The sequence below is a fragment of the Vicia villosa genome, unplaced genomic scaffold (genome assembly GCF_029867415.1).
Source record: "Vicia villosa cultivar HV-30 ecotype Madison, WI unplaced genomic scaffold, Vvil1.0 ctg.000048F_1_1, whole genome shotgun sequence".
Classification (NCBI taxonomy): Eukaryota; Viridiplantae; Streptophyta; class Magnoliopsida; order Fabales; family Fabaceae; genus Vicia; species Vicia villosa.
In genome coordinates, this window is record NW_026704980.1 from 1,639,884 (window position 1) to 1,711,972 (window position 72,089).

Genomic DNA, 72,089 nt, shown 5'->3' on the forward strand with positions numbered 1-72,089 from the left:
TTGCTCCAAAATCAATACTTTCTTTCGTCCATGGAAAGTTTGTTGTTATTACTGAAAACATCCTAAGAGTGATGTTTGATCTGAAAAACCCTGAAGGGGCTTTTGAGATTGATCAAAGGGCAGATTTGGGAGATGTTCTATCCACTCTCTATCCAAATGTCAAGAAAACAAAAAGCGTCAAGGATTTGAGAGATGTCTACAAAATCTGGACAAAGATCCTTCTTGGGTGTTTCTACCATAGGAAAGGAACACATGCCTCGGATTTCATCAATAATGAGCAAAGGTATATTCTTTATTGCATTGCCACTAAGAAGAAGGTTGATGCGATCTACATCATCTTCAACCATTTGTGGAAAGCAGTAAAGGATTCCAGAAACGCTTTCAGAGAAAAAGGTGGAACAATCATTCCTTTTGGAAGGATTATTTCAAATCTTTTGGTGCATTCAAAGATTGTTGAAAGCTTGGAATCTGAAGGTATTGTGAAAGACCTTGCTGTCACATCTGGGGCTTGTCTGAATGCATTCACTTTGAAGAAGATGAAAGTAATTAAGGCTATCAGTAAGACTCCCCAACCTCTTGCTGATACAAGAATCAGAAGAGCACCTGTTCTTGCTGAGTTTGAAACTTTCTTCAACTGTGAGGTACCTGTAGTCAGAACTAGGTATCTGTTATCACAAGAAGAAAATAAATATCTCAAAAATCAAGAGAAGGGTGCTCCAATGAAAATAAATAAGAAGAAGGAAGAAAGGACTAAAAGAAAGCATGATTATCCTTCTGCTGTCTCTAAGAAACAAGATGTTTCTAAAGAGGTCATTACAAAGGTTGCTAAGTCTGTCTCTGATGAGTTTGAGAAGAAAGGGAAAGAAGCTGTTGAGAAGAAGAAAACAAGAAAAAGGAAGATGATTCTTCAAGAGTCTGATGAAGAAAATGTCACTCAAGAGGCTGAGAATCAATCAGAAGTTCTGGCATATGTCAGAAGGAAAGAAATCTCTAGCGGCAAAGCAAAGATTATTGAAGAGCCGAAGAGTAAGAAGCAAAAGAAGACTGAGGATGTGGCCAAAGCTTTTCTGAGAGGTTCCAAAGGTATATGCATTTCTGAACCTGATTCTGCTCCTGCTGTTCATTCAGAAGTTGCACCAATAGAGGTTGTCCCTACACCTGAACCAGAAAAAGCCACATCAGAATCACCTGTTTTTGTCCATGTTCTTACACCTCCATCTTCTCCTATAACCATTCCTTCCTCTCCACCTACCATCAATCCTGTTCTGGATATACCACCCCTTCAAACTCTCTTTCCATCTCAACCTTCTCCCAATGCCACCTTTGAACATACTCCCTCCACCTCTCAAAACAACCTTTCTGATTCTCCTCTTCCAACCTCTGCATCACATGAGCAGCTGCTCCGTGATTGCAACTACACTCCCAAGCCTCGTCCTGAAGCTGAAGTGGTAGTGTTAGATTCTGATACTGAAGCAGAATCTTCTTATAGGTTGGATAGAGAACCTCATCCGTACTTCACTTCCAACCCTGCCTTTTCAAAAACCCAAATAAAATTCCGCCCTGTATACCCTATTGGTGTAGTTTTTGAAAAAATAAAGAGGAATCTCAGAAGTATCTTTGATACTCTCAGAATTGCTGAAAGTTCTGGATTGAATGATGTTGCTATGCGGAACTTCTGGAGGATCTTTCGCAGAGAATCAGATGCTCTGTTTTTAGAACTTCAGGAAGCCTGTGTAGCTGCTGCCCCACGGCCTCGTGGAATTCTGAGGAATTATGAAGACTTCTGGTTTGCTAGTCTCAAAGGAAGACATCTGTTGGAAGAGAAGCCCTTCTTGGATGAGATGGAACAATTAAGACTGGCTGCTGAAATGGAAGCAAATCCATGCAGGGATATTGTTATCTTTATTCCTGATTATCCTGTTCTGCTCGGAGACTTCAAGACTCTCTTTGACTATCTGAGGGAAAACCCTTCTGAGAAAGACCCAAGCTTGGTCATTCCAGAAGTTGTTGATCCACCAGAAGTTGAAGGTCCTTCTGCTCCCAGGAATCTAGCTGCCATTCTTCAGGCACTTGAGAATGGAGACTCGGAAATTCCTGCTGCAGAATATGGAGATGCTTCTATGCAAGAAGCAGATGTTGAAGATCATGTTGCTGAATCAGATCCTGTTGAGGAAATCCCTGCAAATGATCTATCCATGGAAGCTACAGAACAAGTTGCTATTCCTGTGGTTGAAAGCGGTGAAGCTTCTTCTGATGAATCTTCTCGTCTTGCAAGGACTCTGGAAGAAATTCAGAAGAGACAGGATGAGTAAAGCTCACTCAATGCTGAGTTTAGAGCTTTCATGGTGAGGCAAGATGGACACAACAATGAGGTTCAAGAGATGCTGGCCAAGATCCTGTCAAGGCTAGGGCCATCTTAGATTGAGTCTGTGTTGTTTCTTTCTTTTCGTTGCATCTGTTTTTGTGCATTTGATCTTACTTATCTTCATGTACTTCTGTACCTGATGTTTGAACTTCAATGAAATCATCTTCTTCCTCCGTGTGTTTCTTTTTGTCTGTCTCTGAATCTTTTCTGTTTTTTTATGATATGACAAAAAGGGGGAGAAATATGTGATAAATGATTTGATTTAATCAGTTGCTTTCACTAACAAGAACTGCAAGTTCTATATGGTTTAAGTGTTTTGCAGGTATAAAGAAGTGAAGAGAATCTTCAAAGCAAACACAAGAAGCAAAACCATAAGAAGCGTTATTCTGTAAAAAGAATAAGCTTATGGAAACTGAAGCAAGCTGAGTGCTGTCAAGCTTCAGGATCAGAAGCACTGATAATAGAATTTGATCCATAATTGTCTATTTGTTCTGACAAAATTCTATTTGCTCTGATACATTATTTTAGCCTATATGGCTCTGATACATATCATGTGTTCTAATATACATTTTATGTTCTGACTCGTTCATGCTGACTTTTGTTGTTTAGTTTTGTTCTGAAACATTTCAGGATGTAGAGATGCTCTGATGATGCTCTGGTACATTCAACAATGTTCTGATACAAATCTAGCATGAAGTGATGTTGGTAGAAATTCAAAGCTCTGAAGCTATCCGAGGGAAGCAGAAATCAGAAGCTGTGAATGTTCTAAAGATCCAGAAAACTCAAGTTCTGAAGCTGTCCTAAATGGAAGCAGAAATCAGAAACTGTGAATGTTCTGAAGATCAAAGAAATTCAAGTTCTGAAGCTGTCCTAGATGGAAGCAGGAATCAGAAGTTGTGAATGTTCTGATGATCAAAGAAATTCAAGTTCTGAAGCTGTCCTAAACGGAAGCAGGAATCAGAAGCTGTGAGTGTTCTAGGGATCTAAAGAAATTCAAGTTCTGAAGCTGTCCAATGGAAGCAGAAGTCAGAAGCTATGAATTCTCTGAAGACAGAAGCTTATGTGATCGTCTCTACCGAAATAATCAGGGAAGTCTTTTATTAAAGTTCTTCGAGTATTTATTTCAGGGGGAGATTATTTATCTCAGGGGGAGATTGTTAATCTCAGGGGGAGACATATTCACATGCTTATGCTATAGCTGTGTAATTTGTCTTTTGCCGACTGCTCTTTCTGATCGCAAATTCATACCATTTATATATGTTTTTGTCATCATCAAAAAGGGGGAGATTGTTAGAACAAGATTTGTTCTGATCAATTATCTTAGTTTTGATGATAACAATAATATGAATTTTGCTTAAGATAATATGGTACTCTAATCCAATGCAATTTCCTTTTCAGGAAATATATAAAGAGTATGCATAATTTAGCGCTCAGAAGCTTTGTCTCAAAGGGTTCAGCATGCAACATCAGAACATGGTCTGGCAAGACATCAGAAGATGGTCGAAGCAGAATCAGAACATGGGTCTATGGAAGCATCAGAAGAACATGAGATCAGAAGCACTGAAGTTCTGTTGGTATCACGCTCAGAAGCACTTCAAGGTCAGAAGATCAGAAGATGCTTTGCACCAAGCTGTTTGACTCTGATGATATTCAAACGTTGTATTCACAAACATCAGATCAGAAGGAAGTACAAGTGGCAGGCTACGCTGACTGACAAAAGGAACGTTAGAAGCTATTAAAGGCAACGTCAGTAGACACAGCGTGAACAAGGCTCGAGGTAGTTGACAAAAGCGTATAACATTAAATGCGATGCTGTACGGAACACGCAAAGCATTAAATGCACTCAACGGTCATCTTCTCCAACGCCTATAAATATGAAGTTCTGATGAGAAGCAAGGTTAACGATTCTGAACAAAACAACTCATATTAACTTGCTGAAACTCTGTTCTATTCAAAACTCAGAATCTTCATCTTCATCAAAGCTCACTACATTGCTGTTGTAATATATTAGTGAGATTAAGCTTAAACGTTAAGAGAAATATCACAGTTTGTGATTATAGCTTTTAAGAAGCAATTGTAATACTCTTAGATTTGATTACATTAAGTTGTAAGGAACTAGAGTGATCGTGTGGATCAGAATACTCTAGGAAGTCTTAGAGGTTATCTAAGCAGGTTGTAACTAGAGTGATCGTGTGGATCAGAATACTCTAGAAAGTCTTAGAGGGTATCTAAGCAGTTGTTCCTGGAGTGATCAGTGTGTGATCAGAAGACTCTGGAAGACTTAGTTGCTGACTAAGTGGAGAACCATTGTAATCCGTGCGATTAGTGGATTAAATCCTCAGTTGAGGTAAATCATCTCTGCGGGGGTGGACTGGAGTAGTTTAGTTAACAACGAACCAGGATAAAAATAACTGTGCAATTTATTTTTATCGGTCAAGTTTTTAAAGCTACACTTATTCAAACCCCCCCTTTCTAAGTGTTTTTTCTATCCTTCAATAGTTACCCGACTCGGTCATGAATGTCGTGCACTGCTTGTCGCACCTCGCCATGGGGATTTGATTGTAACCTAAATAAGCATCCATAAATGATAACAGTTTATAGCCGACCGAGTTGTCGACAGCCTATCAATATTAGGCAATGGATAAGCATCTTTGGGACATGCCCGGTTAACATCGGTATAATCAACGCACATTCTCCATTTTCCATTAGATTTTTTGACAAGTATGATAAGTGCCAAAATGTTGTTATTTTGAGTATAGAATTGTGGCACTTATCGATTCTATTCATTCCGTTTTTGTAATAAAATCCCCAATTTTGTGTATATATTCACATTATTTAGTTTTCATATGTTTTATATACAGTTTAATAGTTTTTCCTTTGTTTTTATAGGTATTCATGCTTATTGGAGCCTCGAGGATTAAAGTGTCGAAGGCACGGCTCCGATTGCGCGATTTTGGATCAAATAAGCAAGATTTGTGCAGAGAGGTCCGCTTAGCGGCGTCTAAGCGCGCTTTCCAGTGGCGAACTAATTTTCCTGGCCGCTAAGCGGCAGCTCTGGCCGCTAAGCGGAGCCCTGTTTACTGTTATAGATATTTTTGTAATACGTGTAGTCCGCTCAGCGAGGTTTGGCCGCTAAGCGGCCGTAGCAGAAATTGTGTTTATATTTCTTCATTTGTAACATTTCTAGGGTATGGTTTTGGAAAGTTTTTGGTTCCAACTCCATCATTTTCATTCTTAGATCAAGATTAGCTTAGAAAACAACACTGGGTCATACACTTGGAAGATCGGAGGTGGATTTCTCATCAACCGGAGCTGACAACCTGCGAGATGTTTGGTTCATCTCTTCTATTCTCTGTGTATTTCTTTTGTGTTGGGTTTTGTTTGTATAGTTACTTGAATCTTATGTATATTTACCGATTATAATGTTATGTTTAACTTGCTTTACAAATCTGTGTTGATTGTTGTTCTAGATTTTTGCTCTATGCTGGGGATTTGGGTTGCTTTAGAGATAAACTTCTTGAATCCTTATCTAGGATGATAATCTGTTGGTTCTGAACTCTAGAGATAGATTTAGAGCTAGCATTCACCGTTTGTATCTGTACATAATGCTTTCGTGTTTGAGCGGCGCGCAAGAGATCGCCGACGCGAGAATACGGATGTTCTCACAGCTTCGCGTTAGAGATAACCTTAGTTGTGAGATGATCTCGTTTGTGCTCCAGAGATGGACGCTTATGTGAGAGATACGTGATGACATAGATGAGTATCGTAGGTTGAGTATAACGGGTTGGTAAGTGTATGTTTGTGATGAGTGAATATATTTACATTCCTGATAAGTTATTTCTCTTCTAAGAATGTGTTTATTCTTTTACTGCCTATATCTTTGTTTACTTTTTGCTCATTCAATCCCGAGCTCGAAACCATAGAAACTATTGAATGGCATCTCTCCATCTCTGTGGACGATAATTCCCGGATCAATATTTCCAAATCTTTTTTGTTGCTTGCCCTATACTGCATCCAACAAAATGGCGTCGTTGCCGGGGATGGTTTTGATTGCATCGCAATAGTTTTCGTGGTTTTGAGCTTTGTATATATCGTATATATTGTATAGTTTCACTTGTATATATATTTACTTGTACATGTTTACTTGTTTATGTTCACCATATAAGTTTACTTGTATATGTTACATATAAGTATACTTTTATTGGTGAATGTTGGTGAAACATGTTGATCTCGGATGAGCTCTTTAATAACAAATCGTCACTTTTCAACTTTTGAATCCAACATTCACCAACTTTTCTCTTTTTGTATGATAATAGTTGTTTGTGTTCCATACTTGTGCATATGTGTTGGTTTGTGTACATAATTGTATACTTGCATTTTCTTTTATGTTCGTATAATTGTTGTATATATTTGTACCCGTAACGTTTGTTGAGTGCTTTGGTTAGGACACTTTCTTTAGGCTTGTGCAGTGAGACGTCACCATGGCATGACGAGAGGAGGCTACTTTCCAAACACCGAAACAATAAAGGCGTCGAGCTAACGACGTAAAACAAGCTCTTGTTGGGAGGCACCCCAACGGTTGTAAATTTTGTTTATTTTTATGTTTAAGAGGTATTTAGGTGAAGTGGAAGAAAATTAGAACAGCTGTTGCTGTTATGATTTTTCTGGTGTTTCTGTCATCCGCTAAGCGAGCCTAGCTCCGCTAAGCGATGACAGTAAAATTTTGTTTTCTTGCTTTGTACCAGTGGGGTTCCCATTCCACTTGGTTCACTCATTTTTCCCACTTTCACCAAGGCTAATTAATAGTATATATTAGTTTTGTTTTTCTAATTCTTTTGTTGGTTGTTTGTACTCGAATTTTGTCGGTAATTCGAAGATTTTTTAGGTGATTTTCCAAAGCTTGAGTGTTTCAACTTGCGGATGTATGATAGGATATTGTTTTTGAAGTTGTATCATTCAAGGTACTCATTTATCACTTTCTATAGCATAGCATGTTGAGGAAACTTTTCATTTGTACAATTACCATGTCATTCATTCTTTTGCATTACTTGCTTGTTGATTGAATCACTTTAGTTCCCAAACCATAAATGTGAGGAAGCTTTCCATTGTTCATATATGCTGGAGGCCGCAATCTTTGTTTTAACTGGATTTTATTATGCTTAATCTTTTGTTTATGTTGATTTTATGAAAGCATGAAAAGGATCAAGGCATTTTGTTTCATTTTGAGCACAACCACCATAACCAAATAGTCAATTCACCTTGTGAGTGTGTGATCATTTGTTAACCCTTTTGAGCTTTTTGTCAATGTCCATGTTGTTTTTGCTAAATGCTTATCTATGAGTGTTTAGTTCTCATTTTTGCATGGATGATTGATTCTTTGTTTTCTTGAACCCTCAACCATGACTTTTGGTATGAATTTTTACCTTGCCTTAGAAGTAGGGAGTATTCACATGATGGTGTGGTTGAATTCAAGTTGGGGAGAAAAATGATTATTTACTTATTTGGTTGTTGCTATGAGGTTGAAAAGAAAGAAAAAGAAAAAAAGTGAAAAGAAAAGAAAAGAAAAAGAAAGAAAAAAAATGTGAAAAAGTTTTGAAAAACAAAAAGAAAAGAGAAGCGAATAATTGTGATAATAAGTATTGTGATTGGTTTGAGAAACCTGTGGTTAAGGAAGAAGTTTAATCGAGATTTTGTTATTTGAATCTTTGGTGGATTGATCACTCCCTTAGGTTTAGGCAAGTTTTGGTTTCGATTAGCCTTAGGATATATCCCTTGTTTGTTAACCAAGCCACATTACAACCTTGAAAAGCCCTTGTGATTCTTGCTTTTGTATCTTCAATGTGATTTTTGGATGAATGCATAATTTAATCTTTTGTTTGCAAGATTGTTGGATGAGTGTTAAAAGTCCTTCACCTTTGTGTGTTCTTCATCCATTGATGGATTTTTGCTAGGTGTGATTCATGATGTGAGCATGTATTGTGTTAGAATGTTTTGCATGATTTTTGTACTTAGGATTAGTTTCATTTACATGTTTTCGTTGTAGTATAGTGGTAAGTATTTACCTTGTTTATACGTTTTTGTATTAAGCCATACATTTGTTTTTGGTTTTCAAAACTTGTTGATTCACGATTCTTTGGTTTATTACATTTGATTCTTTGATTTATTTGACATTGTTTGAGGACAAACAAAGTTTCAAGTTGGGGAGAGTTTGATAAGTGCCAAAATGTTGTTATTTTGAGTATATAATTGTGGCACTTATCGATTCTATTCATTCCGTTTTTGTAATAAAATCCCCACTTTTGTGTATATATTCACATTATTTAGTTTTCATATGTTTTATATACCGTTTAATAGTTTTTCCTTTGTTTTTATAGGTATTCATGCTTATTGGAGCCTCGAGGAATAAAGTGTCGAAGACACGGCTCCGATTGCGCGATTTTGGATCAAATAAGCAAGATTTGTGCAGAGAGGTCCGCTTAGCGGCGTCTAAGCGCGCTTTCCAGTGGCGAACCAATTTTCCTGGCCGCTAAGCGGCAGCTCTGGCCGCTAAGCGGAGCCCTGTTTACTGTTATAGATATTTTTGTAATACGTGTAGTCCGCTCAGCGAGGTTTGGCCGCTAAGCGGCCGTAGCAGAAATTGTGTTTATATTTCTTCATTTGTAACATTTCTAGGGTATGGTTTTGGAGAGTTTTTGGTTCCAACTCCATCATTTTCATTCTTAGATCAAGATTAGCTTAGAAAACAACACTGGGTCATACACTTGGAAGATCGGAGGTGGATTTCTCATCAACCGGAGCTGACAACTTGCGAGATGTTTGGTTCATCTCTTCTATTCTCTGTGTATTTCTTTTGTGTTGGGTTTTGTTTGTATAGTTACTTGAATCTTATGTATATTTACCGATTATAATGTTATGTTTAACTTGCTTTACAAATCTGTGTTGATTGTTGTTCTGGATTTTTGCTCTATGCTGGGGATTTGGGTTGCTTTAGAGATAAACTTCTTGAATCTTTATCTAGGATAATAATCTGTTGGTTCTGAACTCTAGAGATAGATTTAGAGCTAGCATTCACCGTTTGTATCTGTACATAATGCTTTCGTGTTTGAGCGGCGCGCGAGAGAACGCCGACGCGAGAATACAGATGTTCTCGCAGCTTCGCGTTAGAGATAACCTTAGTTGTGAGATGATCTCGTTTGTGCTCTAGAGATGGACGTTTATGTGAGAGATACGTGATGACATAGATGAGTATCGTAGGTTGAGTATAACGGGTTGGTAAGTGTATGTTTGTGAAGAGTGAATATATTTACATTCCTGATAAGTTATTTCTCTTCTAAGAATGTGTTTATTCTTTTACTGTCTATATCTTTGTTTACTTTTTGCTCATTCAATCCCGAGCTCGAAACCATAGAAACTATTGAATGGCATCTCTCTATCTCCGTGGACGATAATTCCCGAATCAATATTTCCAAATCTTTTTTGTTGCTTGCCCTATACTGCATCCAACAAAGTACAACGTTTGAGAGCCAAGTTGAATACTTGGCCTCGGAAATAAAATTTGCCTCTAGAAGGTCTTTTACAGCTTTCTCGGCAGCCTCCGCTTTCTCGGAAGACTGCCGACGCCTACGTTGAACTACTGCCTTCACGGCTGGATCGATGGAGAGGTGGTGACAGGCGACCTCAGGGTCGAGTCCGGGCATTTCCGCTGCGCTCCAGGCGAACAAATCGGCGTTGGCTTGAAGACATGCTACGAGCTGCTTCCTTGGTAGATCTGGGATGTCCTTGCCGATCTTTACCGCTTTGTCGGGGCTGTCGCCCAGCGGGATGAGGTCGAAGTCCCCGTCTGGGATAGGCCTGACGGGGTGAGTTACATTTGGCCTCCTCTCTTCGGCATTCTTCATCCCTTCGTCGGTGAACCGAGCATCCAAGTCGATTGAGCTGACGTTTGGCGGATGTTGATCTTCCCGCGGATGATCGTCTTCGGCCCTTGGCTTCTTGTTTGGGTCTGATGGAGGGGCGATCAGCTGCAACCCCTTTACGGAGGCATCGAAGATCCTTCTGGCCGCTTCGATGTCTGCGTTGATGGTGGCCACTCGTCCCCGCTTTGTGTAGAACTTCATCTTGAGGTGCACGGTGGAAGGGACGGCAGTGAGCTCGGCCAGAGTAGGGCGTCCGATGATGCAGTTGTAGAGAGTCTTGCAGTCAATCACCAAGAATCTTATCTTGACCTGCCTGGATGCTTCCTCTTCTCCGAAAGTGACGATAAGTTCGACGTAGCCCCACGGTTTGGTGGTAGCCCCGTTGAAGCCTTGGAGATCAGAACCCACATAAGGAGTGAGGTGAGAGTTGTCCAGCTGGAGTGTCCGAAAAAGGTGAGAATACATGATGTCGACCGAGCTGCCTTCGTCGACCAGGACTCGACGAACGTCGAAATTTTCCATTCTGGCTCGGACGAGCAAGGGGATTGTGGCGTTCGGAGCTCCGCCGGGCAACTCTTCCAAGTAGAAAGTGATCGGATCCGATTTTCCTTTGAACTTTCGCAGAGTAGGGGCGAGATCCGAATTGGCGCTGATCAGCTCATCGAACTTTCTCTTTACCGAGCTGATAGTGAGAGAGCCAGAGTCACCGCCGTTGGAGATGACCATTGCGGTCGGGAAGTTTTCCCATGTGTTGAAGGCGGTCGTCACGCTGACCGAAGGGATGAAATCTTCCGGTCGGGTTATGGACAACGCGACTTGGAGCGGTCGACTGTCTGGTGAATTGCCCTCGTCAGAGTTCCGAGGGGCTTCTCTTCGGGAAGGTTCTCCCTTCTTCGTGTACTTCGACAGGCGGCACTCTTTGATCAGGGTCTCTATGGCATCTTTGAGATGTATGCATTCGTCGGTCAGATGCCCGTGGCTCTTGTGGTACTTGCAGTATTTGGATTTGTCCGTCCCCGGTCTGGTGGGATTTGACTTCGGGGGCCTGATGCTGGAGTTCTTGAACTCGGTATTTTGGCAGTCAGCCAGGATTTTTTCGCGCGAGACATTCAAGGGAGTGTAATCGTTGAACCGTCCTGCCGGTCCTCAGCGCTCTTTGGTGTCTCTGGACCTATCGTCTCTCCTTTTATCCTGTCCCCGGCGCGATCCTGAGTCATCGAGGTTTGAGCTGCGAGCAGCGTCATTGCCCCTCGAAGCTTTGATCGCGGCTGTCTCGCCCTCCTCGAAATCGGTGAATGCTTTTGCTTTGCGGAGAAGGGCGTTCATGGTGTGCACCTTCTCAATTTTTATGGCCTTCTTGAAGTCACTTCCGGGGAGAAGTCCTCGTTCTAAGAGGTACCTCTTCATGTAGTCGGCCGTCTGCACTTGGACGGCTTCCTTGTTGAACCTGTCGAGGTAGTCCCGAAGGGGTTCGTTGGGTCCTTGTATCACGGCCTCGAGATTGGCCTCCGATTTCGGTTGTCGTCGGGAGGCTGTGAAGTGGTTCAAGAAGAGTTCCTTGAGCTCGGTCCAGGAATGGATGGAGTTGGGACGGAGGTTTCTGTACCAAGTCATTGCTCCCTTCCTGAGGGTGGTCGGGAAGATGCGACACTTGATAGAGCCCTTGACGACGTGGTAGTCCATGACCGCTTCGATGCTCCGAATATGGTCGTCGGGGTCAGTGGTTCCGTCGTATTGGTCCAACACTGGCGGTTTTTCCATCCCTCGAGGGAGGCGGGCTCTCCGGATGTTCTCGGACAAAGAGTTGCGGAAGTCCTCTTCGTCGCTCGGTCCTGGCGAAGTTGAGTGTCTGCCTCTCCGGGGTCTTCCCTGGTCATTGTCAGGACTAGCGCGATTGTCCCGAGGAGGAGGACGCTCGCGGGGTTTTAGCACAGCTTTGGAAGGGCCCCGATGATCCTGTTCAGGGGAGAGGCTTCTTGTTTCAGTGATATCTGGTCTCTGATTCTTCTTGCTCTTTCTTGGTGGAGAGCGAGAATGTGATCTCCGGCGGCGATGTCTTCTAGGTGGAGAGCGTGAAGAAGATGGGGACCGTCGACGGTGTCTCCTCGGTGGTGAGCGCGAGGAGGAGTAGGAGCGCGACCGGTAGTGTCTCCGCGGAGGGGAGCGGTGTCGTCGCTTCCTTTCCAGCTCGTGGATACGGTCGTCTTGAATTCGGAGGAGGCTGTTCGTCTTTTGCAGTTCTTTGAGCAGACGGACGGTGATGGGGTCAGTATCCTCGGGAATGTTGAGCGGCTCTTCCTCTTCTTCATGACGGACTCTCCGCCTGTCGGAGGTGTGGGTGAATGAGAAAGCAGCATGCCCGTCTCTAGCGTCAGTCTCATTCTCATTTTGAGATGTTCTGGCCCATTGTGGGTTCGGGCCTGCTCGTCTTCCCCGTTCTGAACGTGTCTCTCGGGAGGGACTTGTTCGACATTCTGAACCTGTTGGAGGCCCTGCAGCTGCTGGATGCTCTGGATCTGCTGCCTCCTAGGTTGCGAGGTCTCATGCCCGGGTCTTCTCTGCCCGGCGGAGGTATGCCGATTTCCTTCCTGCCTACGACGATTCGCCCCCTCGCGGGTGGACTCCTCGATCAGATTTTGCAGGAGGAAGGGATCAGCGCTTGGGATGTTGTTGTTGTCATCCATGACGATCGGAAAAGGATTAGCTTTGATCTTTGTTTGTTAAAGATGGGGAAGCAAGTTTCCCACATACGGCGCCACTGATCGTACCTGATCAGAAGAATCGTCGCAGGCTGCTCGGACTGGATCTTCTAGGAAGAAGGAGGGGGTGTACCTGCAAGGTACTCCGATGCCAAAGTGAGTAGACGAGCAAAGGAGTGCAAGTACTAGCTAAAGGTTAGAAACAAGTGAATACCTGACCCTCTAGTGAAAGAGGGTATTTATAGCCCCCAGCGCTGGGCCATGATCTCGCTACTGGGTTGTGTAACACCCGAGGCTGAAGAAGGCGAGGGGTGGTTGCACCGCATGGAACACTTGAGGCCGAAGAGGGCAATGCTGGTCGCCACATTGGAATGAGAGGGATCTTAAGGTTGTGCAGGGATGAGACTGCATGGTTGAAAGATGTCTTATAAGGATTGATAGGTACTACCTATACCAACAAGATGCATCTTCTTTTCGGTAGCTCATTCCATAAGAACTCCACAGTTAAGCGTGCTTGACTTGGAGTAGTATTGGGATGGGTGACCTTCTGGGAAGTTTCCCGGAAAGCGTGTGAGTGAGGTCAAAGCATGCTAAAAAGACTCGTGTTGGTTTGTGGGGTCAGTCGATCATCCCGAAAGCAGTCTGGGGCGTTACAAATGGTATCAGAGCCAGACCTCTCCCAGTATAATGTGGTTCGAGGACGAACCATGCGGAAGCTAGTGGGCATGTAACACCCGAGGCTGAAGAAGGCGAGGGGTGGTTGCACCGCATGGAACACTTGAGGCCGAAGAGGGCAATGCTGGTCGCCACATTGGAATGAGAGGGATCTTAAGGTTGTGCAGGGATGAGACTGCATGGTTGAAAGATGTCTTATAAGGATTGATAGGTACTACCTATACCAACAAGATGCATCTTCTTTTCGGTAGCTCATTCCATAAGAACTCCACAGTTAAGCGTGCTTGACTTGGAGTAGTATTGGGATGGGTGACCTTCTGGGAAGTTTCCCGGAAAGCGTGTGAGTGAGGTCAAAGCATGCTAAAAAGACTCGTGTTGGTTTGTGGGGTCAGTCGATCATCCCGAAAGCAGTCTGGGGCGTTACAGGTTGGACCTCCAAGCCCAGCTAGGAGACTGCCAGGTTTCTTGAGCGGAAATATCGGAGGTGCGTGAGTGCCCTCTGTCCTGGTTAACCGCTCCGAAGTTCCAGGGAGACGCGGTCTTTTAGGAGCCACGTTGGCTCCGTATTATTCGGAGGGTTGGATATGAAGGAGCCCTGCGAGGAGCAGGGTCCTCGGCGATGAAGGTGCTCGCGGGGAGCGTATGTGTTGGGCGCAAGCTAGCTCGCGGGAAGCGTGATGCCGAGGATCGACTGACTCGGAGGGAGAAGTCTTGTCGGGCTCCATATGGTCCGTGGATACGGTCTTGCCGAGCATGTCTAAAGTGGGCACCCTAGACACAGGTGGGCCATGGAGGAACCTGGGCCTCTGAGGTCTACTAGGCCGAAACTATGTTGGGCCTAACCTTGGCCCAGTCCAGAACAGAAATATTGCTGGTTTTGGAAATATGAAAAATTGTTCTTGTAATTTTGGTTTTTCCTTTATAGTGTATTATGACTATAGCAAGCATAGCCCGGCTTGATGGTTTGGCCAAAATTATGGCTAAAAAGAGGGAGAAAGAGTTGTTGTTGTTGGTGTGTACCCTTGATGGGGAGTTTTAATTCTATGAGACAGGGGGAGTATTGTGACTGTGATAGGGGGAACATAATGCTTGTGTTTTGATGTTAATATTTCTCAGTTATGTTTGTGTCTTTTACTGTGTTGTTGGTTCTGTGATGTCATATAGGATGTCATGACATCTGATCTCTGGTGGTATTCTAAATTATGTAAGAGTGTCAATTCTATCTATGTGTGGGAGGTTGGGTCTCTCTGCAAGGGTTTGCTGCGTATAACTCTGATAAATTTCTTATGCATTATTATGAAGATGAGTATTTGAAATAATGTTGATTGTGAATCTCTCCTAATAATGTTGATTGTCATTTATAGATCAAGCAGTGCATTGAAGATTGAATTCTCTAAAGATTTGTTTCAAAGTTGAAGAGATAATAGAATATATGATTTGCTTAATTGGATGTCAAAACCTTTTGCCTTGCATTTGAAGATTTGATTAGATATGATTGGAAAGATGAGTCTAAACCTAAAAAGATTACAAAGTTGAGTCTAAACCTAAAAGATTACAAAGTTGGGAATAAAGATTAGTACCTTTAAGAGTTTCATCTATTCTTTGTGATCCTCTCATGTATCACTTTGATACTAAGTTGGACAGATTGTTATTTGTTCAGTGTGATTCACTCATGAGCTTTTAAGCAATAGTGTAATTTGTTTAATTAGGAAGTATTTTTTTCTTTCAATTGTTATTGTTGTTGACAATCACAGGTGTGTGATTAAGGGAAGTGAGAGGGAGTTCTCATATCTAGGAGGTTCCTAGGTAGAAGTTGCATAAGGTACTGATTAGGTGATAAGTTATAAACTATGGTTGTTTAGCTTTGAACTAATACTATCATAGTGAATTTTCTTCTTGACTTGAATACCCTCAGAGTATGTGAGTTCCATCAAACTGGGTTAACAATTGATTGTGTCTTTTACTTTCTACAATTTATTTCTGCATAATTTATTGTTTGATAATGTTATTATATTAGTCAAATAATGTCTTGACATTTGTCTTAACATTGTGTTTTGATGTTGTGACATCAGTCTCAACATCGATTTGAAAGTGCCAAAATTTTATTTATTAATAAGAGCATATATTTTTATTATGATTTATTTGACTCTATTGCCTTAAATTATACGTAAAAAAATAATAATAATAATAAATAAAGTGTTGATTGAATAGCATTGATTGGAAATTTAAAACAAACATTTTTTTAAAATTTTTTTTATTACATACAAACCTTTTTTAAGAAAAGTCGTGCATTTATTACATTAATAAAAGTAAAAAATTTTAGATTTGAATTTTCTACACTTTTATATCTTTTATTAAAAAATTGTAGAATAAAAAAGGAAAAAGTGAAAAAAGAGTGAAAGTTTATAAGAGACATGAGATGTAGATGACCATAAAGAGAAAACAAATAAAGTTGTTAATTTTTATGAATTTTATTTTAAATTTTCAACAAAAACATTATATTTATTTATGATAATATGCATTACAATTAGCAGGCCCAACCCGTCAACACTTGTAATTTCCTATGAAAATAAAATTTATAAACACTTTTATTTTTCTTTAAGCTTCCTATGTGGGACTTTAGTTTTATGCTTTCTTAAAACATGCTACCAAAACCAAACATTACTCTTCAACAACCTTACATGTTCTGCAGCAAGATATCACTACAAACATGTTCAGCAGTAAGATATTGCTTGAACTGATCATGCATATGCAAAAGCTTCTGCTTGGTATATGCAGATTCTGGAAGCGATGATGCATATGCAAAAGCTTCTGCTTGGTATATGCAGATTCTGGAAGCGATGATGCATATGCAAAAGCTTCTGCTTGGTATCATGTCACTTACCATCATAGTTACTACACTACACCCATTTTAGTTGTAGTCACTTGAGAAATAATGCCAACAAAAACAATTTACAAGTTGTAGTTGTACCCATTAATTAACATGATCATGCATACATGCATGCACCTTAACAGTCACAACTGAAACCACAAAAGATTGAATCATCAATCATAATTCTTAAACTACTAATAACATTTTAGTATGATTATTTCAGCATGCAGTAAAGTTTTTTAGAGTTTATAATTGCATCTGTGTTTTATCTATCATCATAAGCAACTTGCAGTCATTTTCCGATCAACATGTTTATGCTTTTTGACATCAATTATTTTTCTAATTCAGAATTTTTATTTTTTGGAACTGCAGGCTGCCATAGTGAGTCTGGCTGAATATTTTTTGTGTGCTTGGTAGTTTGTGTCTATCGTGTGTGCGTGTATCTGGACTTTTATTGCAGTTGTTTTGGTTCTGTTTCATATTGGAGTGGTTGTAAGTGGCTTGTGTCCATGTTGTCATAGTGTTAACCATCTTCAATATGAGAATCAAACTTGTTTTGGACTTTTTTTTTTGAAATAACTGCTTTATTGTAATATCATACGTGAATTAATCTTTAAATACATATCAACCTTATATTCTTTAATGGCGTCCAGTTTCATTGTAGTATATAAGTAAATTTATGCATTAATTAATTATAAGTTAATTTCATTGCAGTAAATTTCATGAAAGTTTCAAAACATGCAGTATATAAAAGTTTGAAAATATGAAAGTTTCCATGCAGTATATGAAAGTTCTATCTTGCTATATTCAGGTACTGTCATGCATTATTGGTTCTTGCTACATGAGAGGAAGAAAAGCTTTCTGAAAATACACTTGGTGCATGTATGTTGCATGTTTTTAAAGTCCCACATCGAAACTGATTCAAGAAATAAAAGTGTTTATAAATATCTTTCAGACTTCAGTTTTCAAAACTTCAAATAATGGGCTTTGTGAAAAGAAAATGGGCTTCGAGAAAGTTTATTTTCTATTTAAGTGTCTTAAATTATTTTGATGTATTTTGAAAATGGTCTAATCTATAAATTATAAATTTTGATGTCATTTTTTCTTGTTTTTTCCTCTTATCAATTTTCAAAATTAAAAGTTAAAAATCAAAACCTCTAAAATCTATTTTAGTATTTTTTTTTTTTTTAACTTTCAAGTGAAAAATAATTTTCCAAAATTAAACTTATTATTTATAAGTTTTAAAAACTAAAATTATTTTACAAAACCAAATCAAGCATAAATATATTGTTGGAAAAAAATCTCCTACAGTTTTAGTGAAGGTTTGGAGGATATTTGCAAAGAATTTCTTGTTGATATTACATTCACATCTCTTGGTTTCAATTTGAGACTCCTGCAACACCATTCAAGGTAAGTCATTTTGTTAAGGTAAGTCATTTAAGTGCATATTTGTATTCAAGTTTGACAAAATTCATGGTTGAACTGTGATTTTGTTGAAGCTTCTAAGTATAACTTTTAGCAAAATCGAAATAGCTCATCGAGACGGTCAATCTCAGTGTGAATCTAAACATGCACAAAGACACCCTACCCTAGTCATAGGGACGATGAATACTTTCAAGCAGAATTTCAGAGGTAGGGATGAATACTTTCAAGTAGAATTTCAGACTTCTTCCGAATTATTGGTTGAAGTCCCATTTGACAGAAAGTTTACAAGACAGAATCAAAATCCTTGGCCATAACAACAAACTTTTTGTGTGGGTGGTTACTTTAAGGATGCTAGTGCAGATGCAACATTTCGCGATATTCGATCATGTATTGGCTCCTGCAAGAACACGGTTTTTATTTTTGACAATGAAAATAAGTTATATTAAAATGAATTGCATTAGAATTGTATATGGATTACCTGTGTCAATTGCATCTCAAACTTTGATTTTGTTATAGTCTCGTATAAGAAAATGTACCTGCCAAGAAAAATAGTATGATGCTCATCTATATGAAAATGTTGGGAGGAACATATTGGATTTATACTCTTATGTATATTATTTGAAGTGAAAATAGAAACATGAAACATTGAAAGTAAACATGCCTTATCTTTCCGCCTTATGTGACAACATAATTTGGCAGAAAAAGAAAGCAAAACAGAGAGGGGATTAATGCCTTATCTATGCAAAATTGAGTAGAACATTAAATTTCAATGTATAAACTACGTTTAAACTAAAAAGTTATAAATTCTAGCTTCAAATAAAATCAATTATGGAGGCAGAATCAATTCTACTTTAAAAGAATCACTCTTTATCACAAACACATGTGCACACTATTGTATCTAATGTTGCAGTTGAAGGTGTTGTTGTTGCTGGAAAACTTTAGGAACAGAATAATTCTAATCTTGGTTATGATGCCAACAAAGGTCAGTGTTCCCCATTTTCTTTTTCGTTGTTGTCGTGTTTAAATAGTTTCTTTTGTTTGTGTTATTATTATTGATTATGTTGTCAACTATTTTTCTTGCAGCTTTGTAATTAGGTAAATATGTAGATATGGTTAAGTCTAAAATTATTGATCCATTGAAGGTGGTTAGGACCTTCTTGGTTGACATAACCAGGTAGGATATTTACAAATTAGCAGTGGATACTAAAGTATTTGGTATGTTATATAACCACTTTGCTTACCATCATTTTTCTGCAGTGTATCGTCTTTGATGATAACAACCGAAGTTATTGTTTCTGAACTCCCAAAAGAAGATAAAGACAGTCCTACAATGCCTGACAACATGGGTGGTATGGATTATTAGCTGCTATGAAGACTTGAATTAAAGTGGTGTTTCGCCACTATTATAGCCTCTCTTTTTATATTTGACATAAGGCATTCATGTAATCATAATGAGAGATGAAAGTTGTAGGTGGGAAGATTTGTGATTGTTATTGTATATGATATGATTGAGATATTCAGAATAATTTGCATTCCAAAATAGTTAGGAATTATTCCCTTCATAAGTTGTCAAATGAAACCAAGGTCTCAATTAAATTCTTTCCCAAAAAGGTTGTTTTATTAATACTTTTAAATTGTTGATTTTTTCCGACTAAGTATTAAAGTTGTTGATTTTTAGTTTATATCTTTTAATATTTATTTATTTAATATTTTTTAAATATTTATTTTTATTTATGTTTTATTAAGAGTCATAAATATTCTTTAATATTTGGTGAACACTCCGGTACCCTTTAGTTTAGTTGGGTACTGGTACCCTCAACCAATCAAATATGATAATTCAATGCCATGTCATATTTTTAATTTTATTTATTTTAAAATAAATAAAAAATTTAATAGAATTTACACTAAAGGTACACGTACCCAACTACTTATCATGGGTACCTAAGAATTTACCTTAATATTTTTATGTTATATTAAGAGTCATAAATATTAATTTTTTTAAATCTCCTCCACATTTTTTAGACGTAACACCAACTTTCCACAGCCACATAATTTCTTTGCAACGAAAATCAAAATTTAAAATAGTCTCTAAAAATAGTCTCTAATATTAATAATAATTAATAAAAATATTTGTAACCAAAAGAAAAGATTTTTATTGAGTTTTCTTGATAACTGCATTTTTATAATACGTTTTAATATTCTCTATTACAAATTATAATTAATACCAATAATATTCTCTATTGAAAAAATAATATTTGTGTACGGGGTAAAATATATTTAATCCATGTATTTTTATAAATGGTGTTATTTTTATAAATGGAAAAAAAAATCTATTATTTATCTAAATATTTTTATATTCAAAAATTTAGTATTGATCCAGATATTTTTGTAAATGATACCTAAGCATAAATAATATTTGTATACGGGAAAAAATCTATTATTGATCTAAATATTTTTATATACGAAAGATGGTATTTATGATCCAAATATTTACGATCCAAAAATGGTATACAAGAAATAGTCTATTATTGAAAAATTTATTTCAATTAAAATAAATTTAAAAATATACTTGAAAATGTGTGTTATTGAATAAAATAAAATACAAAAATGTGTGTCACTTATCATTAACTTTAATTTAATGATTTAAAATATAATTATATTATATTAATATATGTCATTAATAAAGTTTATACAATTAAAATAATATTTGCACAATTAAATATTAGAAAAATTATTTGTTATTGATGTCATTTCACAATTAAATATTTTATATACAAAAAATGGTAGTTACGATCCAAAAAATTTGATTCAAAATTTGATTTTGATTTAAAATAAATATATTATGTAAACAAATTCGCGTACCAAACCAGTACCCGTGCGTACGCACGGGTATCCCGCTAGTTAAGATTAAACATACATCAGCCAAGAGAGAGAAAAATACTTTTCTAAAGTACTCCTCCACTACCCAATTTTCAATGCTGTATTATTAACCCACTGCATTTTAATAATATTATATTTATTTTTTATTATTATAAATATTTTAATGCTTTTTTATAATTGTGGAGTGTTGACCGTTCTTTGTCCACTCTAGTATTTGTTTTTTGTGCAAGATACATCCAATAGAAGACTATGCTGGCAATTCAATAATATTGATAGCAAAATAAATTTAGATGTCAAAGATTTGTATCTTTCCTACCAACTAATTTAGAGTATCAACTAAAATTAAAAATTTAGGCGATAGTTTGTTTTGATTTTTTTATTTATTTTTGTTATGTCAATTCAGTTTGGTTCAATTACCTGAGTACAGCTGAACCGTATAATTCAATTTTATAATATAGGAGAAAAATGCCATGAAATGGAACAGTGTCCTGATGTAAATTTCAAAAATTATAATATTTGCCTAACAACAAAACCAATTTAACATTTGTTTTCCTACAAGTGCAACATTCTAAAGCTGAACCAACCACAAGTCAACAGAATTACAGCGGCAAAACACAAATTACTCGAGCATCTCATGTGGAGTGTACTACACAAAAGGAGGGACCTAATGAGACTAAAAAAGAATATGAAGAATTTGTTTCAACAAATTTAGAGACGAATTCGCGAGATCGTTGAAAAGTTCTTATCAACATGCACATCCACCCCTCTGCTCATTCTCGGGAGTAGCAGCAGCCTCTGGAATAGGTTGAAAATATCTGCAAAGGATAATGAAACATTGAATTCAGAAATCAGTTAAGCAACCATCTGTTCAACTCTTATCTTGATTGCAACACATGCAGACTCATCAGTTTTATTATTTTCAGAAGCCCTAAGACTCTCTTCTCTCCTATTGTCATTACATCCGCTAATAGAAACTGGAATAGTGGCTGCTATTGCCTTAATAAAGAAACTAGGATAGCCTCGCAGTATTCGTAGCAGATTTATCAAAATCGGTTATGCTTAGCATTACACCGTTGCTATCGCTGTTATTTGACAATACTGCTTATAAGTTTGTAAATGTTTATGGAGAAGCTAAACGAGAAAACTTAAAATACACATGGTTATTGCAAGATCATTTCAATTTTCAATGAATACTTGGAAAAGTTTAGCCAAATTGACTTTATCCCTATATTATCAAGTTGATTAGTTTTAATATGTCTAGTTATCAACATGCTGTCAACCTATTGTAATTTGCTTATAAATGCTATAAGTATGGTAAGATAACTACAAACTGAAGTACAGTTCTCTGGTTTATACACTACACTAAGGCCAGCTCTAACTATTATTGCTATTATACAAGAATAGCAAGGAAAGGAAAACATATCTTGGCATTTAATTTCATACTCATAAGAGCAGCAAGTTTGCGTCACACGTTTGAGAGAAGCATAATTTTTAGGATGAATATATGTATCATTCATTTTGATTGCGTTGGTTCTCTTATTCCAAAGTTACCCAATCTCAGAAAATGGATTTTGAGATGTGAGGGTTTGCTTTTTGTTAAAAGTTCCACACCGGACAATATATGACCTGAACATGTGTTTATAAGTGGGGGCAATCCTCACCCTAAAAGCTGATTTTGTACATTCTTAACACTTTTTCTAATTTGCAGGAGGATTGGCAGACTTAACTGTGTTGCTTACTAGCTAAGGATTCCTTAATATTATAGTAACTAGCTTGTAATTAAACTCAAAGGAAAATGTCTAGGAAGTAAACATAATTGGGAAAAAATATAAATTTAAAACAATTAAAATCATGTGTTTGTGTGTGTGTGATATGTGACATTGTGTATCAGCATGCAAATCAAAAGCAAATCTTACATGTCCTGGTCACGCTCATTGGCTAAAGCAGTCTTGGCAATACATAGGAATGCGGCATCAACATTGTAGTCCTCTTTTGCTGATGTCTCAAAGTAAGGTATATTACCTTTTGAAGCACACCAGTCCTTAGCTTTCTTTTCAGAAACCTGTATAGAAAATAATTAGACCCTTGAGCAGGAGACGAAGAAATTTATAAGTGCAATAGCATTTTCTTACCACTCGACTATTCCCGCCATCAATATCAATTTTGTTTCCAAGCAATATAAATGGAAAAGTCCTTGGATCAGAAGGGTTGGCCTGTGTCAGAAAACATTAGTCATAACCAAAGCCTATCTGCAATGGTAAAAGAAAACGAAAAATCCAAAAGTAAAGGCTGTGTAATATTTTGAAAAGGAATATGAATGTTCATAGGGAAATCAAAGAATGTAGAGACTCGAGCTAGCCATCTAAACCAAAATAAAACGATAATCAATGACCCAGAAAATGATGCATCCTCGCTGGAAAAATTATAATAAGTTTGTCGGCTCAACGAACTTCAACATCCGGAAGGCTCAAATCTTTTCAAACAAAAAATTCTACCCAGAGCAGTACAATTACATAGCAAATCATGATGTGTGTGGTATATTTGATTCAATAAGAATTTGAATGTTTCGTTCACCCAGAAAAAAATCATGCTCCAAGTTTTACAAACTACTTCACAGAAACTCAAAGAAGACGAGAAAAGGACATCCGGACTTGCTAAATAACAGCAAAAAGACAATATCAAATTAATAAAACAAAAAGGCAAAAACTAGCATCAAACTCTGATTATTGGAATCCATGAATGTAATAACATGTATCTTAGTATAGTGAACCAAGTATCTGCAAGTAAAGAAGAAAGTCATCTAAGGTTCTGCTGTCTTAAAGCAGTGACAGCCTGTTCAGTGTCGCATTGGCACCAGGCAGTTAAGCCTTAAAAGCATGTAACATGTTGTGTGACATAGGTTAGTTTCGGACAGATGTGCAAGTAAAGAAGAAAGTCATCTAAGGTTCTGCTGTCTTAAAGCAGTGACAGCGTGTTCAGTGTCGCATTGGCACCAGGCAGTTAAGCCTTAAAAGCATGTAACATGTTGTGTGACATAGGTTAGTTTCAGACAGTTATTAACTGTCTCAGGGTTAGTTAGAGTAAGTAAAGGTTAAGGATAAGCTAATGTACAGATGCCTATAATCTGAACAATCAAGTCCAATTTTGAGAATCAATAAATACGTGAAAATTCTAATTCTATCATTTTTCTTCCTTTTTTCTTATCATTAATAAGGTATCATAGAGGTCTAGTTTGGAGAACAAAGAAAGGAAAACTGACTAAGACAACCAGTGAAGGATGGAAAATAGTTGCAATGCTAAAATGTGATGTGTACCAACAGGGCCCTCTTCCAAAGGAAATGGGCCAAAACCACCAATAATGAGAAGATTTAATGCTCAGAGAAATGTGGAATGAGACTGATAACTAGTTCAATAAAATTGTGTGTGGAGGAAGTAAAAGCTGTCCGTGAAGTGACACTATAGTACTAATGGGCCAGGTCCAGTTTAGCACAGATATTTGGAATGCTGGAAAGGGAGATTGTTCTGTATTATGCTGCAGGAGGGGAGTTTTTGGTCCAGCCCAAAAGAAAAAGGCATTCTTTGGTGAAACAATAGTAGGCCAAGTCCATCTCAAACAGTGGGACCATGCTAGCATATTGGATTTATTCATCCTTCACCTTGAGGACAATGTGAAACTTGTTAGGGGGAGTGTTGATAGGCTCGTTATTAATGCGAGGGGAGGAAATAACATAATCCCTTATTTAGAGAAGGGCAACAATTTGGGGAGGTAGGCAAGACGGTTTCTTGGGTTGTCTAGAGAGTAAGGAGCTGACCGTTCTCTCTGGTTCACCTCTGTTTTCCATTTTCGTTTGTTCAGTTATTCATCCATTTCAGTTTCCTTTGTTGTTTTCTTTACTATTTCATTCCTAAACATTGTAAGAGGACACATCCTCTGTTTATTTTAATAAAAAAAAATCAATTTTCAGTGTCCTTCCCTTATTTCTTAGTTAGTTCCTATCCAACACCAAACAAATATGAGCATGCAAAAACTATCTCCTATCATAGAACATGTTTGAAAATCAAAAGAAGACAAACAAGCTATGTATGAATTACATTATGCCATATGCTCTTGTAAAGGAAGACTAATTAAGGTAGGAAAGGTATAAGCAGTCTCCTAGGATGGTAATACTTATACTGGTCCCAGACATAAAAAAATTAATAATAATAAATAAGCTATATTTTCACTATTGTTTAACCTCACAAGAATATATGAAATAATAAAAGTAATAACAAAGCTATATGAAATAATTGAAATCAATCACTGGCACTGCTGCAATTAAAAATTTGAAGTTTAAAAGCCATATTCAGATCTAATTAGGAACCCTACACATGAAGGAAAGAGGTTCTCCATTACCATCATAATTTCAAAGCAGCTATATTCAGAACTTGTCCCACAAACCATGAAGGAATCTTTTTATTAAGAGTTATAGCCTATAATTTATTTCAACTTAACATTTGAAAGAGTGTAAGATGACCAAGGCTATCATGCAAATCACCCAAAGTAACAAAATCAGAAAAGTAGAGAAGATATAGCAAAACCTGTTTGAGAAACTCTTCGTGCCAGTTCTCAAGTGTATCAAATGACTTCATGACATTAACATCATAGACTAGAACACAGCAATCTGCCCCTCTATAAAATGCAACACCAAGACTTTGAAATCTCTCTTGCCCTGCAGTGTCCCATATCTACAGCCCAGACACAAAAAGCATTTAAATATACACATCCTAGATAATGCTAAACCTAAATACAAAATAGAAAGAATAATAAAATACCAATGAACTAGAAAACCCACTTGTAGAGTAACAAGTCTGTCATCAATCTGCAGTTCTTTGGTGACAAAATCAGCACCAATTGTAGCTTTATATTGCTGACTAAACTTCTTGTGCACATATCTAAACAAGTAGTAAAGGCCCACAAATGCAAATTTCACAAAAGGATAAAGTCTTCCAATAACCTTAAATTGATCTAAGCCAAACAATCATATATTTTACAGAAGCATTATATTTAAAGAAACTCAGCAGCATTATATAGGTATCAGCCTAATTCTGTGTTAAATCACATTCAATGCTAATAACAACACATTTTAGGGTAGTGTTAAAAAAGCCATAATTTACCAATGATTAAGGATGGTAGTTGGAATAACAGAAAAGAGTAAGGAACATTCGTACCTACCTGCAATAGTCACTAAGCATGTCAATTCATTGATTATATCAAAAGTATTTTCAATATATTACCTCTAATATTAATGGCTCATGATAGATTCAGCTGCTCTGAAGTGAGACACAGTTTTATATAAAAGCCTTATCCCACTATGCGGGGTCGGCTATATAGATCAACTTCCATCATAATGTTTTATCCACGACCATACTTTTATCCAAATCATTAATCTCGAAATCTTTCTTAATAATTTCTCCTATAGTTTTTCTAGGTCTTCCTTCACCTCCAGCTGTTTGACTCCTGATTTACTCTCCTTACCACAGAATCTACGAGTATTCTCTCTACATGCCCAAACCAAACCACCTAACCCTATTTTTCACAATATTTTCCACAATCGCAATTGAGACTGCATTAAACCTCAATTCTCCACAATATCAAAAATCGTAAAAAACTACACAACCATTACTATGATTTAAAACCCGAAAGAGAGTTGCATCCTAACATGATAAATTAAAATATTGGAGTATTGTGGTAATTAATTGATTGCGAAATTAATCGTGGTTAACAAATCATATAAAGTACTTAACTTCAACCCCCACTCTCTTATAAAAAAAATCCCAAATTTAAATTAAAAGAAAGAAATCAGTTGAGAATCAAATAAAGCAATAAAGTAACGGCACAGGATACTGATTCATCAATGAAGTTTTTCCAACCCTAACAAAAAGAAAGAAGTTAGAAAATCAAAAAGGGAAAGAGAATAGAAACCCTAAAAAGGGTTGCGGTTAGGGTAGACTTACCCACTGTCTCCAAGAACAATGACTTTGAGCAAAGTCCGTCTGCGTAATGCCATTGATTGATTGTGGATTATTAGGGATAAGTGAGGATTAAGGGATTTGAATATGTATTTATAGTTGTGGAATTGAATTGAATTGAATTTGGATCGAGGTTTGAGTTTAGAGAGAGATGGGAGAGAGAAAAGGGAAAAGGGGCGCCAATTTAGATCGATTCGTTTTTTTGTCCCCTGCAAATGCTGTGCACTGTTTCTGTTTCGCTGTTACACACTTGCATCGCTTTCAACGTCCTATCATTCTTTTTCTTTTTTTTTTAGGTTTTGTAAATTGATTCATTAAATTGCCGACCTGATTAATTAATTAATTAATTAAAATAATTTATAATTATAATAAAATTTGAGAATGTTAACTTATGCATTAGGGTAGGGTTGGGAATTAGTCAAGTCGAATAGAAATTGCCTCAATTCGTTATGAATTCGTTCAGCTTAAATATTGACTCAAGTTAGTCACCAACTTTTTTTAATTTAAATTTGACTCGTTAGAAATTCACAAACAATTTGGTACTACTTGTTATGTTCATCTCATTAGGTTCAACTCGTTGGCTTCACGGATTTAAAAATCATTTTTTAAAGTGTATTCTTTTTATAAATTTGACATTTTAAATTTATATATATATATATATATATATATATATATATATATATATATATATATATATATTAAAAAATATATAAAATAAAATAAAATTTATAAGATTGAAATTTATACGACGTTGACTATATTTGTATAATTATCTTCTAGAAATACTTTGTTCACTTGAAAAATTAAATTTAAATTATCAATTAAAATTGTTAGATTAAAAGAAAATATAGGGTTAAGATTTGGAGCAAATCTTTAAACTTACTTTTAAAACAATATAAGTCATCTCATATATAATTTTCTCTAGAAAATAGAAAATGCCGCAAGGACGTCCCTTTAGAGAAACTAACTCATATAATTGTATATGACTATTGCATCTAACGTTAAGTGTAACATTTGATTTCACGCTAAAGTAGCCACACTTCTAATCCTATGTGCTAATTGTCTAACAGGAAGGTGAAATCTCTTCGGCATATGTTCCTGACCTTATCACACCAACGACAAGTGTTAAGAGGATGTCTCTCAACGACTCAATTGAATCTTCGGTGAAAACTCTCGGGGAAGGGGACATGTCGTCTACTAGAGTGAAAAAGGTTACAAAACGGGGAAAAAATCAACAGTCTAGACATTTTAATGTGCATCTACACAACAAACTTTTTGTATATTGAAATCAATGATGTGAACAACAACACTTTAATGCATTGCGGATGCTTAATGTTTTTGCTAACCCAATCATTTCAACAGAACCATCATGGTTGGGTCTTTGTATGAACTATCTTATAACTATTTGTCATTTTGTTATTGCATTTACATGCAGTATATGTAAGGTTGTATTGTAAAGAGGATTCTTTTCCCCTAAACCTCAAGTTTGTAACTTAAATCTACAAACTTTTGTCTTTATTTTCTGTGAAACTACACTTTATGTTCTGTTTAAACAGAATGATACACTTTGTTTGTATGTAAACAGTTGCGGATTCAGAAATTTTCTTCGGTGGGAAAAAAAATATTTTATATATTTGATTAAAGAATATTTTATGATTTTTTAAAATACAAAAAAAATCAAATATTTTTTTTATTTACAACAACACCATCAAATATACTAGTTTTCATATTCTAACAATGTTTTATGACTTTTTTTCATTGTCAACAATACTATCAAATATATTAGTTTATATATATATATATATATATATATATATATATATATATATATATATATATATATATATATATATATATATATATATATATATATATATATATATATATAGAAACTCAATAGTCATTTAACAATTCATCTTTTATACGGTTGTGCATTCTATTTTTCACAAAATTCCTAATGAATAATTTCTTCTCAACAATAACACATGCTACAAACATAAATCATTTTTAGTAAAACTTATAACAAAAAAAAAGAATTCTTCCAAACTTACTTTTGTAGCAGAAATAAAAGGGTAAACTTAAATGTATTAAAATAAAGTAATTAAAGAAATAAAAGACAAAATATATAATTTTAGCATTAAAAATCAAAATTTTATAGGTTGAAGTAAAACGACTAATAGAAAGTCAAAGGAGAATATGCTTAAAAATTCAGGAGTATAAATGTTGTGGAGGTTTTAATTAAAGAGCTATAATATGACTTTATGGTAATTGAATAAGGGTAATTTAATGAATTTAATTAAATTTAATGGGGGGTTGAATAAATAATACTATAATACTTTAAATAAAATTGAAAAAAATTTGTGGGGGCTTGAGCCCCCATTCTAGTATACATGGATCCGCCCCTGGCCGCGCGCGCAGCCACTCAACCCAGATCCACCACGTACATCGACCCTCTGCCGCATACGCCTCAAGCCTGTCCTCGATCCTGCCATCCCTCCGCCTCCCTCTGATGTCATCACCGAAGCCCTCCTCCGCGACTCTAACGGGAACGATACCCCTTTTCACTCTTTCCTTTGTATTTGCAATTTATGTGAGGTATTTCTGACTTTATTTCAGGTTTGAATGATATTTTGGGAGTGAGTTTATTCAATATTTGAATCGGATCTTGGAACAAGTTTGTCTTTGGAGTAAGAGATATGAAGTGTGGTGTTGGTATTTTTGTTCTGCTATGGAGAGAGAATGAGAAAGAAGAAAGGGAATTTGAATGTATAAACCTCCTTCTCTTAGTCTATTCACGGTAGTTTCCTCTTCTTCATCAACAACCATTTGTCGCTCATTCATCAACAAACCTGAGTTTTGAGTAAATGGTTCATACCATAAATGACATTTGAAAATGCATTATCAAAAATTTGGGTTATGAAGATTTAGGGATTAGGTTAAACAACGATGGCTTAATGAAAAGGTGACTAAGTAAGTTTTTTTTTGGATTAGGTTTAATTCTAACCCTAAGGGTATAATTGTCCAAGTAAAAGTGACTAAACACAGGTGGAAATAAAAAATAATGGAAAATCTGAAAAACATTGACACATCAGCATTTTTGGTGACTTGGCATGTCAAAGGTTTTAAGAGAGACTTTTTCCAAATGTGGGGGGAATACATGTGATTTTTTTTACGGAGAGTTTTTTTGAAAAGGCCCATTATGGCAGGGTTAAATAGGTACTAACCCTTATTGTAAAAAAATAGGTATTAACCATTTATATTATTAATGATGAAAAAACTGCATTATGTCAATATACTTTCAATTTGCTTCCTTTAAACAAGTCAAGCTTAAACAGGTCACGTCACCATTAAGAAGGACTTAATTCATCATATATAATAGTCTCTAATCTATTTTTCCTTCCCACTTGGTATTTAAGTGTGTTAAGCAATCCACAATATGTAATATACATATTGTAATACAGTTGTTACATCATTTGGTCGTAGTATCATAGTGTTGGAACACAAGTTCAAAGATACCACTTTATATTTCTCGGTTGGTCAGTAATTTGTCACGGGTAGCTCTGAATTATATTTTTTTACGAAGCCAAATGTGTTTCTAATGTCGGTTCCGATAGCTCAAAGTGTGGTTGTACAATTGTGAAAAAAAATATGGTCTCCCTTGTGCTTGTGTCATATCTGAGAAGATGAAAGTTGTTTTCCCGATACGTATGGACGAGGTCTCTTGTAACACCCATTATCTACCCCGCAATTATAAGCGAAAAATCAGAGTGCATTTAAAAATATTCATCAAAGATGGGATGTCACAATTCGACTTAACCAAACAAACATACTTATATTGCACTTAATAAAGATACATAGCATTCGGAACAAAACTTCATTCACCACTTACAACTTAAACTTATAAACATCTTTCAATTCAATTTAACACAAACGTCATCATAGAATACAATAATCAAATAATAAAGACTAATCCCCCGAGTGCTACGTATCAGAGCAATAGACACCAACTCGACTTGCCGTAAAGCAACATCAAGACTTCACATAAACGAACTCGAACAACCATGGCTAATCTTGAGTGTCTGCCCATTTCCCATGGTAGGGGAAATATCAGCAAAGGGGTGAGATATCTTACAATATAAAGGAATGCATGATAAATTAAATAATATAGGAGATATAGATCATACATAATTTCACCACTTCGCATCACATAACATATTACAACAAGTTTCACCGCAAAACAACTTATCAATATAATACAACTCTCAAAACGGCAACGAGGTCATTAATCACATATTCAAGTATACAAGTATGATATCAAATACGTCACCACAAACACCTCGTTATCTCAACAAGCCAAACACAATTCAAATGCAATTCAAATGCGACTCAAATGTGACTCAAACTTATGCATATGCATGTGGTACCATTGGAGTAAAACTCCCGTCTCAAACAGTTTGCCATTGGGCCGTCTCAAACATTTGCCACAAGGGTCGTCTTAAACAATTGCCACAAGGGCCGTCTCAAACAATGCAATGGATGCGACTCAAATGATGCACATCCACAAACACAACTTAAACCACTTAATCAACTTAAACGACATAATCAACTTGAACAACATAATCAACTTAAACAACATAATCAACTTAAACAACATCAACTCCATGCCAAGGTTCTATGGCAATAACCGTATCATAGTAATTTACCACATCTCAATCATATCATCACATCATATTGACATACAACCTCTATTCAACTTCATTCTTATCAACATAATACAACTTATCAATAGTGACCATAGGGTCTACAACAAACAACGACAAATTCATCATGTTATAGCAACAATAACAATTCAACATATTGCACAACAACGACAAACATCAACATGTTACAACAACAACAACAATTCATCATGTTAACGACAAACATCAACAGTTCATCACATTGCCAATAACATCAACATATTCATCATATTCCTTAATTCAAGTAATCATCATAATACGTTATATTCAACTTCATATATATTGTTAATTCATCACATGGCATCATCTTCAACTCATACATATCAAATACGCACAATTAATCGCATATAGCATATAACATCTTTATCAATTATGCATATCATCACATACATCATTATCTCATCATGAGGAAGGTACATATCATCATCTCAATAACATTGCATCATCATAAGAAAACATACATCAAGTTATACTACAACACAGTTATGTCAATTCATCACAAAGAGCATACTTCATACGTTAACACAACATAGTTCATCGCTTAACCCTAATAAACATAATAGGAAACTATATCATATGAATCATTTTATTGCATCATGGTATAGTTCATTGCGTTAGCTTTCCAACGCTTCGAACGGCGCCTAAAACGGAGTTACGGATCAAAAGTTATGGTCCTTACAAAATCTGTCAAAAATGGACATCAGCAGGTCGACGCAAAGGAATCTTCAGGTCGGCGCAAAATGTTTCTATCCCCCTCGGGTATGCGCACGCTGACCCAATAGGTCGACGCATTCATCAGAAACCCATATTTTTGCCTTTTTACGCTGCACAGGTCGACGCAAACCTTTGTGTAGGTCGACCTAAGCTTCGTAGAAACCCTAAAATCACCATTTTTCTTCCCTAATCCCCTCATACAGCACCCATTAACCCATACACCATTTATATATATATATATATATATATATATATATATATATATATATATATATATATATATATATATATATATATAGAAACTCAATAGTCATTTAACAATTCATCTTTTATACGGTTGTGCATTCTATTTTTCACAAAATTCCTAATGAATAATTTCTTCTCAACAATAACACATGCTACAAACATAAATCATTTTTAATAAAACTTATAACAAAAAAAAAGAATTCTTCCAAACTTACTTTTGTAGCAGAAATAAAAGGGTAAACTTAAATGTATTAAAATAAAGTAACTAAAGAAATAAAAGACAAAATATATAATTTTAGCATTAAAAATCAAAATTTTATAGGTTGAAGTAAAACGACTAATAGAAAGTCAAAGGAGAATATGCTTAAAAATTCAGGAGTATAAATGTTGTGGAGGTTTTAATTAAAGAGCTATAATATGACTTTATGGTAATTGAATAAGGGTAATTTAATGAATTTAATTAAATTTAATGGGGGGTTGAATAAATAATACTATAATACTTTAAATAAAATTGAAAAAAATTTGTGGGGGCTTGAGCCCCCATTCTAGTATACATGGATCCGCCCCTGGCCGCGCGCGCAGCCACTCAACCCAGATCCACCACGTACATCGACCCTCTGCCGCATACGCCTCAAGCCTGTCCTCGATCCTGCCATCCCTCCGCCTCCCTCTGATGTCATCACCGAAGCCCTCCTCCGCGACTCTAACGGGAACGATACCCCTTTTCACTCTTTCCTTTGTATTTGCAATTTATGTGAGGTATTTCTGACTTTATTTCAGGTTTGAATGATATTTTGGGAGTGAGTTTATTCAATATTTGAATCGGATCTTGGAACAAGTTTGTCTTTGGAGTAAGAGATATGAAGTGTGGTGTTGGTATTTTTGTTCTGCTATGGAGAGAGAATGAGAAAGAAGAAAGGGAATTTGAATGTATAAACCTCCTTCTCTTAGTCTATTCACGGTAGTTTCCTCTTCTTCATCAACAACCATTTGTCGCTCATTCATCAACAAACCTGAGTTTTGAGTAAATGGTTCATACCATAAATGACATTTGAAAATGCATTATCAAAAATTTGGGTTATGAAGATTTAGGGATTAGGTTAAACAACGATGGCTTAATGAAAAGGTGACTAAGTAAGTTTTTTTTTGGATTAGGTTTAATTCTAACCCTAAGGGTATAATTGTCCAAGTAAAAGTGACTAAACACAGGTGGAAATAAAAAATAATGGAAAATCTGAAAAACATTGACACATCAGCATTTTTGGTGACTTGGCATGTCAAAGGTTTTAAGAGAGACTTTTTCCAAATGTGGGGGGAATACATGTGATTTTTTTTTACGGAGAGTTTTTTTGAAAAGGCCCATTATGGCAGGGTTAAATAGGTACTAACCCTTATTGTAAAAAAATAGGTATTAACCATTTATATTATTAATGATGAAAAAACTGCATTATGTCAATATACTTTCAATTTGCTTCCTTTAAACAAGTCAAGCTTAAACAGGTCACGTCACCATTAAGAAGGACTTAATTCATCATATATAATAGTCTCTAATCTATTTTTCCTTCCCACTTGGTATTTAAGTGTGTTAAGCAATCCACAATATGTAATATACATATTGTAATACAGTTGTTACATCATTTGGTCGTAGTATCATAGTGTTGGAACACAAGTTCAAAGATACCACTTTATATTTCTCGGTTGGTCAGTAATTTGTCACGGGTAGCTCTGAATTATATTTTTTTACGAAGCCAAATGTGTTTCTAATGTCGGTTCCGATAGCTCAAAGTGTGGTTGTACAATTGTGAAAAAAAATATGGTCTCCCTTGTGCTTGTGTCATATCTGAGAAGATGAAAGTTGTTTTCCCGATACGTATGGACGAGGTCTCTTGTAACACCCATTATCTACCCCGCAATTATAAGCGAAAAATCAGAGTGCATTTAAAAATATTCATCAAAGATGGGATGTCACAATTCGACTTAACCAAACAAACATACTTATATTGCACTTAATAAAGATACATAGCATTCGGAACAAAACTTCATTCACCACTTACAACTTAAACTTATAAACATCTTTCAATTCAATTTAACACAAACGTCATCATAGAATACAATAATCAAATAATAAAGACTAATCCCCCGAGTGCTACGTATCAGAGCAATAGACACCAACTCGACTTGCCGTAAAGCAACATCAAGACTTCACATAAACGAACTCGAACAACCATGGCTAATCTTGAGTGTCTGCCCATTTCCCATGGTAGGGGAAATATCAGCAAAGGGGTGAGATATCTTACAATATAAAGGAATGCATGATAAATTAAATAATATAGGAGATATAGATCATACATAATTTCACCACTTCGCATCACATAACATATTACAACAAGTTTCACCGCAAAACAACTTATCAATATAATACAACTCTCAAAACGGCAACGAGGTCATTAATCACATATTCAAGTATACAAGTATGATATCAAATACGTCACCACAAACACCTCGTTATCTCAACAAGCCAAACACAATTCAAATGCAATTCAAATGCGACTCAAATGTGACTCAAACTTATGCATATGCATGTGGTACCATTGGAGTAAAACTCCCGTCTCAAACAGTTTGCCATTGGGCCGTCTCAAACATTTGCCACAAGGGTCGTCTTAAACAATTGCCACAAGGGCCGTCTCAAACAATGCAATGGATGCGACTCAAATGATGCACATCCACAAACACAACTTAAACCACTTAATCAACTTAAACGACATAATCAACTTGAACAACATAATCAACTTAAACAACATAATCAACTTAAACAACATCAACTCCATGCCAAGGTTCTATGGCAATAACCGTATCATAGTAATTTACCACATCTCAATCATATCATCACATCATATTGACATACAACCTCTATTCAACTTCATTCTTATCAACATAATACAACTTATCAATAGTGACCATAGGGTCTACAACAAACAACGACAAATTCATCATGTTATAGCAACAATAACAATTCAACATATTGCACAACAACGACAAACATCAACATGTTACAACAACAACAACAATTCATCATGTTAACGACAAACATCAACAGTTCATCACATTGCCAATAACATCAACATATTCATCATATTCCTTAATTCAAGTAATCATCATAATACGTTATATTCAACTTCATATATATTGTTAATTCATCACATGGCATCATCTTCAACTCATACATATCAAATACGCACAATTAATCGCATATAGCATATAACATCTTTATCAATTATGCATATCATCACATACATCATTATCTCATCATGAGGAAGGTACATATCATCATCTCAATAACATTGCATCATCATAAGAAAACATACATCAAGTTATACTACAACACAGTTATGTCAATTCATCACAAAGAGCATACTTCATACGTTAACACAACATAGTTCATCGCTTAACCCTAATAAACATAATAGGAAACTATATCATATGAATCATTTTATTGCATCATGGTATAGTTCATTGCGTTAGCTTTCCAACGCTTCGAACGGCGCCTAAAACGGAGTTACGGATCAAAAGTTATGGTCCTTACAAAATCTGTCAAAAATGGACATCAGCAGGTCGACGCAAAGGAATCTTCAGGTCGGCGCAAAATGTTTCTATCCCCCTCGGGTATGCGCACGCTGACCCAATAGGTCGACGCATTCATCAGAAACCCATATTTTTGCCTTTTTACGCTGCACAGGTCGACGCAAACCTTTGTGTAGGTCGACCTAAGCTTCGTAGAAACCCTAAAATCACCATTTTTCTTCCCTAATCCCCTCATACAGCACCCATTAACCCATACACCATTTACCATTTATATATATATATATATATATATATATATATATATATATATATATATATATATATATATATATATATATATATATATATATAGAAACTCAATAGTCATTTAACAATTCATCTTTTATACGGTTGTGCATTCTATTTTTCACAAAATTCCTAATGAATAATTTCTTCTCAACAATAACACATGCTACAAACATAAATCATTTTTAATAAAACTTATAACAAAAAAAAAGAATTCTTCCAAACTTACTTTTGTAGCAGAAATAAAAGGGTAAACTTAAATGTATAAAAATAAAGTAATTAAAGAAATAAAAGACAAAATATATAATTTTAGCATTAAAAATCAAAATTTTATAGGTTGAAGTAAAACGACTAATAGAAAGTCAAAGGAGAATATGCTTAAAAATTCAGGAGTATAAATGTTGTGGAGGTTTTAATTAAAGAGCTATAATATGACTTTATGGTAATTGAATAAGGGTAATTTAATGAATTTAATTAAATTTAATGGGGGGTTGAATAAATAATACTATAATACTTTAAATAAAATTGAAAAAAATTTGTGGGGGCTTGAGCCCCCATTCTAGTATACATGGATCCGCCCCTGGCCGCGCGCGCAGCCACTCAACCCAGATCCACCACGTACATCGACCCTCTGCCGCATACGCCTCAAGCCTGTCCTCGATCCTGCCATCCCTCCGCCTCCCTCTGATGTCATCACCGAAGCCCTCCTCCGCGACTCTAACGGGAACGATACCCCTTTTCACTCTTTCCTTTGTATTTGCAATTTATGTGAGGTATTTCTGACTTTATTTCAGGTTTGAATGATATTTTGGGAGTGAGTTTATTCAATATTTGAATCGGATCTTGGAACAAGTTTGTCTTTGGAGTAAGAGATATGAAGTGTGGTGTTGGTATTTTTGTTCTGCTATGGAGAGAGAATGAGAAAGAAGAAAGGGAATTTGAATGTATAAACCTCCTTCTCTTAGTCTATTCACGGTAGTTTCCTCTTCTTCATCAACAACCATTTGTCGCTCATTCATCAACAAACCTGAGTTTTGAGTAAATGGTTCATACCATAAATGACATTTGAAAATGCATTATCAAAAATTTGGGTTATGAAGATTTAGGGATTAGGTTAAACAACGATGGCTTAATGAAAAGGTGACTAAGTAAGTTTTTTTTTGGATTAGGTTTAATTCTAACCCTAAGGGTATAATTGTCCAAGTAAAAGTGACTAAACACAGGTGGAAATAAAAAAATAATGGAAAATCTGAAAAACATTGACACATCAGCATTTTTGGTGACTTGGCATGTCAAAGGTTTTAAGAGAGACTTTTTCCAAATGTGGGGGGAATACATGTGATTTTTTTTTACGGAGAGTTTTTTTGAAAAGGCCCATTATGGCAGGGTTAAATAGGTACTAACCCTTATTGTAAAAAAATAGGTATTAACCATTTATATTATTAATGATGAAAAAACTGCATTATGTCAATATACTTTCAATTTGCTTCCTTTAAACAAGTCAAGCTTAAACAGGTCACGTCACCATTAAGAAGGACTTAATTCATCATATATAATAGTCTCTAATCTATTTTTCCTTCCCACTTGGTATTTAAGTGTGTTAAGCAATCCACAATATGTAATATACATATTGTAATACAGTTGTTACATCATTTGGTCGTAGTATCATAGTGTTGGAACACAAGTTCAAAGATACCACTTTATATTTCTCGGTTGGTCAGTAATTTGTCACGGGTAGCTCTGAATTATATTTTTTTACGAAGCCAAATGTGTTTCTAATGTCGGTTCCGATAGCTCAAAGTGTGGTTGTACAATTGTGAAAAAAAATATGGTCTCCCTTGTGCTTGTGTCATATCTGAGAAGATGAAAGTTGTTTTCCCGATACGTATGGACGAGGTCTCTTGTAACACCCATTATCTACCCCGCAATTATAAGCGAAAAATCAGAGTGCATTTAAAAATATTCATCAAAGATGGGATGTCACAATTCGACTTAACCAAACAAACATACTTATATTGCACTTAATAAAGATACATAGCATTCAGAACAAAACTTCATTCACCACTTACAACTTAAACTTATAAACATCTTTCAATTCAATTTAACACAAACGTCATCATAGAATACAATAATCAAATAATAAAGACTAATCCCCCGAGTGCTACGTATCAGAGCAATAGACACCAACTCGACTTGCCGTAAAGCAACATCAAGACTTCACATAAACGAACTCGAACAACCATGGCTAATCTTGAGTGTCTGCCCATTTCCCATGGTAGGGGAAATATCAGCAAAGGGGTGAGATATCTTACAATATAAAGGAATGCATGATAAATTAAATAATATAGGAGATATAGATCATACATAATTTCACCACTTCGCATCACATAACATATTACAACAAGTTTCACCGCAAAACAACTTATCAATATAATACAACTCTCAAAACGGCAACGAGGTCATTAATCACATATTCAAGTATACAAGTATGATATCAAATACGTCACCACAAACACCTCGTTATCTCAACAAGCCAAACACAATTCAAATGCAATTCAAATGCGACTCAAATGTGACTCAAACTTATGCATATGCATGTGGTACCATTGGAGTAAAACTCCCGTCTCAAACAGTTTGCCATTGGGCCGTCTCAAACATTTGCCACAAGGGTCGTCTTAAACAATTGCCACAAGGGCCGTCTCAAACAATGCAATGGATGCGACTCAAATGATGCACATCCACAAACACAACTTAAACCACTTAATCAACTTAAACGACATAATCAACTTGAACAACATAATCAACTTAAACAACATAATCAACTTAAACAACATCAACTCCATGCCAAGGTTCTATGGCAATAACCGTATCATAGTAATTTACCACATCTCAATCATATCATCACATCATATTGACATACAACCTCTATTCAACTTCATTCTTATCAACATAATACAACTTATCAATAGTGACCATAGGGTCTACAACAAACAACGACAAATTCATCATGTTATAGCAACAATAACAATTCAACATATTGCACAACAACGACAAACATCAACATGTTACAACAACAACAACAATTCATCATGTTAACGACAAACATCAACAGTTCATCACATTGCCAATAACATCAACATATTCATCATATTCCTTAATTCAAGTAATCATCATAATACGTTATATTCAACTTCATATATATTGTTAATTCATCACATGGCATCATCTTCAACTCATACATATCAAATACGCACAATTAATCGCATATAGCATATAACATCTTTATCAATTATGCATATCATCACATACATCATTATCTCATCATGAGGAAGGTACATATCATCATCTCAATAACATTGCATCATCATAAGAAAACATACATCAAGTTATACTACAACACAGTTATGTCAATTCATCACAAAGAGCATACTTCATACGTTAACACAACATAGTTCATCGCTTAACCCTAATAAACATAATAGGAAACTATATCATATGAATCATTTTATTGCATCATGGTATAGTTCATTGCGTTAGCTTTCCAACGCTTCGAACGGCGCCTAAAACGGAGTTACGGATCAAAAGTTATGGTCCTTACAAAATCTGTCAAAAATGGACATCAGCAGGTCGACGCAAAGGAATCTTCAGGTCGGCGCAAAATGTTTCTATCCCCCTCGGGTATGCGCACGCTGACCCAATAGGTCGACGCATTCATCAGAAACCCAGATTTTTGCCTTTTTACGCTGCACAGGTCGACGCAAACCTTTGTGTAGGTCGACCTAAGCTTCGTAGAAACCCTAAAATCACCATTTTTCTTCCCTAATCCCCTCATACAGCACCCATTAACCCATACACCATTTATACATCAATTGAAAGCAAATTACCACACAAGTAAGGTTCCTAAACATACTTCTAATCATGAGTTCATACACAAACATCAACAACATTATTAATGGCATAATTTCATGGATTCAATCATAAACCCTAACAATTTCAAACTCACACATCCATGGAGAGTAACATACAATCTAACCCACCATAAACATCATCATGCCAACCCTTAGAGAGTAAGAATCCCACCCTTACCTTAGCAAAAGCTTCACCTTCTTCAATGGAGTCCTTTCCTCTTCTAGCCATGGTTTTCCTCTTTCTTCCCTTCTTTCTCTTCTTTCTCTTCTTTCTCTTATTTCACCAAATGAGAGTTATGTCTCTAAAACCCCAACTCCCTTACTATCCTTATTTTCTTAATTGGGCTTAACCCACAATCCAATCTCATATTCTATATAGGCCCAATTCATAATATTCCGCTAATTACTCAATTAAGCCAAATAACACACATAATTGAATAACCACATAACATAACGAATATTATTCCCAATAATATTCCCCAACTACAATTGCTCCTTAACTTAGTTAATACCAACTCGCGATTGTATTTCTCCGACTAATCCGACCATAAACTTAACTGCTCAAATCAACATATTAATCCAATTACGCCTTTAGAATAATACCGATAAATCCCGATTTCGACTAATTCCAACGAATAAATCCTTGATTTAATTTAATTAAATAATTAATTAAATTTGGGGCGTTACAACTCTCCCCCACTTAGAATATTTTCGTCCTCGAAAATCTATCCGACATAACCGTCCTCAACTTCGCTTCCAACTCTCCGATCCTCAGTTGCATTTGACAACACTTTGACAACCAAAACAACTCAATCTGACTTAAATCCAGTGAAAATTATTCGACATCTCAATGACATACTCGTTAGCAACTTACCAACCATCTCAGGAATCTCTCGACTCACCAATACTTATGGTAACAACAACTTTAACACGCTTATACTTGGAGATACAATCTCACTTCATTAACTTAGCAACAGAGTCACCACTGCTCAACCATAACTTGACATATGATTCTTAAGGTAGTAACACTCATAATCCTCATATACTTTGGTGTTCAACTCCATACTATTATCGTATTAACAACATTCTCAACACCAGAACACATACTTACTTCCATTCCCTTAATTATACATGCCAATCTTTAACCAACACCAACTGCTCTATCTTCGCCTCGTCATATCACCCTTATAGGTTACATCAACATAGCCAGCATAATCAACTCAGTCATAGTACGAAATATCACTTCTTACATACAGTGTCCAACAATAATATCATGACAACAGAAAATCGAATCACAATAACATCAACTTAACAAGATCACTCGACGAATACACCCAACATCACCATAAACTAACAAATCCAATATTATCCTTATAAACTCAGCAAGTATTCACGAGAAAATATCATATCTCCGACACATCGTTCTTATCTCAACACCCACCAAATCAAACATGCAGATCAAGATATATCATTCTTCTAAGCTTCCGGTACCTAGTTCTTCACCTCTAACAAACACACGCACATAGCAATTGTGCCACCTTACACATCCGCTGCGCAACTCTGATAATCCATCTTAAGTCACCGTCCACGTAAAATCTTTCCGTCAATTACACGGTTCACAAGTCTTAATCTAGTTCGGACTTCCTTAAACATCCATCACAAAATCGTGGCTCACTCGACGTTCTCAATCCTTCACTTTACGATGTTATCTCGCCTATAAATCAGCTTCTCCGACTTGTTCATTAATTCTCCACCATTCATGGATACTTTTCCATTAATTCACACCAACCAGAGAGCAACTATCTTCACGACATAACATTCATCTCTTTACGCACTATCAAGCTAGCAAGATACGTCCATGCCATCCAATCACGATTTCGTCTACTATCAACAAGAGATTAAGGGTGATCAAGTCCTCAATTTGTCAATAGACAGCCGACAACCATAATGGAGCATAAGCCATCATCACCAACATTAGTAATGTTCTTTTCTAGCTTGTACTCATATCACCAAAAGTAGTACAATTCCATAATTCACTAATCTTCCAAAATCATCTGAATAAGCTAACACCGACGTCTTGCAGCTTCCTACTAAAACACCTCTGACGATACATCTGAACAAAATTCTTGTACGCCATTATTAACACTTCTTATTATTAAAATCATACTCATCTCAGCGCACTTCCAGCTCTTACTCGCCCTTCATAAAGTTTCAACAACTTCAACGGCTTCTACTACTGCCTCAATCACTTGCATCAATCTTACAACAATACTTCTTTTAATCACTGATCCAACATCGACATCTTACGCAAGTTTGCTCAACCAACAACTTCACAGTCCATCAGCAGCATACTACATCCTACAACTGAAACAGAACCGAGAAGCATAGCTTCTCCCCCACTTAGCTTCAAACCAACTCCTGCAGACAAACGATCATAAGAACAACAAGTACCGACAGTGTTTCACACACTCGTCGCGTACACGGGAATAAACAACATTAGACAACATTGGCCGGACGGACCGACCTGCTCTGATACCACTATTGTAACACCCATTATCTACCCCACAATTATAAGCGAAAAATCAGAGTGCATTTAAAAATATTCATCAAAGATGGGATGTCACAATTCGACTTAACCAAACAAACATACTTATATTGCACTTAATAAAGATACATAGCATTCGGAACAAAACTTCATTCACCACTTACAACTTAAACTTATAAACATCTTTCAATTCAATTTAACACAAACGTCATCATAGAATACAATAATCAAATAATAAAGACTAATCCCCCGAGTGCTACGTATCAGAGCAATAGACACCAACTCGACTTGTCGTAAAGCAACATCAAGACTTCACATAAACGAACTCGAACAACCACGGCTAATCTTGAGTACCTGCCCATTTCCCATGGTAGGGGAAATATCAGCAAAGGGGTGAGATATCTTACAATATAAATGAATGCATGATAAATAATATAGGAGATATAGATCATACATAATTTCACCACTTCGCATCACATAACATATTACAACAAGTTTCACCGCAAAACAACTTATCAATATAATACAACTCTCAAAACGGCAACGAGGTCATTAATCACATATTCAAGTATACAAGTATGATATCAAATACGTCACCACAAACACCTCGTCATCTCAACAATCCAAACACAATTCAAATGCAATTCAAATGCGACTCAAATGTGACTCAAACTTATGCATATGCATGTGGTACCATTGGAGTATAACTCCCGTCTCAAACAGTTTGCCATTGGGCCGTCTCAAACATTTGCCACAAGGGCCGTCTCAAACAATTGCCACAAGGGCCGTCTCAAACAATGCAATGGATGCGACTCAAATGATGCACATCCACAAACACAACTTAAACCACTTAATCAACTTAAACGACATAATCAACTTGAACAACATAATCAACTTAAACAACATAATCAACTTAAACAACATCAACTCCATGCCAAGGTTCTATGGCAATAACCGTATTGTGAGATATTGGATCGAACTCTAGTATTGTCGAAGGGTAGCTTCTTGGTTCGACAGTTCGACAGAGTTAAGCATGAAGTCGAAGGATTGTTCACATGCTGGTGTCGAAGTGTGCATGCTGTAGTCAAAGGTGGGTTTAGCATGCAGATGTCGAAGATGCTAGGGTTTTTAGCATGTTAAATTAGGTTTTAGTGTTTAAACCCTAATTTGTTAAGTTAGCTTGTTTATTAAGTTGGCTTGTGTAATGGGCCTTGCTGAAAAAGCCCATTAGTTAGTATGTTAGGTTTTATTATAAATACTACCTCCGTTCCTTTTTATAAGAGACAAGTCACTTTTTAGGTTCATTGAATAACCAATGTATATGGTCTGTTTATAGACTAGATACATTGATTATTCAATGAACCTAAAAAGTGAATTTGTCTCTTTTAAAAACGAACAGAGGTAGTAGCATACTAGTCTCTCATCATTGCTAAGCTGCAAATCCTAATTTAGGGTGAGAGAGGTTATTTGTTATTCTTGTAAACTTGTAATCTTGTTTTAAGAGAAAGTAAAAGAATAGCAGTTATAACCAATTCTTGTGTTCTTATTCTCTTCCCTAATTCCCTATTATAATTTGTTCTTGCTATCGTTTTTCACAACAAATTGGTGCGGTGAGCGTGGAGAAGATGCCTTCAATAAAGTATGAGATTGAAAAGTTCACCGGAGTGAATGATTTTGGTCTGTGGCGCTTGAAGATGAAAGCCCTACTGGTTCAGCAGGGTTGTTTGGAAGCGTTGAAGGGAGAGGCAGCCATGAATGCAGAATTGACGGCAGCGGAGAAGACAAATATGATCGAGAAAGCACACAGCGCAATTTTGTTGAGCCTTGGTGATAAGGTTCTCCGGCAGGTATCAAAGGAGACGACGGCATCAGGGTTATGGGTGAAACTTGAAAGTTTGTATATGACCAAATCGCTGGTAAATCGACTCTACCTGAAGCAAGCTTTGTATTCATTCAAGATGATTGAAGACAAAGTATTGGCTGAGCAGTTGGATATGTTCAACAAGCTGATTCTTGATCTTGAAAATATTGATGTGAAGATCGATGATGAAGATCAAGCGCTGTTACTATTGTGTTCTTTGCCTCGATCACATGCTCACTTCAAAGAAACTCTCTTGTATGGAAGGGAGTCCCTGACGTTTGAAGAAGTTCAATCAGCCTTGTACTCTAAGGACTTGAATGAACGAAAGGAGCATAAACCTTCGACTGTTGGCGAAGGTTTGGCCGTTAAAGGAAAACTCTTACGAAAGGATGGTAAGTTCGACAAGAAGAAAGGCAAAAGCCAGTCGAAGACTTACAGTGGCGAAGCATCTGGCATTCGATGCTACCATTGTAAGAAGGAGGGTCACACAAGAAAGGTGTGCCCTGAACGCTTGAAATATCATGGAGGTAAGGATAATGGCAACGCTGCCATTGTTCAAGATGATTTCGAATCATCTGATGTTCTTGTGGTTTCAAGCAATGACTCTAAGAAGGAGTGGATTATGGATTCAGGTTGCACTTGGCACATGACTCCAAACAAAGACTTGTTCGAGGAATTATGTGATCAAGATGGTGGATCAGTATTGCTGGGAAACAACAAGGCTTGCAAGATTGCAGGTGTTGGATATGTGAGATTCAAGCTCCATGATGAGTCAATAAGGTTGTTGACTGAAGTCTGGTATGTTCCTGATTTGAAGAGAAATCTGCTTTCTCTTGGTGAATTCGACAAGAAAGGATATGTTTTCCAAGGAGAGAAAAGTATCCTAAGAGTCATGAAGGGTTCGAAGGAAGTCTTGAGAGGCGTGAAGAAACAAGGCTTGTATACCCTTGAGGCTGAAGTTGTAAGTGGTTCGACAAATGTTGCATCCACGAAACCTTTGTCGAAAACAGAAATCTGGCACATGGGATTGGGCCATGTCAGTGAAAGAGGTCTGGTCAAATTAGGGAAACAAAATCTGCTTGGTGGAGACAAAATCGAAAAGCTGAAGTTTTGTGAACCCTGTGTACTTGGAAAATCTTACAGAGTGAAGTTCAACAAAGGCAAACAAAGAACACATGGATCCCTTGATTACATCCATGCTGATCTTTGGGGGCCTGCAAGGTGTCCATCACATTCAGGAGCAAGGTATTTTCTATCCATAGTAGATGATTATTCCAGAAAATTATGGGTATTCATCCAGAAGACTAAGGATGAAACTTTTGAGAATTTCAAAAGTTGGAAGACTCTGGTTGAAAATCAGACTAGCAGAAAGGTCAAGAGGTTGAGAACCGACAATGGCCTTGAATTTTGCAATGAGGCATTCGACAGTTTTTGTGCTGCCTCTGGTATTGCAAGGCATAGAACTACTGCAGGTACTCCACAGCAAAATGGTTTGGCTGAAAGTTTTAATCGAACTATTTTGGAGAGAGTCAGATGCATGTTGACTAGTGTGGGGTTAACAAAGGTGTTCTGGGCTGAGGCTGTTTCGACAGCAACATATCTGATAAACAGATGTCCTTCGACAGCGTTAGATATGAAGACACCTGAAGAAGTTTGGTCGGGACATCCACCAGATCTCGACAAACTGAGAGTATTTGGCTGCGTAGCCTATGCTCACATTAGGCAAGACAAGGTCGAACCTAGAGCTCTGAAATGCATGTTCATGGGATACCCTGAAGGAGTCAAAGCTTATAGGCTATGGTGCCTAGAGCCAGGTCACAGGAGGTGTATCACCAGTCGAGATGTAGTTTTCAATGAAGCTGAAATGGCTTTTAAGAAAACTGATGATGTTGGTCGAAGTACAGAAACATCTGACGAAGAGCTGGAACAGGTAGAGATTCCTGTTGAGGTGGAGCATGTTGATGTTGAATTGCATATCCCAGATGAAGTCGAAGAAGAAGCAGAAGATGCTGAAGTTGAGGAAACTGATGATGACTACCTATTGTCGAGAGATAGGTCGAGAAGAGTCATCAAGCCACCTCAAAGACTTGGATATGCAGATCTTATAGCTTATGCCTTAATCTCTGCAAGTGAGGTTCTAGACGAAGAACCCAGAGACTATAAGGAAGTTATGAGGAGTCGGAATAAGACTGAATGGCTGAAGGCCATGGATGATGAGATAAAATCTCTTCATGATAATCATACTTGGGAACTGATCAATAAACCTGTTGGGGCAAGGTTAGTCAGCTGTAAATGGATTTTCAAAGTTAAGGAAGGAATTGAAGGAGTGACGTCGAAAAGATACAAGGCAAGGTTAGTTGCAAGGGGTTTCACTCAGAAAGAAGGTGTCGACTTCAATGATGTGTTTTCTCCTGTTGTGAAGCATAGGTCCATTCGAATGTTGCTTGCCATGGTGGCACAGTTCGATCTTGAACTGGAACAGATGGATGTGAAGACTGCGTTCTTGTATGGTGATCTAGATGAAACGATCCTGATGAGGCAACCTGAAGGGTATGTCGAAAAGGGGAAGGAAGATTATGTATGCAAGTTAAAGAGATCTTTGTATGGGCTGAAACAATCTCCTCGACAGTGGAATAGGAGATTCGACAAGTTCATGGCACGCATAAGTTTCATTAGAAGTCAGTTCGACCACTGCGTTTACTTCAAATTTCGACCTGTTAATTCATTTGTTATTTTGTTGCTTTATGTGGATGATATTCTCATAGCTAGCAACAGTGTTGAAGATGTGATGAGGGTGAAGGCTGAACTCAATAAGGAGTTCGATATGAAGGATCTGGGAGCTGCTTCCAGGATTCTTGGAATTGACATTCGAAGAGATAGAAAGAAGTCGAAGTTATGCCTATCTCAAGAGGCATATCTACGGAAAATTCTTGAAAAGTTTGGTATGTCGAATTCGAAGCCAGTTGTGACTCCAACAAACCCTCAATTCAAGCGGAGTATTGATCAGTGTCCCAGTACTGATGTCGAAAGAGCCTATATGAATAGCATCCCATATGCTAATATAGTTGGTTCTTTGATGTATGCTATGGTCTGTACTAGACCCGACATAGCATACGCAGTAAGTCTTGTAAGCAGGTACATGGCGAATCCTGGAAAGGCTCACTGGCAAGCATTGAAGTGGATTTTAAGGTACATAAATGGATCTCTAAACAGAGTCTTAATTTATGGTGGAGCCTTGGGTGAAGATAGTAAAGCAGCAATAGAAGGATATGTCGACTCTGATTATGCAGGTTGTATGGATTCTAGAAAGTCTATTTCTGGATATGTTTTCACTATGTTTGGCACAGCAATTAGTTGGAAAGCAACTCTTCAGAAGGTTGTTGCTCTATCAACCACTGAAGCGGAATATATTGCTCTCACTGAAGCTGTGAAAGAAGCATTGTGGCTTGAAGGTTTTGCGAAGGAGCTGAAACTTCAAGGTCGAGGTATCACTGTTAAATGTGATAGTCAAAGTGCAATACACCTGTCAAAGAATTCAGCCTATCATGAGCGAACTAAGCACATTGATGTGAGGCTGCATTTCGTCAGAGGAGTAATCGAGCATGGAGAAGTCCAAGTGCTGAAGGTTTCGACTGAAGACAATGCTGCTGATATGATCACCAAGACATTGCCGAGTTGCAAGTTTTTCCACTGTATGCAGTTGATAAAGCTGCATGAAGAAAGCTAGTCTGTTCCTTGACGTTGTAGAGTTAGGTCCAAGGTGGAGATTTGTGAGATATTGGATCAAACTCTAGTATTGTCGAAGGGTAGCTTCTTGGTTCGACAGTTCGACAGAGTTAAGCATGAAGTCGAAGGATTGTTCACATGCTGGTGTCGAAGTGTGCATGCTGTAGTCAAAGATGGGTTTAGCATGCAGATGTCGAAGATGCTAGGGTTGTTAGCATGTTAAATTAGGTTTTAGTGTTTAAACCCTAATTTGTTAAGTTAGCTTGTTTATTAAGTTGGCTTGTGTAATGGGCCTTGCTGAAAAAGCCCATTAGTTAGTATGTTAGGTTTTATTATAAATAGCATACTAGTCTCTCATCATTGCTAAGCTGCAAATCCTAATTTAGGGTGAGAGAGGTTATTTGTTATTCTTGTAAACTTGTAATCTTGTTTTAAGAGAAAGTAAAAGAATAGCAGTTATAACCAATTCTTGTGTTCTTATTCTCTTCCCTAATTCCCTATTATAATTTGTTCTTGGTATCGTTTTTCACAACACGTATCATAGTAATTTACCACATCTCAATCATATCATCACATCATATTGACATACAACCTCTATTCAACTTCATTCTTATCAACATAATACAACTTATCAATAGTGACCATAGGGTCTACAACAAACAACGACAAATTCATCATGTTATAGCAACAATAACAATTCAACATATTGCACAACAACGACAAACATCAACATGTTACAACAACAACAACAATTCATAATGTTAACGACAAACATCAACAATTCATCACATTGCCAATAACATCAACACATTCATCATATTCCTTAATTCAAGTAATCATCATAATACGTTATATTCAACTTCATATATATTGTTAATTCATCACATGGCATCATCTTCAACTCATACATATCAAATACGCACAATTAATCGCATATAGCATATAACATCTTTATCAATTATGCATATCATCACATACATCATTATCTCATCATGAGGAAGGTACATATCATCATCTCAATAACATTGCATCATCATAAGAAAACATACATCAAGTTATACTACAACACAGTTATGTCAATTCATCACAAAGAGCATACTTCATACGTTAACACAACATAGTTCATCGCTTAACCCTAATAAACATAATAGGAAACTATATCATATGAATCATTTTATTGCATCATGGTATAGTTCATTGCGTTAGCTTTCCAACGCTTCGAACGGCGCCTAAAACGGAGTTACGGATCAAAAGTTATGGTCCTTACAAAATCTGTCAAAAATGGACATCAGCAGGTCGACGCAAAGGAATCTTCAAGTCGACGCAAAATGTTTCTGTCCCCCTCGGGTATGCGCACGCTGACCCAATAGGTCGACGCATTCATCAGAAACCCAGATTTTTGCCTTTTTACGCTGCACAGGTCGACGCAAACCTTTGTGTAGGTCGACCTAAGCTTCGTAGAAACCCTAAAATCACCATTTTTCTTCCCTAATCCCCTCATACATCACCCATTAACCCATACACCATTTATACATCAATTGAAAGCAAATTACCACACAAGTAAGGTTCCTAAACATACTTCTAATCATGGGTTCATACACAAACATCAACAACATTATTAATGGCACAATTTCATGGATTCAATCATAAACCCTAACAATTTCAAACTCACACATCCATGGAGAGTAACATACAATCTAACCCACCATAAACATCATCATGCCAACCCTTAGAGAGTAAGAATCCCACCCTTACCTTAGTAAAAGCTTCACCTTCTTCAATGGAGTCCTTTCCTCTTCTAGCCATAGTTTTCCTCTTTCTTCCCTTCTTTCTCTTCTTTCTCTTATTTCACCAAATGAGAGTTATGTCTCTAAAACCCCAACTCCCTTACTATCCTTATTTTCTTAATTGGGCTTAACCCACAATCCAATCTCATATTCTATATAGGCCCAATTCATAATATTCCGCTAATTACTCAATTAAGCCAAATAACACACATAATTGAATAACCAAATAACATAACGAATATTATTCCCAATAATATTCCCCAACTACAATTGCTCCTTAACTTAGTTAATACCAACTCGCAATTGTATTTCTCCGACTAATCCGACCATAAACTTAACTGCTCAAATCAACATATTAATCCAATTACGCCTTTAGAATAATACCGATAAATCCCGACTTCGACTAATTCCAACGAATAAATCCTTGATTTAATTTAATTAAATAATTAATTAAATTTGGGGCGTTACATCTCTAGTCATTGGAAGAGACTCAATTTTGAAGATGATGGTAAAACGACAGACGAAAATTGAAGTATTTCCATCTTGACTAGATGGGAAGAGATACAAGAAAGATTTTGAAAGCCGATGACGCCACCAAACTCCACATCAAATAAAAATTGAGGAAGATTGCGTTCCCAGAGACCGCATACTTAAAACCACCATCTCGATCGGTAAAAACTAAAGGAGCACCTAAGAAGGTGAAACCGACACCGAGCGACAGTTCAACTACGAGGAGTCCATCATATTTTGAGCACGTTGACAAAGTTTTTCCCGATTCACCTACTCCAAAATCTCAGAAAAATGCTTTCAAAGGTTCCCGCATTAGTAAACCACCCACAACACCGACTCCACCAAAAATACAACTCATCGATCACGTACCAGTTTTTATGCACAAGTACATTGAACAGATTGTTAATGTGGGGGGGGGGGGGTATTGTAACTGTGGTTTTTGAGCTGTTTCTGGTTTACTCGGTAAAGGGAAAGGGGATTACATTATTGTCCGACATAACCTGATCAAAGAGTTGAGGGTAAATAGAGATTTGTACACACGTGTGTTCGGGAGTAAAGAGGAAGTTGAAGAAATATATAACACTCTTGTACCAAGCGTGAGTGGATTCGCATCGGAGGATAAGTGGATGTCTATCCCTAATATGAGTCTTTTAATAGCAAATGCGTATGAGAGGGTGTGTATTAACCTTACGAGATACGGTTTCTCAAAGACTTTTTCCCTCTACACACTACTCCAATACCAAATCTCAATGATCGTATCATATGTGTTGGGTAGGTTTCAAATCTGCGACATTTTGTTCAAATGTATTTAAAACTGGGATGCCCTATACCACCTACATCACTAGAGTGGGAGATTCATTTCACAATCTCGTTCGAAACCTGGCCAGACCAATTCATTGAAAGGATCCAAGACTACAATAAGTTGAACAAAATTGAAATAGAAAAAATAGAGAAAATTCAAAAGGGGTGCCTCTAGTGGATTTGGGTGACGATATTTTTTTGGCTCATTTACGTAGTTAGGTCTCATTTTATTGTAAATGTTATTTTGTTCACGTATTATGCTGTGGAAATATAGCCATTTTTGTAGTTTGACCAAAATACAATATTTCAATACATGAGGTTTATTTCTTAATGTTGTTGTTTCTGTTCTGTTTCTGTTTTATCAGCTTCAGGGTACTACCCGGAAATATAAAAATATATTTCCGGTTTTCAATCTTTTAAAATCGTAGTTGCACTTTCGGTTTCCATTATGATAGAAGGATATGATTTGTATGGTCATGTTTGCATCCACCTACTATAAATAATCTCATTTGTCATATTTTTTCTTGACACAACACCTAAAACCAGAAATGAACATGAAAATGAACATCGAATGACATGTTGGAGCTGTCCACTTTACCGGCGCCACGCCATCACGCGAATTTAAGGTCACCATGTACACCCTAATTGAAGAAGTACATATAATATTGCAGAAACTTGTACCTTATGGCGACAATTGCAAAGTTGTGAAGATCGAGTATCGCTCGTCATCTGTTGACAAAGATGGGAAGCTTGTGTTCATCAACCGTGAGCTGAAGAACGACACAGATATGCGGGCTATGTGGAATACTTATACCTGTTTTGATTTGAAAGTTCCATTTGAGCTAGATGCGACTATTTCAAGATCGGTCGATGATATTATCATGATGTTGTAACGTTTGCTTTGTGTTAAAATTCTTAATGTGTTTCCTATGTTTATGTTATGATTCCTATTTTGAGTTTGTGATATTGGTGTTATTTATTGATGTTTTTTCTTTGTATAGCATAAAACCATATTTATGTATCCGGTTCAAAATCGGAAATACATTTGCGGTTCCAATGTATAATTTATCAGCCTTTGGTGCGCACCGAAAATATGCTTCCGATTTCGAGGGACATTTAAGGAACTTCACATGATGCGCTAGAAAGGCATGAGGTGGAATAAGAATTTCCCTTAAGAAAACTTTAGATTGGTTTGCTAGTAGCACCATTAATCACAATGGTATAGACCAGAATAGCAAAACCCATTTGTTAGCCTAATGCGCCATCGATAACCCTATTATTCTCACAATAGCTAAGCCAACGTGTATGAGACTTTCATGATTATTTTCAACTGATATGATTGGATTTCCTTTTAAAAAACAAAGTGAGACTAAACTTATGACTTAACACATGTTTCACAACACTGAAAAACCATTAATTTACCACATTATATAGGGGTATTCACGGACGATTTGGTTTGGATTAGAGAGAATCTGATGCCCAACTGATTAAAAATATATGAATTGGTTTGAATTGGATTTGCATATATTTTTTTATAAGGAAAATGCTAAGGAGTGTCCTAGGAGTAGTGCTGTCAAAATGGGCTAGCCCATATGGGCCGGCCCGCCGGGCCCGAAAAGTCATAGGGCTTGGGCCTTAAAATTAGAGCCCATATTTTTCAGGGCCTTTTTAGCCCAACCCTGAAAAGCCCGCTACCCATTAGGGCTAGCCCACCAGGCCCGCATAATTATAAATTTTAAAAAATATATTAATATTTATATTATCTTACTCCAAAATAGCATATTGATTTTTCTCACTTCACTAAATTTTATCTCTATTTTATTCAATCTTTCTCTTTTAAATATTATACATTAATATAATCAACATTTTTCATCGTATTATATTAGTTTTTCTCTTATAATAAATATTCAAGTATTATTTTATACAATTTAAACATATATTGTATTTAGAAACACATTATAGTATTGATAAGAGATAATATAGTACTTAAAAATGTATTTTGTTTAAAGTAACATAATCTTTATTTTATTTATAATAAATATTATGGAGTTTTTATTTTAATTTTTTTAAATAAAAAAGCCCATTTAGGGTCGGGTATCCTGAAGCCCATCTAGGGCCGGACTCGGGTACTAAATCTCGAGCCCATATTATACAGGGCCTTTTTGGCCCATTCCTGAAAAACTCAGGGCCCACTAGGGCTGACCCGTTTAGGGTCGGATAACCCATATTGATAGCTCTACCTAGGAGTACTAGTTAAGAGTTTAAAAATGTATGTTATGTTAAAAGTACTTGTATTTAATTTAATGCATTAAAAATAGAAATGATTTAATTTTTAAGAAACAAAAACGTACGTTTCATTAACAATATGCATTGAAAATTAAAATAATTAATTTATTTAGAGAATGTTTTTTTATTTAGAACCTTAAAGAGTGCCCAAAATACTCGTTAGCATGACCCTTTTGATAAAACCCAAATTGAATCAAATCAAAATTAACATATTAGTTTGAGTTGGATTGATCAAATACATTAAAAATAAATATGCAAAATTATTTTTAAAAATGTCTAATTTACATAAAATAATCTTCCATAATAGTATAAAATTCATAATTTTTTAGTTTCTTCATGTTGGGTATGAATGTCATAAATGACATTTTTTTTTAAGTGGAATATCTTAGACTAATTTTCATGATAACAATGATATATGAATGTCATAAATGACATTTTATTTTTTTGAATTAAAATGATTGATTCGGATATATGGACTCGCGATTAAAAAATAATAATAATCATGTTGTCATTAAAAAAGAATATGATACGAGTGCAACTTGAAGTTACCGAAACAAGTGAAAGACGTTTTCATCGATCCACACAACACAACAAACAGTGACAGAGTGTAACAACAACAACAAGAAGAAACGAATCAAAACATGGTCGATGTAAATTCACCCTTACTCACTGAAATCGAGGAGGAAATCACCCAAGACCCCCAAAACGACACCGCACGGCACGTCCGCACAAAGGTACCGGAGGTTGAGATCCATTTATTCCGGCAGGGGAAAGGACCGGTCGTTGTGTTCAAATCGCCGTTGGGAGGTTGGGAACAGGATCAGCTCGAGGTTGGGGATATTCTGGAAAAACATGGATTCAAGTGTTTGTTTGCGTTTAATCATGAGAGTCGTGTTCGTGGTGTTCCTGTTCGGTTTAACCCTAGGAATGGAAGGTCGATTTTGACTTATAGGGATGGTGCTGTTGTTTACCTTGATGGAGAACCTAAGGTTTGGTTTCGAAATTGTTTATCTTTTGTTGTTAATTGGTGTTTTTTTGGTTACTTTGTGTTTGTTTGTTTCTAGGTATAATGATGTTTGTGTAGGTATCATTTGCACAAAATGTGTTTGGTAAGATATGGCAAACATTAGGCTCTGGATTGATCTATGTAACAAACTCTACTTAGTAGGATAAGACTTGATTGATGTTGTTGTTGTTGTTGTTGTGTTTATTTAGTAAGCTAAGAAACACTAACCTGAACACAAGATAGGACACTGACAAGTATATACTGTTAATGATTTGAGAAATTAGATATGATTGAATGTTATTATTAACTAAGTCGGTGTTGGAAATCGACTCATGTTGTACACCAAATTCATCTTAAATAGGAAGTGTCACTGTGTCAGTGCTACATAGCCTATAATTATCCTTACGGTTTTCAGTTAGAATCACCTAGAACGGTAACTTCCTACGCCTAGAATCAGATGGTATGCTTACCATGGTTTATTTACTAGTATTACAATTGTAACTGCATACACCTAGCATCTATTTATATTTTGTATAACAAGTAAAAAGATAGTCAATTACTCTCCTCATTTTTCTTCTCTTCCTCGTTATTTTTTTCAACGACCTTGTTCTTAGTGTGCAACTCAACCATATTCTTGTAGGACTATAACCCCTATTTTGGTTTATTGGCTAATTGTTTTGGCGTTCTCTGCTGTACTGGTTTATCCGATTGGGTGTTAATATACTTTCTCATCAAAGAGTATATTTTAACAAGCTTAAAGCTACGTAAAGCTTAATTGAAGACAATATTTTTTTATAGCCCTGGCCATCAATTTGAATCTTTTAGATTTCACAACTTCAAAAAGAAATCCACTCCACAACCTCGAAAACATCTAGTTATGTACTAAATGGTTTTTCCTTCACAGCTTTTTCCATTTGGATAGTTTGTTTGGTTTGCTCAAAAAAGCAAATCCATGGGGCTTTTGGCATTCCTTCAAGTCGGCAAGCAAAGTGGTCTCAGTTGAAGGCCTTTCTTCTTCATCCTGATTTTCTGGCAATTCACTCAAGCACGTCTTGCTTCTGTTCCTCTTTGTTTTCTTTTGTAATTCCAGCCATGTGGATCTTTTCTAGTGAAATACTAATTCTTCTTTCTTATGGTGTAGTTCATTAATCTTGGTGAACCGAAGATAATTCATTTCTTTGAGGCATTGTTGACAAAAAGTTTCTTGTAAACTCTGCTTGTTGTCAGTTTATTGAAGAATTGAAGACACGTTTATGTTTGCTATATGGACTGAGCATTTCTTTAATTCTCTATAAATTTGATTATGCATAACCACATTATCTCTCTGGAAACTATCAAAAACATATGTTCTAATGAAATAGGGTTTTAAGCAAGTCAATAGTCCAACAAGGCATTCGAAAAGGCTAGACACATACCTAAAAATAAGCCTTTGATAGTCTACAGGCCAGACTTAGGCTTTGAATTTTTTTGTAGGCTAGACTTAAGTTTGACAAAGCCTAGTTCGGCACAACGTATTCTCACCCGTATTCGGATGTTATTCCTTATTTAGAGTATAGGAATGAACAAATGTTCAATGGACTATTTTAATTTAAATAAAAGGAAAATTATCAGCTTTCTCAAAAGCTTGGGGCTATCCTTTTTTCACTTTTCAGGTTTTGCTAGGAATTAGAATTGCAATTTAAAATCGTGTTTGTACAGTAGCAAGTTGTGTAATTTGATCGACTTTTTTTTCTCTATCGAATTTTCAATAAGTAATAATAATATCTAGTCATTAAAACTGTTGTGGGATGTAAGCATCTAATTTACCGAAACATTATATTTTTGCAGGACTCGCTACTTAAACCAATTACAAGGATCTTGATCGGGGTAGCACTAATAACCCTCATGATAGTAATAGTTTCGAGGGATACTCCCGAATGGATGAAGAAATTAAACTTTTCTTCCGGGAACTTTTCTCCATGGATCTTGGCTTGTGTAGTTATTGTCTTCACCCGTATGAGAAAGAGAACTAAAGATTTTCTAACAAAACGCGGTTGGTGAATGGACCCGTGTGCTGCTTTTATGGTAGGCTTTTATGTTTTTCTCTCCGCGCTTTCAAGTTGTCTAAATTGATATATTTTTGATAATTAGTTTTATAGATTAATAATAGTTGATGTTACATTTGATAATCATGATTCATGTATGATACACGCTCTTGTTGTTCAGAGAGTAAGGGTTTCTTTCATTCTGCATATTATTTCTCTTCATTTTGTTGTCGCTTCTATGAAGCACATAGGATTGAAGTGGAAAAAAGAATTTCATATACTGTCACCGGCTTGCAATGGGAATGTTTTTGACTTCATTTTGTTTATGAATGGAGTGGTTTTTATTACAATTTGTTCTCTCCATAGATGAGCATGTACATGTTGTTAGGCAACAATTACATTGTAACTATCATGAAGAAGGAATATTCATGTTGCTATAATTTATATAATTCTAACCAATGGAGATTTTCATTCACTTTTCTCCTCTCCAATGATATGGCTAGTTGAGTTAGTTGTGGTTATATATGTATTTTCTTTAATCCGTTCTAAATGTTTGTATATTAAAACTTTACACTATATAATCCATTTGATTCATTTTTGATTCTCCATAGGTTATCTCCTGTTGATAAGTTTTTACTAGACCACTAAAAAATTATCCTTTTGGCTGCATCCAACATCGGTTACCAAGTGGAAAACCATCAAGGATTTACACCAATGGTAATCCTAGGTAATTAAATGGTGTGCTACCAACTTTGTAATTTAAGCAATCAACCGCCAATCTTAACCGATCTTTGGTAACATCTATTCCAACAAGAATGCGCTTGTCGAAACTCACTTTTAGACTAAAGACTAATACAAACAATTTCAACACCAATTTTAAAAACTAAAACATTTGAATCTTCCAATCTTCACCACTTTTTACATAATAATGTTAAAACTCTCTTCTACTAATAAGAATAAAAATGGTGAGTGGGAGTCTCCTAGCCTAAGATCCATTTCCATCTTAAATTTCAGTATTAGGTTTCCATTAACCAGAGGTGAAACATGGACATGGTTAAGGCAAGTGTTAATCCATTTCTTTCTTTTTCTATTTGTCGTATAATCCAATTTTCTCCGTAACAAAGTTCAAAAAACCCCAACCACATAATCATACGATTTTTCAAAATCCACTAGTTAAAATTCTTTATTATTTTTTATAGTCTCATCCACCATTTCATCAAGAATTTGGCAACCAACTAAGAACGGAAATTGATTTCATGATATCATCCCATCAATTACATGCTTTAATCTATATGGCAAAACTTTTGATAACACTTTGGATATGCATCCTATTAGCAAAATAAGGTGATAGTCTTTCCAGCATTCTTGATCATACGCGCCCAAATTTTATCAAAATTTGACTGAAGTTCTCATACCAGTTCTCCGGATACCCCTTTTTAAAAATTAATTAAGGGGGAATCCGGAGAACTAGCCCAGCTTAATGAAGGACAAAATTTCCTTCGTCAAAAAATGTGACCAATGTCAGAGACATGCTGACCTTCACCATGCCCTGATAGAGTTCCTCAGATCGATGACCTCTCCTTGAGCATGCTATCAGTGAGGCATGGACATTCTGGGGCCATTCCCTCTGGTGCCAGGTCAGTTGAAATTCCTGATAGTAGGATTGGACAACTTCCCGTACGCCATTGTCCCAGACAATGGAACCCAATTTGCAAGCACCATGGTCATTGACTTCTGTAAAGATTTGGGCTTGTAAATAAAGTTCGTGTCTGTGGTGCATCCTCAAACCAAGGGACAAGTCGAGTCTACAAACAAAGTAATCCTCATAGGACTTAAAAAGAAGCTAGATGAAGCCAAATGTCTATGGGTAAAACTGCTGCACAAGATGCTATGGTTGTACCACACCAATCCTCAGTCCAACACCAAGGAAACTCCATTTTCCATGGTTTATGGGACGGACGCGATGCTGCCCGTAGAAATCGAGACACCATCATGGCACATAGCCCATTTCAACGAAGAAGCAAACGAGATAGGATTGAATTATGCAGTGGATCTGATCGACGAGCTGCGAAAAGTCGCATACGTCCAAAAATTTTCCTCGAAGCATAGAATCGCAAGGAGGTACAACTCTGAGGTAAAGCCGAGAGAGATGCAATAAGGAGACCTAGTCTTAAAGGAAGTCGTCATGCCTACACAGTAGGGAAAACTACATCCCAATTGAGAATGACTTAATCACAAATACCAAAAGCCCCCTCACGGGGCGTACAAGCATCAAGAACTCAAAGAACTTCTTCTACCCAAGACTTGAAACGTGCTTCATCTTCGATATTATTATAATTAAAGTTATTGTAATGTTCATGTAAACATTGTGCCTGTGTAATTATTGACGGTCTTTCAAATGTTTTGTTTAATTGGGGACCCTCTCTTTGAAACATCTCGCTTGCTGGACTTTATAACGAAGATCCTTGCCGCCTATCAAGGCAATATGAATATGTTGGACTTCAAAACGAATATCATTTCTACTTATCAAGGAATTATGAATATGTTAGACTTCATAACAAAGATCCTTGTCGCCTATCAAGGCAATATGAATATGCTATATTTTTCTAGGAAATTTCTTGTCGCCCCTCGAGGCAATCACATGGCTAAATTTCTACAGAAAAATCCTTGTCGTCCCTCGAGAAAATCTCATAGCTGGATTTCCAAAGGAAAGTCCTTGTCGCCTCTCAAAGAAATACATGAGCAACATACTCCCCTCAACAGAATCTCTCACCTCACGTGAGCTGGTCCCAAACAGTCTCAAAAACCACCGTACAGGACTACTCGCCGCCGTGAACTAACCTTCAACCGAAATATATAATATACTTACTAGAATTTCTGAGTTTCTCTATCCTTACAAAAGAAAAACACACATTTGTATTTGAATAGTACAGATACTTTGTTAATGAGTTCATTTTTTCTTTATTTATACCATAAAGTATAATGTGTATGCCAATGATGATTGCATGGTTTTAATTATTTTGAGGGTCATTAGTAAGCTTTATGAAGGAATCGTAAAATAAATATCACATTTACAATGTCAATCATTTAAAAAGGTATTTGTTGCAAATTTAAGAAAACAAGTTTGTGTTCGTTATTTGGATGTTTAATGGAAAGAGCAAAAATACTTCACATATATTACTCAACTATTTCATTTTATTCAAATTCTTGGATCAAACAAAAAGAACATTCTCTTTAATAGAAGACCTTTGAAATTAAGAGACTACATTTAAATTAGAATCCAACAAAACTGAAATTAGATTGATTGTGATTTTGTAGCACTTGTTCCATAATTACTTTCAATCGAATTCTGAGTTTTTGTAACACTTGTTTCATAACAAGTAAAAATTCTAATAATTTTAATTGACACTTGATTAATTAGTTTTATAATCAAACAAAACTGAAATTGTGTAATTAATGATAAAGGGCCAAATCAATAGACAAAATGAAACAAAAATATTGTGTAAATAAATCTCAAGTTTGTTACAAAGCTAGTTAAGTAGTTATGAATCAATAAAGCATGCCTTTATGCTTGCATCTAATGTGAGTGTAAATTTAAAAACAAAGATAAACATAAAAAAGTTTTGCAAGATAACTTTATCATATGTAGCAACATCCGGTTGGTCCAAGTGGTAAGAGACTCAGACACCTGAAACAAGTAGTTAGAGATTCGATTTCTAACTTCTGTGTATGGAGAAAACTCGGTAAGAAAGAAAGAACTATTAAACTTTCTAACAAAGACTGATCACTCATGAACGATGTCGACAATAGATACATCGTTTCGTACCTATATCGTGGTAATCGAAAAACTTAACTTGTGCCATTCTCTATTGTATTGTTGTAGCAAAAAGAACTATCCAACCATCCTTCATTCTTAGCTTTCTCAACATAAAATCCAAACTGATTTTTAGCATCAGGAACATCCAAAGCCAAATCATCAAGAGCTTCTTCAACTCTTCCAAAACCTTTAACCATTTGATTCATAGTTATTAACCCTGATTCAGAACACTCTTTAAGCAAACCCCATAACCTCTCATTCTTCTTTTCAATAGTTTTCACCATAGCTTTCTTAACAACTTCATGATGAAAAAATGGCATACCTAACTCTTTCATGCACCTACAAGCCTCTTTTATATCGCCACCCGATTCATATTCCTCCAACAATTTCCCGATCATGTCTTTAACGTCTTCGATCTCCCATCCAGGTTTGCTACTTCCACCCCCACCCCAACACCTCAAGATTCTCTCGCCCGCGAGTCTAGCCTTTAGCAATGATTTTGCCATCAAAAGCACTTTGCTTCCAATTGAATCTTGGCTTATACATTGTGTTCCAACTTCTTCGAGCTGTTGCGGTGCTAAAACTTCATCAACTACCGATCTTGCTAGAAACATAGCGAGATCTTCAACAACGACAGGATTGTCTAAAGCGGTATCGTCTGCTGATTCAATTAGCATCACGAAACCGCTCACAACATCATCGGGTGGAAAACAAAGCGATGAAAGTAACACGGAAGCCATTTCTTTCTCTCGATTCTTTCTGTCCATTGCTAGAGTTATTAGTTTCTTAACAAAGATTGCATTTAGTTCGCCGCAGTTTTTTTTGTTCTCTTGTTCTAAACAACTATTCACTTCGAATATATCACCCGATAAAAAGTACTCTTGAATGATGGATTGTGTTTTCATCTTGAAACTTCTTGCAACATTTTCTTGTATCGTGTTCTTTTCATCCTCGGCTGTAAGTGATTTTAGTGACGAGACACATAACCAACCTTCGGAAGCAGCTTTTGCTATCAGTTGTTGAAGTATTCCGCGTGCATTCGGTATGTCAAGCGATAAATCGTCGACAGTTTCAATCAGCCTGCTGAATCCTTTTGACATTTGGCTTGTGTTGATGAAGCCTTCTTCGGCCGCTTCTTTCAATAGGTCTAGCAACGGAGTTTCCGCTTGTCGCCTTTCCATCGCCATTATAAGAGCTCTTTTCACTATTTCATGATGGAAAAACGGAACTTTCAAGTCTTTGATGCATCGAAAAGCTTCTTTCTTGTCACCACTTACTACATACTCTTTCAAGAAATTGTTTATCCTCGCCTTCACATCATCAACCGTTGTATTCTTGCTTCCTCCCCAACGCCGCTCGATGATTTCAGCGTGTAAAGGCGCTGTCAAATAGCTTTTCTCGGCTTTCATTAAAACCTCAGCACCTTTAGAATCATTCGGTAAATTCGCTATCTGCTTCTTCAAAAATGCCGGTGGAAGGATATCATCAACAACAGCTCTAGCTATGAAAAGCGCTAGAATATCCACCGTGTCCGGTATATCCACGATCAAATCATCAGCCGACTCGACTAACTTGGTGAATCCTTTGTAAACTTGCGAAGGATGAATTATATCCGCATAAAGCGCAGATAAGAGAATGGCAGCCATTTCTTTTTCTTTGTCGTGTCTGTCCATTGACATCGAGACAAGCTTTTTGACGAAATAGTAACTGTATTCTGGTTTACCGATTTCTCTAAGTTCACTCATTGTCGCAACAACATCATCGGTTGTAAAGTATTCTTCCACTATTATTGTAGCTTTTTTCTTGTAATCTTCCAACGCGGTGTTCTTTTTCTTTTCATTTGAATCATCAATTTCCTACAAAACCGTATATACTTGCATAGTTGTCGATATATTACAAAACCGTATAAGTAACCAAAGATTTGAATCAGTGTTGTCATTAGCAGATCGCAGAAAATATCAGTTTGTTCAAACTTCGTTACGTATTAGCCTCTATTTGACAACACTGATTTGATCGATATAATATAAGTTTCTATAATATTAAGAAAACGATGAAATCTTAACAACCTACCTCAGTGCTGTCGTAGTTTGGATCATTCGGATCAAGAACATTCATGTCTTCGGTTTCGAGCAATCCACCCCAGGTGCCTTTCCCACCCGAACCAGCTGCAATTCACAATGATTAGTTAGAACGAATCGGCATTCATCATAAAGAAACGAAATTCAAGAAAACTTCACCTTTCTTTGGACGTCCGTCTTTTGGAGAATGCGATTGCCGATTATTTTTCGGACTTAAAGTGTTTCCCTTAACTTGCGCATTTGAAGACCCCGGAGATTTTGGTGACTTAGGAGAAGAAAGTTGTAAAGGAGAAACAGATATTGGATCAACACTTTCTGCTGCAGATCGATGAAGCTCGCGATGCTCGTTCGACACATGGCCGTCCTTGAAATCCATTACACTTGTCTCAAAACTTCTAATGTATATTCACACAAGCCATAATATATACTCGAAAAAGAGCATCAATTCATAATAAATAGGACAATCATTCAATGACATGTCTGAGGATACTTCAATCTCTAATTGGCTTTTTTATCTTATCTTTTCGATTTTCATTGTTCCATTGAATTTGATCCATTTTTCTTCTGTCATACAATGATCATAACAAACATAGGCATGAGTTTGCATATACATAAATGAAATGAAACTAACCAAACCCAGACACTTATAATAATTTGAAAAAATAAATAAATTGAATCGTAATCATTAGTATTGATATCTGATCGGTGTTAGACATAAAGACATGTCAGACACCGGACACAATATGTTCAGAGATGTCGGTATTGCATAGTTTTTTTTTTTTGAACACAAAGGGATGAAAGGCCTAAATCATCAATGATTTTGATGACATAAATTGAGATAGAAATAAATCAAAACCTAGCATACCTTCAAAACATCATCAAATATGCAACGTAAAATTTCAATCAAAGTATGAAATTACCTTCAAAGAGATGATGCAGAGGCCAATGATTTTGGAATGAAACTATGAATGTATGATATTGATTCTACATGGAAGTTATTGCAGTTATGAGTAACAGTTATTTGTTTTTTGTTTTTCCCTCTTTTGTTTGGAAGTGAAACAAAGAGAGAGAATGAAGAGTGTTTGAAAGGTGGTTGCAAAGTATAAGGAGTTTGTATTGTAATGTGTGGTAGGAAATAATGTTGAACAAGTTTGTGACGTTTAAAATGCTACCTACACATTTGCCTATAGAGACGCTAGAGGAAAAAACCATCAAAGACCAAGTGCATGTGGCGTATTATTTATGCAATCTTATGCCACTTTTTTATATTTGAGTTTATCACGTATCTAAAATTGTTTTGGATTTAAAGAAATAATATGTGTCACGTTTTGTACTTTTGTATAGTTAAATTAAATATTAAATTTTTTAATACATTCAATAATAAATAAGTTCAATATATATATATATATATAATCAATATAATTCGTGAAATATTTAACAAAATCCATTTTATAATCATCTAATAACAAATAATATTTAAGTGATAACTAAATATTCAATTCTTCTTTTAAACATCATAGTAGTTTCATGTCCAATTGTAACATACATAAATATAACTATAGGAATAATTTATAACACTTGCATTAGTATTATTATATAATGTCAATTCAATATAAATATTCGTTGTTATATAATTATATTTACACATATAAGAAAATTTATATCTCATATTTATGATCTGTGAGATATAATTATTAATCTATACAAATTAATTTTATATTAATTCACAAAGTTTATTTATGAATGTTTTAATAATATTGTCCTTATATTTAACAAAATCTCATGATATAACCACACTTATTTAATACTAAATAGATTAACTATTTTAAAGATTTTATTATTTTAAAATAAAAAATATTATATATTATTAATAAATATTATTTCCTCTGTCCTAATTATAAGACGTTTTATATATTTTATAAAAATTAAGAAATGTAATAAATTTTATATGGGAAAGAGAAACTAGGTATGAATTTACAACATTGTCTTTCATTTATAACATATGAAATAGAAATTTAAAGAATTAAAAGAAGAAATAGTAATAAATAATAGAGAATATATTGAAACAAATATCATTAATGTTGAATTAGAATTATAAAGTAATTTATAATTTGGAACAATTTTTTTATTAAAAGTAACTTATACTAATTTGGAAGAGATGATAATTTGGACAAAAATGAACATGAATATTTTTCTTAAAATCATGCATCTTAGTACATTGTCTATATGTGTCTCTAACTTGAGGCAATTTTCTATTCAAATGTTGACTTGTTGCAAGGTAGAGATGTCATTTATGAATAACATGCCATCCACATATAATACAAAATTCAATTATTCCCTCACTAACCTTCTTGTAAACACAAGCTTCGTCTTTTTTTGGTATGCTCTAGAACGTCAAAGCTTCCATTCAAATTGTATCATGTACACATGATCAAATAAATTTCTATTAAGAAAAGCAATCCTGTATTGCTTTGCATATCTTTTTGGTATGCTCTAGAATGTCAAAGCTTTCATTCAAATTGTGTTATGTACACATTCATAAATTAATGTCCCATATTTCATATTCATGATATCCACCAATAAGTAAATTTCACACAAATTAAAGTATTACAACTGGTAAAGAGTTTCTTCGTAGTTTAAGACTTACTTACACTCTAGGATTAACCCCTTTACACAGCTCTACCAAAGTCCACATTTGATCAGTATACATATGTTAAATTCAAATAAATTTCATAGCCTCTAACCACTTCTTAAATTCAGATCAAGTAAAGTCTTTGATAAATCAAAAACTCATCATCCATAGTAATAAATAACTTAGAATCTTTATGAGAATTATTATCTCTCCGTTGATTACTTACCCTGTTTGACTTATATTGAAAGCATTACTTGAATAGGTTTTTCCGGGCGGAATCTTGTGTATTTTGCTCTATTCCTATATCAGTGTTGATATCAGTGTTGATATTATAATTCTCGCATTATATACTTTACACAATCAGATCAATGATTTTGGGATTTATATGATTTGACACAAGAATTACCTCATCAGTATGCATTTCAATCCTTTGTCCACTGCATTTAATCCCATTAGTTAAAAACACAAACTAATTGAGAACAGTAGTTAATTTCATCTCAAAGCAATCAATCATACACAAAAATAATCTTCACCAATGCATAATCGACTCTAACAGAAACATGCTCTAAACCATCTCGTATGTTAATCGTGTTACGAAAATCCAGGGGCAAACACCAAAAAGGAAGCAAACACATGTCAGGACCACCTTGTCAGACACCACATAACCAGTTAACCCCTCAAAGGTTATTTGGTAAGCAGGGTATTCTGAAAGTTACAGTCAGAGCTATCTAAAAAGTTTATTATGCTTTGGTGTCAGGTGCTTTGTTTGCGTTGCCGTTTACAGTGGCTTTTGCATCTAGCTCAATGCCAGAAGATGCTTTCTCTGCCTCCTCTGCCTCCTCCTCTTCTGAATCACTCTCATCATCTGGTAAAGAAAACAGATCAAGTACACCGAAGTCAAATACAGCCATGGCAAAGTAAATTAAGAAAAGGAAAATACAGGCCATAAAAAGTCCAAAAAAATCAGATGCATCGCGCTTACCATCGCCATCGCCTGCAGCATCAAAATCCAAACCGTCGTCACCCCCGCCCATGTTCAACTTCTGCATAGAAAGTGAACTTATGTATCAAAAATAACAGAAAAGAAATGTATTATTAAATTATCGATTGATCAACACTACTTACAGAAAAGTCGACATCGCCAAAGTCCATATCAGATACAGCTGAAAAACAATATTGGGAATGAGACAAACCGAAGAAAAATAAAACCAAAAATCAGAGAGATACTATTGAAATCACTAACGTTTGGCATCTTGCTCATTCACTTCATCTTCATCAATCCATTTATCCCAATCAACTTTCAAAAAGGAAGGAGATTTCCCTCCCTGCTTCAATAATCTGTCCCACCATTTGTTCTCGGCCTTTTTCACCAAGTAGCAGATCTGTCTTGAACTAGCACTGGATTCGCTATTCTGATTTTTTTTCAAGAAAGGGATTTATAATTAGAGACGTAGAGAGTAATATACTAGCATTTGCATATATACAGAAAATCATAAACTAGTGTCCCTTACATCTACATCAATCTTGTCGAACAGATCAATGTCGACTTCATATGGAATCTTGTCTGCACCAGCAGTTGCAAAGAAGTAAAATTTTCCCTCTGGCTCAAGTTTGAGCTTCACATTCTGGGCATCAGGCAACTCAACTGTTATGAGCACTTCATCAGACCTCTGGGCCCATTTGACAGTTGGATGGCGGCTGTAGTACCAGATGCGAACAAATTCAGAGATCGAACAGATTGCAGAATTTTCCACTTCATATAATACCATAAGAGTTATGCTATACGGTACGAAACGAATTGTACGGAATCATAGGCGTGGTAAGTGTAATTTTTGTGTTTTGTTTGTTTGTTTGTGCTTCGTAACAAACAGCATTTTCCATACCATAATCACAAAAGAACAAAGTATGACATGATCTCATAAGTGCTCGCAAATCTAATCTTAATGATATGAATGGTGAGCAGTGTTGCCAATTGAGGAAAGTAGGTATTTGCTCTAATTCTACTACGATACGGCATCATCACACTGTTTAACAACACTTTGTGCTAAATAGTGTATCATAGAACAATGATTAGTTCCAATTCCACAATTCTGAGATCAAATATTAACATGTAACTAGATCAGGACTAACCAAATCCCATACTACATCTTATCCAAATATGAACAAAATAAGTCACAGATTACAAACCCTAATTCAAAGTAAACCTAGTTTTCAAATTAAATTAACCACAGAGAAACCATGGAATCATAGTTATGCAACAAAAAACAATATTAAGATCAATAATTAGCTATCAAAATCAACATGAAAGAATTTCTCCATAGAAAATCCACCAAAATGCTAAAAACCCTAATTAGGTTTTACGACTAAAAAATAATTATGAACAAAACGAAACTATGTGCATGTAGTTCTAAATTGTTTGTTCAAGCATTTTCTGAAACGACAATCAATGGAAAATTATCAAAGAAAATGGAAGTGATGAAAATGCGAACCTCATATTGAAGATTTTCTCGAGAAAATCTTTAGAGTGTTTATAGAGTCAAGCAAGAGTTAAGTTGAATAACGGCCTTTTTCCGAAATTTATCGTTTTATAGGTCAAGCAAGAGTCTGTAATTCCAATTTTGTCCCTTGGCATGTGTTTGGTAGATAGCAATGAGAAGTTAGTGAAGAAGAAGTACTTTAATATTTTCTACATTTATTTAATTTATTAATAAAAAAAACATAAAATTGTGTATTCTTTTCGGACTTGGATCATCTCCTTCAATTTATTCTCTGCAACTATCTCCTTCACTATTTTATCTCTATCTCTGTAATATTTTCTCTCTCTTAATCTTTTTTATCAATATTTTTAATTTCATAAATTCTATTGCACTTATTTTTTGTGATGGAGAGAAAAGGAGAGAAGGAGAGGATCCTTTGTCATTCTTTTCTATTACTACAATCACTTTTATAACACATTTATTAGTGCAATCACTTTTTTTGTATGAGTGAAAATTTTGAAATCGTAATAAAAATAAGTGATATATTGCAAATTCAAACTTTCATCTTTAGAGTGTTTGCGGTATAGTTTGAACGGTTTTAACGTAAAAAAAATATTCGAATCGCAAGAGATAAAAATGTGCGGTTCGGTTTGGTTCGGTTGCTTTTAGAAATAAAACTAAACTAAACCAATTAAATGTGGTTTGGGTTAGTTCGGTTGGTTCGATTTTTTTATAAAGATTTATTGAACCATACACACACATATAAATGACAACTTAACTTTGTATTTAGTCATTTATGCATTATCAAATAACAATAAAATTCATCATATTTGGATAACAACTTTTCATTTAATATACAAAAATAAGATTAGATATAAGTCAAATAAAAAACATAAAATAGTATCATAAAACAATATAAAAAACATTATAATGAAATAGAAATAAAGAAGAGATGAAAGATTATAGAAGATGAAAAAGAAAGAGCAAAAGAGCAGAGAGATTAGATAAGAAAGGGAATATTAAAAACGTAATTGAAAGAGATAATAGTAGAATAAAAATAATAAGATGAAAAAGAAAGAACTTAAAAGATGAAAGACTAAAAAAGAAGAGGTGATATGTACTTGGAAAAGAAGATGAGAAGAAGACGCAATAACGCTAAGAGAGGTTTGAGAAGACTTAAACTGAAATCTTAAGTGTGAGGATGGGAAAATCATTTGCAATTGTAAGGTTAATGCATAATAGGTTTGAGTTTGGGTTGGATATAAGTTAAGTGAAGTTTGAGGGTTGTAACATAATGCGGTTTGGTTTGATTTGTAAAATACAAACCGCAAACTGAACCGAACCACATGGTTCATTAAAAAATTAACTGAAACACATCCGAAACAAATGCAGTTTTTTGCGATTTCGATTTGATTTGATTCGGTTTTGCGATTTTTTATTGGGTCGGTTTGGTTTTGAACACTCTTATTCATCTCTATATTCTAGGTTGATTTAATGAGACTACTATTAAAATTTAGATTAAAAAAAATTAAAAGTGAAAAAATCAATTTTTATAAAAGTCAAGTTTAAATTAAAAAGTTAAAAATTTAAATTTAAATAATTATGAAAAACAGAATAATAAAACATGTTAAAATAAATTTATAAGATATTCCTTTCGTCTTCTTGGGCATTCTAATCGGAGCAAATCCGCGTCGAAAATTAACTTGGGAGCCTATTTTAGTGAAGCTCAGAAGTAGGCTTTCATCTTGGAGAGGAAAATAAGTTTCTTTGGATGGTTGGTGTTGATTAACTCAATGCTTAATTATATTTCCCTATTCTTCTTTTTCGTTTTATAGAGCTTCTAAAAATGTGCTATAGGATATTATTAATATTCAAAGGACATTCCTTTGAAAAGGAGAAGAAAGTAGGCGTCATATTAATTGGGTCCCTTGGATAAACATTTATAGATCTAAGTGTGATAGAGGGTTGGGCATTAAAAATTGGGAGTTTTTCAATATTACTCTTTTGTCAAAATGGGTGTGGAAGATCATTTCGGAACACTCATTTCCATGGACTTTTGTTTTTTCATATTGATATGGTAGTGTTAAAAGCGTATTACTCCCTCCGTCTCATAATAAGTGTCCCATTTGCATTTTTTCTTTGTCTCAAATTAATTGTCCATTTACAATTCCAATGCATCAATCATTATTATTTTTCCACTATTATACCCCTATTTAGTAACTTTCACGTTATTCAACTACTACTAATAGGGGTATTCTAGTAAATGACATTAACTTTTTTACTAAAACCAACACATCCAATCATTTTCTTAAAAACCGCGCATTGCTCAAATAGGACATTTATTATGAGACGGAGGGAGTACTAGATTCCTCCTGATATGTTGTTGCTTCAAAATCATCTTTATGGTGAAGGGATTTATTTGATATAGTGGGACATTGGGGGCATGATTCTAATTAATTTCACAGCAGTATTTCGTCTAACCCAGGCGACAATTTGCTAATAGCTCTTTGGAATCAAAAGTGGATCGGTCCGCACAAGCTTTAACTCACTTTTCCTTCTCTTTTGGAGGCTACCAATAATTATAGTTCCAAGATTTCTTCTTTGAGATTTTGGAGTGAGAGAAAGTGGACTTGGGATCTAAACGTTAGTTCTCACTTACTGTCAGCGGAAGCTTCTGCTGAGTTTTAAGCTTTGCATTTTATTCTTGCAGACCTGCATCCATTTTCAGGGGTAATGGATGCTTTTACTTGATGGCGGGATCCCAGATGCTTCTTGTTCGAGGCTGCATCCTGCATACCCAAGGCTGTTATACCTTAGTTCGGATGGTGTCTTGCATAATTCTATTTCGTTTGGTGTATTCTCGAAGATTTGGAAGTCTGTTGTTCACTATAATATTCATTTTTTTGCTGGGAGGTTGCTTTTTGACCGCCTCCCAGCAAGAGTTGAATTATGTAGTGAATAAAGACAAGGTTTAATTCAATAAATAATTTATTATGTGAGACAAAGAACAATAGCAACCAAAATAAATGACCTTCAACAATAGTAATCAATAAGCATAAATTATAATAGAATAAAGTAACGAAAGATTTATTTATCCAATTCGATCAAAAGATCTACTCTAGGGGGAGAGAGCATATCTCCAATTTACTGTACTCAAAAAGTTGTTACAAAAGATTACATATGAGTTAGAAGAAAACAACTTTCAACTTCAGAGTTCCCAAGAACAACCCTGAAGGTTCTCAAGAACAAAACCCCTATTTTCTACCCAAGTGTTTCACAACCTTTCTAACTCTCAATATATGAATCACTCAAACCCAAGGTATCAAGAAATATTGTCTAACTCTTTAACCCTAAACCTCTTTTCTCCCTTTTGCTCTAAAGCTATATATTTGTCACCATTTAAAACACTGAAGAGATACATATTCATAATGACTAAAATCCAACATAAAAAGTGCAAAACACAACCCATTAATTATTAGAATAAAATATTTAAAAAATTTATAATATATTTTATATTAATTTAGACTATTTCTAAATTAATATATATCCAATATTCTAACATTTAATAACAAATCTATAAATCGATTCGGTCAAACCTGAAATTCGTGAATCACCCAAACAGATATTCTTTTTGCTTTTCGACTTTCTGATTTTTGGAAATCTCGAAATATATTTTCTTTCTCTTCATCAACAAAAGTTTTAAGGCATGCTTCAACAATCTCCACATTAACTTCAAACTGTGTTGATGTCAATTTAACCATCAACAACCTTGCTGCTCTCTACCATGTTGAAACTCTAATCAATAACCTTGATAAAATTCAAGTCACCCTTGAATATTGATCTCATCGTTCGCATCCACTTGTTTCCAATTACCTTTTTGTACCTAGGTAATTTAACAAGCCCATAAGTATGATTATTCAATCATCATTGACTCCACCTGCTTTCAACTGCCTCCCTGAAGGTCCTTCTTTCTCAATTTTGCAATCCTTTAACCATATTCAAAGCATAACATCCAAGGCTAGCATAACTGTTCCTTTGAGATGCTACAATCCCCCTCCTTACTTTATCATGAGTCAAATGATAATCAGAGATCTCTGTAACTGTTCTCTCACTACTACTGGTATCCATAATAGGAAACTCCACCTTAAATTGAAATTTCCCTATTATAGTTTCTAACAGGTTTATCCCTTGGTTTTTACTATTCTTCCTCAGAAGAAATTCTCT

The 72,089-nt window shown here is 35.7% G+C and overlaps 3 protein-coding genes, 2 long non-coding RNA genes and 1 pseudogene across 6 annotated transcripts; 2 read left to right on the forward strand and 4 right to left on the reverse strand.

The window, feature by feature from the left end:
- Positions 1–18,124: 18,124 nt before the first annotated feature.
- LOC131623013 (uncharacterized) lies at positions 18,125–19,329 on the reverse strand. Its single transcript, XR_009290069.1, has 3 exons — positions 19,194–19,329; positions 18,431–18,488; positions 18,125–18,349 (listed from the first exon to the last, which is right to left on the reverse strand). It is a non-coding gene; the product is annotated as an uncharacterized LOC131623013 (long non-coding RNA).
- Positions 18,125–19,340, forward strand: LOC131623014 (uncharacterized). Its single transcript, XR_009290070.1, has 3 exons — positions 18,125–18,934; positions 19,036–19,126; positions 19,210–19,340. It is a non-coding gene; the product is annotated as an uncharacterized LOC131623014 (long non-coding RNA).
- A 1,958-nt stretch (positions 19,341–21,298) lies between these two features.
- Positions 21,299–27,106, reverse strand: LOC131623054 (ras-related protein Rab7). 2 transcript variants are annotated; one of them, XM_058894081.1, is made up of 7 exons: positions 26,827–27,106; positions 26,717–26,743; positions 25,665–25,764; positions 25,411–25,557; positions 22,965–23,045; positions 22,762–22,894; positions 21,299–21,647 (listed from the first exon to the last, which is right to left on the reverse strand). In XM_058894081.1, exons 1-7 carry the CDS (start codon positions 26,877–26,879, stop codon positions 21,541–21,543), a joined length of 648 nt encoding a protein of 215 aa, XP_058750064.1. In that variant the 5' UTR covers positions 26,880–27,106; the 3' UTR covers positions 21,299–21,540. The 2 variants fall into 2 exon arrangements, with proteins under 2 accessions (XP_058750064.1, XP_058750063.1); XM_058894080.1 differs by having other exon boundaries at positions 22,749–22,894; positions 26,827–27,104.
- A 27,237-nt stretch (positions 27,107–54,343) lies between these two features.
- On the forward strand, positions 54,344–57,187 carry LOC131623055 (uncharacterized; annotated as a pseudogene).
- Positions 57,188–60,468: 3,281 nt separating this feature from the next.
- On the reverse strand, positions 60,469–63,935 carry LOC131623056 (MA3 DOMAIN-CONTAINING TRANSLATION REGULATORY FACTOR 2-like). The gene is made up of 4 exons (XM_058894082.1): positions 63,677–63,935; positions 62,916–63,320; positions 62,749–62,843; positions 60,469–62,534 (listed from the first exon to the last, which is right to left on the reverse strand). The coding sequence occupies exons 2-4, from the start codon at positions 63,130–63,132 to the stop codon at positions 60,711–60,713; spliced, it is 2,136 nt and encodes a 711-aa protein (XP_058750065.1). The 5' UTR covers positions 63,133–63,320; positions 63,677–63,935; the 3' UTR covers positions 60,469–60,710.
- Positions 63,936–65,861: 1,926 nt separating this feature from the next.
- LOC131623015 (co-chaperone protein p23-1-like) lies at positions 65,862–68,021 on the reverse strand. The gene is made up of 6 exons (XM_058894011.1): positions 67,878–68,021; positions 66,900–67,086; positions 66,632–66,800; positions 66,514–66,551; positions 66,371–66,431; positions 65,862–66,253 (listed from the first exon to the last, which is right to left on the reverse strand). The coding sequence occupies exons 1-6, from the start codon at positions 67,880–67,882 to the stop codon at positions 66,129–66,131; spliced, it is 585 nt and encodes a 194-aa protein (XP_058749994.1). The 5' UTR covers positions 67,883–68,021; the 3' UTR covers positions 65,862–66,128.
- Positions 68,022–72,089: the final 4,068 nt, after the last annotated feature.

Coding starts and splice junctions, on each gene's coding strand:
- LOC131623015 (XM_058894011.1), bottom strand. Junction 66,801..66,899: donor TCGACAAGATTGATGTAGAT/GTAAGGGACACT, acceptor AAAAAAAATCAG/AATAGCGAATCCAGTGCTAG. Junction 66,432..66,513: donor TTGGCGATGTCGACTTTTCT/GTAAGTAGTGTT, acceptor CTTTCTATGCAG/AAGTTGAACATGGGCGGGGG.
- LOC131623056 (XM_058894082.1), bottom strand. CDS start 63,132: ATGGATTTCAAGGACGGCCATGTGTCGAACGAGCATCGCGAGCTTCAT. Junction 62,844..62,915: donor AGACGGACGTCCAAAGAAAG/GTGAAGTTTTCT, acceptor TGTGAATTGCAG/CTGGTTCGGGTGGGAAAGGC. Junction 62,535..62,748: donor CAAACTACGACAGCACTGAG/GTAGGTTGTTAA, acceptor ACGGTTTTGTAG/GAAATTGATGATTCAAATGA.
- LOC131623054 (XM_058894081.1), bottom strand. CDS start 26,879: ATGGCATTACGCAGACGGACTTTGCTCAAAGTCATTGTTCTTGGAGAC. Junction 25,765..26,716: donor AAAACTTCATTGATGAATCA/GTATCCTGTGCC, acceptor CTACTTGTTTAG/ATATGTGCACAAGAAGTTTA. Junction 21,648..22,761: donor GACTGCTTTAGCCAATGAGC/GTGACCAGGACA, acceptor TATCCTTTGCAG/ATATTTTCAACCTATTCCAG.